We start from the raw sequence: 71,285 nt of genomic DNA on the forward strand, positions 1-71,285 counted from the left end.
TTTAATCCTCTTTTTAAAGAGCTAATTCTGTGAGGCTGTTTTTTCTGTTTTCAGTTTCATTGATTTCAGGTCTTATATTTCTTTTTCCCATCCTTCTGCTCATTCTTCTTTTTCTAGGCCGTTGAAGTGTGGGAGCTTAGATTATTGAGATTTTTTTCCTCTTTTCAAAAGTATACATTTAATGATAAACATTCCCCCTCTCTACACTGGTTTAGCTATATCCCACAAATTTTATGTGATGTATTTTCATTCAACTCAGTGTATTTTTTATTTTCCATTGCAATATCTTTTTTGACCCATGGGTTATTCAGAAGTGAGGAATTAGTTTCTAAGTGTTTGGAGATTTTCGTACTATCTTTCTGTTCAGTTCAGTTCAATCGTTCAGTCGTGTCTGACTCTTCGTGACCCCATGGACCACAGCATGTCAGGCCTTCCTGTCCATCGCCAACTCCCGGAGTCCGCTCAAACTCATATCCATTGAGTCGGTGATGCCATCCAACCATCTCATCCTTTGTTGTCCCCTTCTCCTCCTGCCTTCAATCTTTCCCTGCATCAGGGTCTTTTCAAATGAGTCAGCTCTTCACATCAGGTGGCCAAAGTACTGGAGTTTCAGCTTTAACATCAGTCCTTTCAATGAACACTCAGGACCAATCTCCCTTATGGTTGGATCTCCTTAAAGTCCAAGAGACTCTCAAGAGTCTTCTCCCAACACCACAGTTCAAAAGCATCAATTCTTCAGTGCTCAGCTTTCTTTATAGTCCAACTCTCACATCCATACACAACTACTAGAAAAACCATAGACTTCACAAGATGGACCTTTGTTGGCAAAGTAATGTCTCTGCTTTTTAATATGCTGTCTAGGCTGGTCATAACTTTCCTTCCAAAGAGTAAGCATCTCTTAATTTCATGGCTGCAGTCCCCATCTGCAGTGATTTTGGAGCCCCCCAAAATAAAGTCTGACACTATTTCCCCATCTATTTGCCATGAAGCAATGGGACTGGATGTCATGATCTTAGTTTTCTGAATGTTGAGTTTTAAATCAACTTTTTGACTCTCCTCTTTCACTTTCATCAAGAGGCTCTTCAGTTCTTCTTCACTTTCTGCCATAAGGGTGGTGGCATCTGCATGTCTGAGGTTATTGATATTTCTCCCAGCAATCTTGATTCCAGCTTGTGCTTCATCCAGCCAAGCGTTTCTCACGATGTATTCTGCATAGAAGTTAAATAAGCAGGGTGACAATATACAGCCTTGACATACTCCTTTTCCTATTTGGAACTAGTCTGTTGTTCCATGTCCAGTTCTAACTGTTGCTTCCTGACCTGCATACAGGTTTCTCAAGAGGCAGGTAAGGTGGTCTGATATTTCCATCTCTTTCAGAATTTTCCACAGTTTATTGTGATCCACACACTCAAAGGCTTTGGCATAGTCAATAAAGCAGAAATAGATGTTCTTCTGGAACTCTCTTGCTTTTTCCATGATCCAGCGGATGTTGGCAATTTGATCTCTGGTTCCTCTGCCTTTTCTAAAACCAGCTTGAACATCTGGAAGTTTATGGTTCACATATTGCTGAAGCCTGGCTTGGAGAGTTTTGAGCATTACTTTGCTAGCGTGTGAGATGAGTGCAATTGTGCGGTAGTCTGAGCATTCTTTGGCACTGCCTTTCTTTGGGATTGGAATGAAAACTGACCTTTTCCAGTCCTGTGGCCACTGCTGAGTTTTCCAAATTTGCTGGCATATTGAGTGCAGCACTTTCACAGCATCAACTTTTAGGAACTGAAATAGCTCAACTGGAATTCCATCACTTCTACTAGCTTTGTTTGTAGTGATGTTTCCTAAGGTCCACTTGACTTCACATTCCAGGATGTCTGGCTCTAGGTGAGTGATCACACCATCATGATTATCTGGGTCATCATGTGGTCCACTACAGAAGGGAATGGCAAACCACTTCAGTATTCTTGCCTTGAGAACCCCATGAACAATATGAAAAGGCAAAAAGATAGGACACTGAAAGATGAACTCCCCAGGTCGGTAGGTGCCCAATATACTACTGGAGATCAGTGGAGAAATAACTCCAGAAAGAATGAAGAGACGGAGCCAAAGCAAAAACAACACCCAGTTGTGGATGTGACTGTTGATAGAAGCATGGTCCAATGCTGTAAAGAACAATATTGCATAGGAACCTGGAATGTTAGGTCCATGAATCAAGGCAAATTGGAAGTGGTCAAACAAGAGATGACAAGAGTGAACGTTGAACCAGCAAACTAAAATGGACTGGAATGGGTGAATTTAACTCAGATGACCATTATATTTACTACGGTGGGCAATAATCCCTTAGAAGAAATGGAGTAGCCATCATAGTCAACAAAAGAGTCCGAAATGCACTACTTGGATGCAATCTCAAAAAGAAAGAATGATCTCTGATCATTTCCAAAGCAAACCATTCAATATCACGGTAATCCAAGTCTATGCTCTAACCAGTAATGCTGAAGAAGCTGAAGCTGAACAGTTCTATGAAGAGCTACAAGACCTTTTAGAACTAACACCCAAAAAAGATGTCCTTTTCATTACAGAGTACTGGAGTGCAAACGTAGGAAGTCAAGAAACACCTGGAGTAACAGGCAAATTTGGCCTTGGACTACAGAATGAAGCAGGGCAAAGGCTAATAGAGTTTTGCCAGGAGAATGCACTGGTCATAGCAAACACCCTCTTCCAACAACACAAGAGAAGACTCTACACATGGACATCACCAGATGGCTGACACCAAAATTAGATTGATTATATTCTTTGCAGCCAAAGATGGAGAAGCTCTATACAGTCAGTAAAAACAAGACCAGGAGCAGACTATGGCTCAGATCATGAACTCCTTATTGCCAAATTCAGACTTAAGTTGAACAAAGTAGGGAAAACACTAGACCATTCAGGTATGACCTAAATAAAATCCCTTATGATTATACAGTGGAAGTAAGAAATAGATTTAAGGGACTGGATCTTTGGCACTGCCTTTCTTTGGGATCTGATAGACAGAGTGCCTGATGAACTATGGACAGAGGTTTGTGACATTGATGTGTCACATTGGTGTTGGAGAAGACTCTTTAGAGTCCCTTGGACTGCAAGGATATCCAACCAGTCCATCCTAAAGGAGATCAGTCCTGGGTGTTCATTGGAAGCACAGATGTTGAAGCAGAAACTCCAATACTTTGGCCACCTCATGCGAAGAGCTGACTCATTGGAAAAGACCCTGATGCTGGGAAAGATTGAGGGCAGGAGGAGAAGGGGACGACAGAGGATGAGATGGTTGGATGGCATCACTGAGTCAATGGACATGGGTTTGGGTGGACTCCGGGAGCTGGTGATGGACAGGGAGGCCTGGCGTGCTGCGGTTCATGGGGTTGCAAAGAGTCGGACACAATAGAGTGACTGAAGTGAACTTTCAATATGCATATATCATTATATTTGAAATGAACTTCTTATAGACAACATACAGTTGGGTCAAGCTTTAAACACACCTACTCTGCTAGGACCTGTCTTTTAATTAGTGTTTTTAGGTCATTTACATTTAACATAATCATTGATATATTAGGGCTTAAATCTGCCACTCTGTTTTCTATGTGTTCTCTATTTTTCCATCTCTATCTTTCTTATTTCTCTATTTCTTATTTCTTCTGCCTTTCGGTGGATTATTTGAACATTTTTTCGAATTCCGTTTTGATTTTTATATAGTGATTTTGAGTGCATTTATTAGTATAGGTTGTTTAGTGTTCATTCTAGGTATTACATTGTATATACATAACTTAGCACAGACTCAGTTCAGTTCAGTTCAGTTGCTCAGTCATGTCTGACTCTTTGTGAGCCCATGGACTGCAGCACACCAGGCCTCCCTGTCCATAACCAACTCCCGGAGTTTACTCAAATCCATGTCCATTGAATCGGTGATGGCATCCAACCATCTCATCCTCTGTCCTCCCCTTCTCCTCCTGCCTCCAGTCTTTCCAAGCATCAGGGTCTTTTCCAATGAGTCAGTTCTTTGCATCAGGCAGCCAAAGTATTGGAGTTTCAGCTTCAGCATCAGTCCTTCCAATGAATATTCAGGACATGAACAGAATGAAAAGGCAAAAAAGAATCATATCAGGCAATGCCATAATTTTGGCTTCAACCATTAAACATAACTTAGAAAAGCCAAGAAGAAAAAGAGCTTATTGCAGTTACCTATATTTTTTGTTTGCTGTGTACTTTCTCCTTCCTGATATTCAAATATTCCTTTGCTTATCATTTCCTTTTGGTTTTGAGAACTTTTAGTCGTTCTTTTAGAGTAGGCAACAAACCCTCTTAGTTTTTCTTCATCTGAGAAGCTTGTGACTTCCCCTTTATTCCTAAAATATTTTCACTGGATATAGGATTTTGAATTGACAGCCCTTTTCTTTCAGCACTTGAAAAATGTTATGCCCCTTTTTTCTGGACTTCATGAATGTTGGTGAGAAATTTGCTGTCATCTGAATTGTTTTTCCTCTAGAGATGAGATGTCATTTCTCTCTCACTGCTTTCAAGATATTTGTCTTTAGTTTTCAGAAGTTTGACTTCTGAAGAGTTAAACTTTCATGCATTGGTGTAAGTTTCTTTTGGACTTCCCTGGTAGTTCAGACGGTAAAGAATCCACTTGGGATGTGGGAGACCTGGGTTCTGTCCCTGGGTTGGGAAGATCCCCTGGAGGAGGGCATAGCAATCCAGTATTTTTGCCTAGTGGAAAGTTTCTTTCAGTTATCTTGTCTGGCATTAACTCAGCCTCGGGACTCTGTAGGTTTATTCTTTTACCAAAGTTGAGAAGTTTTCAGCTATTATCTCTTTGAATACTTTTATACTCCTTCCTGTTTTTTCTCTCTTTTCAGAACTCCAATGACACAGATGTTAGACTGTTACAATCCCACAGATTCTTGAGGCTCTGTTCATTTTCAGTCTATTTTCTCTCTGCTGTTCAGATAATGTAATTTCTATAGTTCTATCTAAGAGTTTTTAAAAAGCATGATGTTCTAAAAATATGAATAAGAATTAAAGTAAACTCCATGGGATCAGGACTTCTGTAATGATCTTGGTATAAAAGTTTTCATAAGTTTCATCCACAATGAATTTGTATCTACTTTGTCTACTGTTTAATATGCTTGAACCATTCAAAAGAATCAGATTTACTGACATTTATAATTGCAGTTTATTTTGTTCAAGAGAATTTAATAAAATTAGTGATCTATGTCAAATGTGCAAGGGATATTGGCTTTCTTATTTATTAATGAATAACAGCCAGCATTCACTGGTACTTACTCTGTGCCAGGCCCTATTCTAAAAGATTTATATGATTTAACTCATTAAACACAAAATGACTTTATGCGACAGATCTAATATATTCCCATTTTGCAGAGGAAGAAACTGTGGTACAGAGAGCTTGAGCAACTTATCAAACAACACACGGTTATTAAGGGGGACTCAAATCCCAGTAGTCTCCATGCCTAAGCACAACTTAGTAATGACTCAAGCGTATGTTTTATTAGCTACGTTTCACCATACGTGTTCATTAGATATGAGACATATGACTTTTACACTGAACACTAAGGTAAAATAGCACCCAATCCCCTCAAATATTGTAAGACCTGTCAACAATTTGAGTATATTTAGTCACGAAGTGGTTTCTCAGTACTCAGTACCACCCAGTAACAAGGACCACCGACACTCTTATAACCTAAAATCTGACACAGTGGTTCTCAACCCTGGCTGCAGAGTGAATCACCTGGGAAACTTAAAATGCTGATGCCAGGCCCTGCCCTTAGAGACTCTGACTTAATTGTCTGGGATGTGGCCTGAACACCGGAATTTTTAAGAGCTCCCAGCAGATTCTAATATGCAGTTAGAGTTGAGAGGCACTTTTGGAACAACTCCACTGCTTTCCAGCTCCCCACATCCCTAAAAGCTAGTCCCTCTTTGCTCAGATTCTGGTAGAATCATTTCCCTGATGCAAAATCTTAGTTGGCATCTGTCATTTCACATCTAGAGACTTCAATCCAGTTCTCATGGCCCTCCTAAAAGAAAGAAAGTCAAGTCACTCAGTCATGTCTGACTCTTCGTGACCCCATGGACTGTAGCCTGCCAGGCTCCTCCATACATGGGACTTTCCAGGCAAGAATACTAGAGTGGGTTGCCATTTCTTTCTCCAGGGGATCTTCCTGACCCAGGGATCGAACTCAGGTCTTCCTCATTGCAGGTAGACTCTTTACCATCTGAGCCACCAGGGAATCAGGTATGGCTCACCAAGGAATGGCCCTCCTGAGTTCTACCGAATTTTGCATCTTTACATCTCCAGGGCCCAGGCATGGTCTGTGGTAGACATTCTGTTAATGTTTACTAAATTAATATTTGAATACCAGACTTGGTTTTCCTCATCAGCAAACTTGGCATCCAAGCCTTTCATTATTCCTTTTATTCAAGAAATATCGAATATACTAGGCTATGAATACAACAATGAATAAAACCAACATTTTTAAATCTCTGCATACACAGAACTTATATTTGGTTGAGGGGAGGGGAGGCGGAGTTGGAGGGGACACATAATAAACAAATGAGTAGAACGTATGATAGCATAAAGAAGAGGAGACAACCAGGGCTACGGAGGAAAATGAAGCCGGAGAGAGAGATGGGGAGTGATGGAGTGGGGTGCCATTTTGGATAAGGTGGTCAGGAAAGCCCTGGATGATTAGGTGACCAAGCACCCTAAGTTAAGCAGAGACCCAAGGAAAGTAAGCAACTGGGACCCTCTGGGAATGTGAAGGAAGGATTCCAAGAGGAAGGAAAAACCAAGAGCAAGGGCTCCAAGGCAGGAACAAGCAAGACCTGGCTTAGAGCCATCAGGGAACTGGGGTGCAGAGCCAGTGACAAGACCACACAGCATCTTGAAAGGCTGAAGGAGGACTTTGCATTCTACACTGAATGACAAGGGGGGGCCATTGCAGGGACTTAAGCAGAGCAACAGATTCTGCTTTCATTATGTTAACAACAGATTTATTTGGATATAACTGACATAGCATACAATCCATCCGTTTAAAGCCAACAGGTCAATAGGTTTTAGTATACTCACAAAGGTGTGCAATCATTACTACAACCGATTTTAGAACTTTCTCATCATCCTAAAAAGAAACCCCATGCCCATTCATAGTCTCAATCACCCCCCAACCTCCAAAGCCCTAGATAACCATAACCACTGATCTACTTACTTTCTGTCTTTCTAGACTTGCCTGTTCTGGACACTTTGCATAAATGGAATCATACAATATGCGGTTCTCTGTGTCTGACTTCTTTCACTTGGCATGATTTTGTTCAAGGTTCTCCCCCATTGTAGCATGCATCAGTACTTCTCCCCTTTTGGCGACCAAATAATGTTCCGTTGTATGAATATACCACATTCTATTTATCCATGCATCAGTTGATGGATACTTTGGGGCCATTATGAATAACACTGCTAAGAACATTTGTGTACAGGTTTTTATGTGGATCTGTCTTCAGATCTCTGAGGATGAGACAGAAAGGAGCTGTTGTTGAGACTAAATGAGGTGGTGGAATATTTCTCAACATGAGAGAGGCAGGCCCATGAGGAAACACAGATCATTTTATGTTGCACTAGATAGCTCTGCTGGTAAAGAACCTGCCTGCCAAAGCAGGAGATGCAAGAGATGCAGGTTCGATCCCTGTGTTGGGAAGATCCCCTGGAGGAGAGCATGGCAACCCACTCCAGTATTCTTGCCTGGAAAATCCCACGGACAGAGGAACCTGGTAGGCTACAGTCCATGGGGTCAGACACGATTGAGCATGCACACACACAGATGGTATTTAAACAACATTTAATCCCACAGAGTGAAAGTTATTTCCTGTGTCAACTTTCTTTAACTCTTCATTACCCCAAAGAGAGGGTCTCCGCGGGGTGTTAGTCTTCCATTGACTTCTCATCACTTGGTAAGTCCCTTTCTAACAGCCTGAGAAGACTTCAGGACCAGGGACTTTGACATCTTGCTGCACTTTGACAGCATTGGTTTCTTTTTATTTTATTCTTCTAATTACTTTTGACTTAAAGCAAGTGACTGTTTTTTAATTAAAGCCAACGATTTCTTTTTGATGAAGACCATTCTTAAAGTTTTGTTGAATTTATTACAATATTGCTTCTGTTCTATATTTTGTGTTTTTTGGCCCCAAGGCCCACTGGACCACCGAGGAAGTCCCTAAAGCCCATGACTTTAAAATATTCCTCCTTTTAAGCTACATCTATTGAAGTTTACAATGTGAAGCAATTCAAAGAAAAATACTAAGTAATTCTGGAGACTGCATGGTTATGGCAAAATTCCAAAAATTAGATGCAAACATCTGAAATTTTGGAAGCCAAGACAAGACATGAGAAAGGCCCAGATTGAGGTGCAGTGTTCACTTCCTACCCAGGTCATGCTGCCGTGATTCCCATAAACCCTAGGCCAAGTTATTTCCCAATGGACCCTTGCAGGCTGTGATGAAACCTTCTCCTGTGTCCTTTCAGGTTGGAGACCTGACCTTGAGCCAGTCCAATAGTCGGCTTCATCAAAGGTGCTAGCCAGGTTAGCATCAGATGGTCTTGGATGGACTGCAAAGCCCTACAGGGAGCACTTTGGACATTTGAGGACTGGATGTGGGAGGATGGGGTGCTCCAAACTGGAAAAACTAGTCCTAGGGATTTGGACCAGCTGACTTCATAGAAACTCAGGTCCATTCCCCAAAGCCTGGGTGGAAGCTGTTGGGACAGGGTATACTGGACCCAGTGTCCCTGGACAGGCTCCCTTATTCTGAAACCAGCTAAGGGATTAAGAGTACAAATATTTTCTATTAGAGCAGATGTTTCAATCTGGTGGCTCAAATGTATTAATAATAATAGCATACAGTCCATGGAATTCTCCAAGTCAGAATACTGGAGTGGGTACCCTTTCCCTTCTCCAGGGGATCTTCCCAACCCAGGGAACAAACCCAGGTCTCCCACATTGCAGGTGGATTTTTTACCAGCTGAGCCACAAGGGATAATACCAGATACATATCCTGCACTTACTATGTGCAGGGCACAGTTTGCAGCATTTTATATGTATTTACTTTTTTTTTAAATCTCTGTAGTTTCTTTTTTTTACTTTATAATATTGTATTGGTTTTGCCATACATTGACATGAATCCGCCATAGATGTACATGTGTTCCCCATCCTGAACCCCCCTCCCTCCTCTCTCCCCATACTATCCCTGGGTCATCCCAGTGCACCAGCCCTGAGCATCCTGTATCACACATCGAACCTGGACTAGCGATTCGTTTCACATGTTAATATACATGTTTCAATGCCATTCTCCCCAAATCATCCCACCTTCATCCTCTCCCATGGAGTCCACAAGACTGTTCTATACATCTGCGTCTCTTTTGCTGTCTCACATACAGGGTTATCGTTACCATCTTTCTAATCCATATATATGCATTATTATGCTGTATTGGTGTTTTTCTTTCTGGCTTACTTCACTCTGTATAATATGTATTTACTTTTTAAAAATCCTTACAATAATCTGTTTCCATTACCTTATTGAGTCTGTGGGCTTCCCTGGTGGCTCAAACGGTAAAGCGCCTGCCTGCAGTGCAGAAGACCTGGGTTCAATCCCTGGGTTGGGAAGATCCCCTGGAGAAAGAAATGACAACCCACTCCAGTACTCTTGCCTGGAAAATTCCATGGACTGAGGAGCCTGGTGGGCTATACAGTCCATGGGGTCGCACAGAGTCAGACACGACTGAGCGACTTCACTTTCTTTCTTTTCTTTGAGTCTGTGACCTTGCATTAGATGAAGCTACATTCAAATTCTGGCTATTCCACTTGCTGGTTGTGCAACCCTGGGCAAGACATTTAATTCCATGGGGCTTCGGTTTCCTCATCTAAAATGAGAACAAAAATTGTATATAACTCATAAGGATGTGGAGAGAATTATTAGGTGAGTGTATAGCACAGAACTTGCACATAGGCAGATAACAACCTCTGTAGCAAATAAATATATATGTAAACACACTGTTATAGTCATCAGGTGAGTTACTAAGGGGCCTGCTGTGTGCCAAGCACTGCGCTGGGCACTCACACGAATGACGGAGTCCTGCAACTCCATGTCCTACCCGCCTTCCCTTCAACCACCGGGTGCCACCCTCTTTGTGACCTTCTTCCTCCTCCTTGAACATGCCAAGTCCTTGCACTGACTGCTCCCTCTGACTGCATGTCTCTTCCCCCACTCCTTCCTACCATCCCTCATAGTGGCCGCTTCCTTCTCCTCACTCAGGTCTCAATTCAGACGTCACCTCCTCAGTGGGGCCTCCGTGACTACCTAATTTAGTGAAACACAGCATACCTCAACTTGCCAACACTTCCTCTGTATAAAATCCCCTGTGCTGTTTCCCTCACAGCATGACTCACCATTTGAAATTCTTCCTAGATGAAGCCCCGTGAGAACAAGGAGTCCAGATTGCATCCTGCCACAGTCCCCGTGCCTGGGACACAGAGAGGCTCAGTCAACTGCTGAATAGTTGAACATGCTTTAAATCACTGTATTGTATTACTGTGAACATCAACCAAAATCACACCTATCATTCATTCAACAAATATGAATCGAGTGCATCCTATGTACCAGGCATCACTCTGGGTGCTGGGACAATAGCAGGGATCAAATGAAACAAAAGTGTCTGCTCTCACAGAGCATTTGTTTTGGCAGCTCTATAGCAAGATGCATGCGTGAAATACGCAGCATTATGTTCAGCATCACGTGATGTTTAGCACTATGAAGAAATATAAAATGGGAGAGGAGAGAGTCTTCTGAGGGGCGTATGGGCACCAGTCTCCCACTTTGCCCGCACAGAAGGGCCTCTCAGTGCACCCCCCATTCCCCTCAGTGAGCCCCGTGGTACCACGGTCAGCATCTCAGTGGGACATCTTGGTCGAAGCCTCTGCATCTCCAAGAGCAATATTGGCTTTGAAGCCAGGCCCAGCAGGTGGGGTCGAGGCTGGGGTTGGGATAAGTCAGCCCTTGAGATGCCCTGGAGGGAGGGGGTCACGCGGCTTGACCTCTCAGGGCCTTTCCTCACTGTGGGGAAAGTGGCAGGCGATGGACTCCCCTGGCCTGGAGCTGCAACCAACCCTGGATTCTGGGCCATCCCTTGACCCCCTCTATCTCAGGCAGAGAGCCAAGGTTTACAAACATTCAGAGGCCTTTGATCGGCACCAAACCCCCCGAGGGTTCTGACTATTTTTTGTTCTAAGCCACAGGCCAGGACCCTTCTCTGCTTTGCATCCAGCAGGGAAGACTGTGGGTAGTTGGGGTGTGTGTGTGTGTGTGTGTGTGTGTGTGTGTGTGTGTTTGACATAGTGGTAAGCAAGTGCACATGGCTCCTTGATTTTTTTTTCTCCGACATCTAGGCTGGGCTTGTATGAGGGAATTCAATTCAGTAAATGTTTACCGAGCACCCACTACCTTCCATGCACCAGTGCAAACACCAGGGCTGGAACAACAAAGCAAACACCACCTTGGCCCCCAGGGTGGCCAAGAGGCAAATGAGCAAGTGAATGGAAATGGGAGCAGGTGTTTGTGAATGGGCTGGAGACAAAGCTGGGGAGGCAATGGGGTACCTTCTGCACAGGATCCTCCCGGAAGACCAAGTGGAGTCTGGGAGAGATCGGAAGGAAGCGAAGGCGGTGGCCACGTGAGGATGTATGAGGAACAGTGTGGCAGGCAAAGGGAAAAGCAAGTACAGTGGCCCCGAGCCATTGGAAGACAGTTCCAATTGGATGAACTCCGTGACTGACCCAAAGTGAGAAGAGGGGGTCAGAAAGGTAAGAGGGTGAGGGTGGGGGCAGGTGGGTCTCTGGCCCTGAGGGAGGTGGCAACCTTGGAGTGTTTTGGACAGAAGAATGAATGACATGATAGGGATCGGTCTTGAACAGGATTCCCTAGGCTGCTGTGTGGGAACAAGACCAAAGGGGATGAGGCAGAAGCAGGGAGTGTGGTGAGGAGACAGCCAGAGTGGTTCAAACGAAAGAGCAGAAGGTCCAAGTAATAGGATGTAGGTTTTGTGGTGGGGGTGGGGTGTGCTGGGTGGGGTGGAGGAGCTAATTTCCGTGTTCTCATGAACAGGATTTACTTTAGCTAGTCATTGTATATTCATAATTTCTGGCAGATCCCCTGAAGAAGTGAATGGCTACCCACTTAATATCCTTGCCTGGAGAATTTCATGGACAGAGGAGCCTGGCGGGCTACTCTGGGATTGGGCTACTCTGCAAACCATAGGATTGCAAGGAGTTGGACACAACTGAGTGACTAACACTTTCACTTTTTTTTTTTTTTTCCGAGAGAAAGATTCATTTATTGTAAGTGTGCATGCAGGTGGATGAAGTTTTACAACAAATCCACCCAAGTAACCAGAGTCAAGATGGCGAAATGGAACTTACCCCTCCCCCGCAGAAGGCCCCAGAAGCCTGTTCCATGTCTCTGCCCCTCCTCCAAGGGGAGCCACTCTCCCAGCTTCCTGATTATATTCTGGAAGTAAAGCTAAGAGGATTCACTGCTGGGTTGGGGAACGGGGTGTGAGGGTGAGAGAGAGGTGTCAAGGGGAGTCATTTCCTATGATGGGGAAGCTGGGTGGGGGCAGAGACCAAGGGCTGGAACCAGGAGTTTGTTTTTGAACAGACTGCATTTGGAGCTGCTTGTGCAATCCCTGGAAAAAGACAGAGACCGGCTTATCTGGGGGCTTCAAATTCAATACTTACAGGAAATGAGCAGCAGGAGGGGGAGAAGGTCTGCAAGAAAGAAATGTTTCACTCTCTTCTTAACTGCATCGTGAGAAGAGCAAGATGAGCATGGGGATAAATCGTGACCAGCAGCCAGCCTCAGAGCCAAGGGGCAATAGGGCAGGGTGGGGACTGGGGTAAGCTGGGAAGCACAAGCCCTCCCCCCTCACAAGGGGAAGTGCTGGAATGCGGGTCCAGTGTGGCTGGATCTCCTGACGATGTTTCCAGAGAAGTCAGATACCTGGATGTTGCTATGAAACCATCCTAATCATTTAACACCGGCAACCAAAAGAACAAATACTCCACGGACCCATCAAACATGTCTCCAGGTACAACAACCAGTCCGATCCAGATGAGAACCTTCATTTTACAGATGGGGAAACAGAGGGCCAGGGAAGTCTGGGATTTTTCCTAAATTTAGAGAGGAAGTTAGTGGAGAGATGGGCCAGGCGCTGAGTGGGCCGGAACTCAGGCCACTGGTTTAACCTCGTTCACCACTGCATTTAAAAGCAGGCATTGTTCACACAGCGGGCAGCTGCACAGGCACCCATGCCAGGCTGTGCAACATGACTGGGCTGCTGCACTGCTGAGTCTTGCGGGCAAAGCAAGTGCCCAGGTCCAGTCTTGTACCACCTGGCTCCTGGGCACCACTGCCCCTTTCGGGAACTGCCATGGCCACCAGGAGCTGAGCAAAGGCACTGAGACAACAGGAGGCAACATCAACAGTACAGAGGAGAAAAAGCAAAGCAAGTCACAGCAGCTGAAAAAGACTTTCCAAAAATATGGTGCTCTTGGCGTGTCACTGCACACTGGAATCTCATTAATCTCCTTGGGCATGTTTTACATGGTTGTTTCAAGTAGTGCGGGCATGTCGGCTGTCCTGCTTAAACTCGGATTTAAAGAGTCACTGGTCCAGTCAAAAATGGCAGCCGGCACGAGCGCCTTCGTGGTAGCGTAGGCCATCCACTCACACACATCCGTGGATGTGAACATCACTGTTCACACCCATGAGGATCAGCATTACCTTAGTTTCCTGGCCCTTGACCGTCAGATATTTTCAAAAAGTGAGACTTTTTAAATTCCCTCCAGCTGCAAAGCCTTGATGAACTCTTCAATTGCCAACCTACTTCTTTTAAATAACACATTTTGGATTGGCTTTATTCATAGGATGTACGTTTTGCGGTGGGTGGGGGGGCAAGGGCTAATTGTTGTGTTCTTGTGAACAGGATTTACTTTTGCTAGTAAAAATTCAGGGTTTCAAATCATTGTAATTTTTTTGGGGGGAGGGCTTTATTATTTTTGGTAATGCTATTCATCACAGGGCTTGTCTGCATAATTGAAAATGTTAGCAAAACACCACCGATGAGTTGTCATCTCAAACAAAACTATCACCTAGGAAATGTTCTTCCGGAAGACCATCACTGAGGGTCTGCCTGCAAAAGCCTCGGGGTTTTAGTCTTTGCTCAAGTTCTTAACGGACAATGGTTCATCAAGCTGGTTTTTAAAATTCTCTTTCCTCCAGTATTTGTTGTCAGGTTGCCTGCAGCTTAGCGTGCAATATTGTGCAAAACAGCTACCAGTGTGACAATTAATGAAGCAGAATTTAAGGATTCACAATATGTAATCAGGATCTCAATTAGCATCAACACTTTGACATTCATTACACTTGTTTGGGGGAAAGAAAAATATTTCTGGTATGTTTCATTAATCCCCCCAAACACCTTCAAATCTGGACATGATGGGGCCTGCCTCAGCTGTTTTTTCCCAAATTTCATTAAAGTAGGTCAGAATCATTTGTCTCTGTTCAGGTAAAATAGGAAACTTAGTCCAATACTAATGGCATCAGTTGGCTTTGGACACCTGGGTCCTCAGAGCAATCTGGATACTGCACTTTTATGGAAAACTGAGGCAACCTTGGCCTGAGTCCGTCTCAGACTTCAGACATTCCAGAACTACTGTCACAAAATACACTGTGTTGCTACTTATATTTTTTGAGTTAAAATTACATATATTAAGAAAAAAAAAGATTTTGTGTCATTCTCTAAAAAAGGAAAATTACTAGCAGTTGCTGTAAATGCGAGGCAACTGTGAAATAAGAATACAAGCCCAGGAGGGACTGAACCAGTTTATCAGCTAAAGGGGGCGTGACCTGAGGCCTCCCTGTTCTCTGTGAGGGACATTCCTTAAGAATAGAAATCCAAGCACACAGACCCAAATTGAGACTTTCTCTTGAAATAATCAGGAGCAGGCAAAGGAAAAGGAATTCCTCCCGTGGGCTTCAGCATCAGTGACCGCTGTGACCAGGTTCCTGCAGGGCACCTATTAAGGTAACCAGTTTGCCCTGCCACCATGCATGAGGGCTTGTGTTTATCTTTTCTGGCTCCCAGATTTATTTTTATTTTGGGGGGCTTGATTAAAACTACATTTGGGACAATCAGAAAACTAAAGGAACTATAAACTGATCTGATAAACTATAACCTGGTTTTACTGAGATCTGACTGTTGACAGTTTCTTAGTTAGCCCTTAGAAAACCCATGTCAATCAGTTATTTCAGTTAACTTTTGTAAGAATCTTTGTGGGACAAATTCTCCACTTTCAAGATCCTTAAAGCGGATCCGTTATACTCCTGCCCTCTTAAAGCAATTAAAGTAAAAGTGGCAGTCGCTCAGTAGAGTCTGACTCTTTGCGACCCCAACGACTATACAGCCCATGGAATTCTCCAGGCCAGAATACTGGAGTGGGTAGCCTTTTCCCTTCTCCAGGGGATCTTCCCAACCCAGGGACTGAACCCAGGTCTCCCACATTGTGGGCAGATTCTTTACCAGCTGAGCCACAAGGGAAGCCCAAGGATACTGGGGTGGGTAGCCTATCCCTTCCCCAGCGGATCTTCCTGACCCAGGAATCGAACCGGGCTCTCCTGCATTGTGGGTGGATTCTTTACCAACTGAGCCATCACCAAAAGGTTTTAAATGGCATCATCGACTCAGCGGACATGAATCTGAGCAAACTCCAGGAGACAATGACAGATAGGGAAGCCTGGTGTGCTGCAGTCCACGGGGTTGCAAAGAGTTGGATATGACTTAGTGACTGAACAACAATAGATTTTAACAATTTAAAGTTGGAGCTGCCTTTCTGGGGCCAAATTCAAAGGACACACGTACACAGCAGAGCCAGACGGTGACGCCAGTGCCAGGTAATTCCTCTCGAGGACAGGACTGGTCCTTTTGTATTGCTGTCTTTATGTAAACAGTTGGCTTTGGGTTCCTAACCACCTTCCACAAGGAGCCTCCCTACCATTCAGATCCCAAGTAACGCCTCTGAAAAAAAGCCAACAGGAATTCCTACAGGTTTAAGGGCTTAAATCTCAAACTTTGATTCTGTGTTTGGAGAAATGGGAGTGGACTGAAAGGGCAAGCAGGAAAACAAATTACCATACCAAACAGCTATTTGTTCAAGGCATAGTTCTCATCTAAGCCCCGACTCCTACGGCCAGTGGTCAAAACACAAGATAACTGGAGAGGTGAAAGTAAAGTGTTAGTCGCTCAGTCGTATCCAACTCTTTGGAACGCCATGGGCTCTAGCCTGCCAGGCTCCTCTGTCCATGGAATTTACTGGGCACGAATACTGGAGTGGGTTGTCATTTCCTTCTGAGGAGAGGAAGTTAAAAGATAAGGGAACTAGAGCATTACGTGAATTCTTCAGCAAAGTATACAAATCACTTGTAAATTTACATTGGTTTCATGGAACTAGGGGAATAAAACTGATGATCCATTTTAAAAATGTAATAAATAAATAAAAGCAGACATTGTTGATGGGGGTGTGTTGGGGTCAGAACTTAGAATTCTCATACTCCTCTCACCTTCTATAAGAAGCAAAATCTTCTCCCAGAGCAAACTTCAAAGGTTTTCTCTTATGTCTTATTGGCCAGAAAAAGGTCACTCACCCACCCCTATCTCAGGGACTGATCTTAGCTTTCCTGAAGCCCCCTGCACCTAGTAAATACCTGGACAAATCGAGGCTCTGTCCAAAAGGATTAAGGGAGTTGGCTTTTTAGGAGGCAACAGACAATGTCTGGCACAATCTCTACCATACAGGCTGATGACTCTGGGCAAGGTGTTTCGTGGGAAGATCAGGAAATGGATGCTGCAGGGCGAGGGCAGAAGCAGTCATGAATTTGCTCTGCCCCTTTTAGTGAGGAAGGGAGGCTGGAAGGGCAGGAAGTTTTTCTTTGCACCCAGAATGACAGAAACTGCGACCTCTGGTGGCAAAGGAGAGCCACTCCACTAGGTTCAGGGAAAGGGGAATTGAGTCCTTTGGAATGGCAGGGCCCTGAACTCAGGACACAAGAGGAGATTCCTAGTTCCCAAAAAGAGGGTTGGGGGCAGGCCCTTATAAGGACATGGGCACTCATTCAGGGTCTCCGTTAGTTGGTGACGGCAGGGTCAGGAGTTAAGGGTGAGTGCAAGGCCAGAGCAGCACTTGCCTAGAGCCCCCAAGACACAGTAACTGAGACAAATATTTTAATGCGATATTTTAAACAAATCAACCTGGCAAATTATGGGCCACAACCAGGCGCCTGTTTAAACGAAATCGTATGGGAAGTGGCATCAGGATCCAGGCTGACTCCTCAGTTACAGCAGAGACTACAGCCCACGGGCCTCACCAGTGTGCCCACCTCCTCGAGGGCAGCTCAGACAGTTCAGGAGCACGCCTGCGTGGGGCACTCGCCAGGCCAGGCCTGGGTAACTGCATTCCGTGGCCCACGGACTGGCCAGTTCTCCAGATGTGGCCTGTGTCCTTTTTGCTGGACACCTCTATGTCAGCACCTTGCCCTGACCTGGAGCAAGGCTGAGTTTCTCTGCCTCACTGCCTTCCCTTGAAGACAGGGCGATGTACACAAAGAACCTAACTGCTTAATACAGTTAACTGATGTTGCAAATGGGAGCTTGGATCCCAGCTCTGTCGCTTACTGAGACCCTAGCACATCATACTCACGTTGCTCAGTATATCCTTATCTGTATAATGGAGATTTGAACCCTTGTCTGGGGGGCGTGGGGATTCCAGGCGGAATTCACACAAGGCTGCTGGTGCTGTTGGCTCACTGATGCAAAGCACAGGCTGTCCCCACGTGGACAACGAGGGAGCTGGGATCGCAGAGGGTTCCCTACCCTAGCCTCTGTGAGACACTGAACTAGGAGGAGAATCCACTGATCCCCTAGGATGGCTTGTTCACCCTTGTTTCCCAGCCTGGAAAACAGACTGAGGAAGATGGAAGCTCCTCCTGGGAACAGGTAGACATCTCTCCAGTCTCTGGTTATCTCCTTCTCCCCACCTGCAGAGGCCAGTTTTTGCCTCCCTGTTGCTGCTGACACCTCCCCCAGCTGCTGGCCAGCGTGTCACATGGCTTACCATCCACCCATCGACCATCATCACAGGCTCAACCTTCTCGCTGCTCTCTTGCCTTCACTCTGACTCCGTATAGTCTCTCCTCTACTGATGCCATCCTTTCACAACACAAACCAGATGTTCCGTTTAAAACCTCCTGAGTTGCGTTAAGAAGAAAAACCCAAGCTCATTACCAGGCCAGGAATGACCCAGCACTTACCCACTTCTCGATTTCACTTCCCACTTCTCCTTGCTCAGCTACCAACCAGTCCCACTGGCCTTGCTGTTCCTCGAGCAAGTTCCTCCTTCACCAACCTGGTACACCATGCTCCATCTGCCATCTCTTGGTTCTCCGGCGCATCTCAGCGCCAATGTCACTTCATCAGAGGCTTCTCTGACCACTCCTGCCCCTCCCCCCGCAACGTGCATTCCTCGAGGGCACTTGAGATCTCAGCATCCTTTACAGCCCTCATCACTGTCTGAAACTGTCTTAGGTACTTAGTTTGTTTCCCGAGTGGTTCACGCCCCTTCTGTGTCTCCGGTGCCTGGCACACAGCGAATACTAGGTATCTGCTGATGTAACGCCTGCACACATGGGTCAACCGTTCCCTCCATGAGGCAGAGATTAGCCATAGTAGCTGTACAGTACAGGAGGAAACTGGGGAATGAGCCTGCTGTCTTGTTGAGAATATTCATTGAAAAAATTATGGCCAGCCTGTGGCCTTGGAATTCTTTGAAAAACACTGTGATATAATGCCAATACATAATGTAATAATTTAAAGACGTGTCATAGCCAGCATCTCATTTCTTAAAGGGTCAGTGGAGTTAAGCAGCATTTTTCTTTTTTTTTTTTTACCGTACTCTCAAAAAGAACTGTATTTTACTCCAAAACCTAGTATGTACTGCTGTCTATATACACATTTGAAACAAGTTTCATAAAACATTATTAACAATACTACAGATAATGCACTTTAATATTTTCTAATCTCTGACTCCATTTCTTTTTTTAATATGCTGGTTGCATCCCACTGTACTGGTTTCAAGAGGAATATGTCATGAACACAACAACAAAAAAGGCTGGGTTACAGAGCTGATAAAGATACACTGACACCAACTGAGGCGCTGTCCTTGTCTCACCAGAAGCACTGAAATGTGGTTCAGTGCGGTTCACTGGTTCAGTATGTGGTTCAGCGTTTTGTAACGTCATGCCCTTCAAGCTGAGGTGTATGCCTTACAACTGCAGAGAAAGCCTGAGATTTATTCTGCATGCCCAGTTCTGCCAGACATATACAGAGTAAGTGAGAACAGCCAATGGCAGGTGATAATGCCTTTCAAGCACGATCACAGCTCTTAAAATTACCCGACCATCTTTATTTAGGTAGAACCTCATACTCATAGCCTTCCTTCAAACGTACTGTGAACAGTTTCCTGCCTGTGGTTGTCGCACGGAGAATTCTTCTAGCCCACCATGGATCTCTTTCTCCCTCTGAGGCGCACCTCATCTAATTTTTTTAACACTGGTTTGGACTTTCTGGAGGAGGTGGAGTAGCTCTTCAGAAAGGCTTCAAACACAGTCTCAGTGTTGGGATGGGTGCTGAGGAAGGCCTTCTCCAGCACGTACAGGTCAACTCCCTTGTCTTCCGGAAGTGCTGAAACGAAGCTCAGCCCAAAGTCTATAAGCACAATGTTCAGCTGCTCCAGAGGGGGTTTCAGGAGCATGTTGGATGTGGTGAGATCACCATGAATGAGGTCTTCGTCGTGCATTCGAGCCAAAACCTGCCCGATGGTCCTGGCTAAGCCCAGGAGACTTTGGGAAGATTTTTCAGTCTCCAGGGTGGATTCAATATAATCTCGAACAGTCACTGAGCCTTCGATTTCTTCCATAAATAAGCAGTTGGAAGCATAGTCCACAAAAAAGACAACTGGGGCACATATTCCTGTAACCAAGATATAAGGGGTCATTGAATTAGATACTTTTTTTTTCTTAATAGTAAGCTTAATTTTCTAGCTCAGTCAGAAAAATTTTCCAGTGTGTATCTGCATATTTTGGGAAAAAGATTTAGGAATGCTGCAGAATGGTACAGCTTTCCTTCTCTGGAAGTTTCTCCTGCCAGACTATGCTTAGACCACCACAGCTAAGGTCAGCACAGTCAAAGCTCCCTCCTCCCTTCTACCCACTGTGATTGAACTTCATTTGTCATATTTGGGCTTCCCTGGTAGCTCAGCTGATAAAGAATCCACCTGCAATGCAGGAGACTCCAGTTCAATTCCTGGGTCCAGAGGAGAAGGGATAGGCTACCCACTCAAGTGTTCTTGGGTTTCCCTGGTGACTCAGCTGGTAACAAACCCGCTGGCAACGTGGGAGACCTGGGTTTGATCCCTGGGCTGGGAAGATCCCTTGGAGAAGGGAACAGGCTACCCACTCCAGTATTTTGGCCTGAAGAATTCCATGGACTACAGTTCATGGGGTTGCAAAGAGTCAGACACAATTGAGCGACTTTCACTTTCCCTGTCATACTTCTTCCCTAAAATACAAATCAAAGTAAACAGCCAGAAGGGTAAGCACCATTAGTTGTATGTTCAAACATATGAAAGGAGTTTCCTGACAGGGACAGAAGCAGGAGACCAAGCAGCATGCTGGCTTAGAGATGCACCTTTACGGGGAGGAAAGAGAGTGAAGTCGCTCGGTCGTGTCCAACTCTTTGTGACCCCGTGGACTGTAGCCTACCAGGCTTCTCCGTCCATGGGATTCTCCAGGCAGGAATACTGGAGTGGGTTACCATTTCCTTCTCCAGGGGATCTTCGCGACCCAGGGATCAAACCAGGGACTCCCACATCAGAGGCAGACGCTTTAACCTCTGAGCCACCAGGAATACAGAGAGGAAGGACAAGTTCAAATCCCAGCTTCCTTCCTTATTAACTGTGTATCTTTAAAGTCACATGTATTTCTCTAAGCCTCCATTTCTGCTTCTATAACATGAGATCAGTACTACCAATAATCCAATAACTTCACTGAATTTGAAGATTCAATGACTCTTTACTGAATGTCAATCATACTCAAGACACTTCAAGATACTAGAGACAAATGTGTAGAGATACAGCAGGAAACAAAGCAACCGGGATCCCTGACTAAGAGAACTCAGCTGCTGGAAAGGGTGAAAATAGGAAATACGAATGCATGCATAACTTTGCAAATCCAAGCAAGGGCAGAGACACTGTGCTTGTTGGCAACTGAATTTCTTCCAGATCTCCCAGCACCTAACAATGTCTTGGTGTACAGTAGATGCCTAAAAAATTACCAATGAAAGAAACAAAGGTAGAAAGTGTAAAAGTGAAATGCCAGTGTTTCTGAGTCAGAGGGATAGGGGGTGAAAGCCTTACTAACCGTGTAACCTTGAGGAAGTTACTTCCCCCCTCTGAACTTTGTTTCTCAAAAGAGGCAAAGGTTTACGGTCATGGTGCAAAATAGTGTTTAGTCAAAGCTATGGTTTTTCCAGTAGTCATTTACGGATGTGAGAGCTGGACTATAAAGAAAGCTAAGCGCCAAAGAATTGATGCTTTTGAACTGTGGTGCTGGAGAAGACTCTTGAATCCGGAGATCCAACCAGTCCATCTTAAGGGAATCCTGAATATTCACTGGAAGGACTGATGCTGAAGCTGAAACTCCAACACTTTGGCCACCTGATGTGAAGAACTGACTCATTTGAAGACACTGATACTGGGAAAGACTGAAGGCAGGAGGAGAAGGGGACAACAGAGAAAAAGGTGGTTGGAAGGCATCACCGATTCGATGCACATGAGTTTGAGCAAGCTCCGGGAGTTGGTGATGGACAGGGAAGCCTGGCCTGCTACAGTCCATGGAGTCGCAGAGACACGACTGAACTGAACTAGACTGTGTGAACCCAGAGACCCTGGCTCCTGGGCAAGTACTTGTAACTACATCTGCTTCTTAAAAGTAACTAACAGCGATCGAAAGTTGGGATTGTACAGATGGGGAAACTGAGGCTCGGGGCAGTTAAAAGACACGCTCAACGTTGAGTAAAGGTGGTAGAGTCGGAACTGAACCAGGCGCCAAGAGCTCCGGGACAAATGCTCGTCGCTACAACGTCAAGTGGCTTCTTAAGAGTTAATGAAAGGAAAAGGATGAAAGGATGACATTTCTTAATGGAAACCCGTGAAGAAGGTACAAACGGAGAAACTGAGTCAAATCTCGCTCGCCCCTAACCCCGCAGCGCAGGGGAGCCCCTCACCTGCGTCGCCCGAGCCCCGGAGCCTCGGGGGTCCCCCGCGTCCCCAAGCTGGGCCGTCTTACCTGCGCGGCGACAGCGGAGCAACGCCCGGGCCTCCTGCACCGTCCGCCGCCGGCTGAGCCGCGCTTCCAGCGTCGGGTGCCGGTAGCCTTTGGGGAAGCGGTGTTTCACCACGGCCGCGCGACCCTGGAAGCGGCCGCGGAACACGCGCGCCTCGGCGCCCTGCTTCACCAGCTCCAGGCCGCTCAGGAAGCGGCTGCTCCGCTCCCGGGCTGCGGCCAGCGCTTCGGCCGCAGGCGCCAGCTCCTCGTTCAGCTTGGCGGCAGCAGCGCCGGCCGCCGCCATGTTCGCGTTTCCGCGTCGCCGCTCGGAGCCCTTCGGCCGCCTCCGGAAACTGTCGGGGCTGCTTCGGCTCGCTCCGAAAGTACTCGGACCTCCTCGGCCTCTCTAACGCTGACCTTTTTGCCTTGTGGAAGTGGTTTCTCCTCTCTTCGGCTCTTTTCTAAGCCTCCCGGTCCCGCCACTCGGCTCCTCGGCTATTTCCGTAAACCCTCGGCAGCTCTCGGTGAGCCGCTCTTTCCACTCCTCGGCTCTTTCCGGAAACCCTTCGTGACTCTTGCGGTTGGCTTTGGTGGCGCTGTCTCTCAGCTCTTCGGCTATTTCCGGAAAGCTTCGGCGTCTCCCTGAAAAACGTCTCTTGGAATCTGCTCTCAGGAATCTATCTGGATCCTGGGAAGTTGCACTTCACAGTCCCTGCGTTTCATTCATACACAGGGAAGGTAACCTTTTCAAACATCAGATCCTTTGTTTTGTACTAATGTGGTTTCCAGCACCTTTCATCAGTTCAGCCTTCTTGAAGCCCCTATAGAACCAATTCTATTTGGTTTGGAAAACCCAATTTCCCAAGTTTGTAGTTTCATTATCATAATTCTTAGTGTCCATATGGTCATCTCCATGGTTACCAAATCTGTCTGAACTGCTCTGTATGGTTGTTAGCATAACTGAGGCCATCTTGGGTCTGTACAGTTCCTTTTGTCCTGCTCACCCTACCTATGGCTGTTCTGTGTAGTAAATATCTTCTCTGTCATCAGTGATTTTTAGGTCCAGGTGGCCTCTATGCTTTGTTAGCCTCCAAACGATGAAGACCTTTGCTGACGTACTCTTGGTTCCTGCAAAAACTAGTTACCCACTCATAACTTGACTTAGGAATGCACTTCCTGTTTCCAAGGATGTACCCCTAAACCCTAGGTTAACTATAAAATTGTCCCAATGGCCTCTTGAAGGTTCAAAGTGCAGCTGCAAATGCTTCTGGATCTCTGTCCACTTGAATCTACCCTGTAAGTTATCTTATAATAAACTTTTCTGTTGATTATATGGAGCTGCCTGCCTTGTTTTCCATTCTCAAGATACCTTTTCAGTTTGGTGGGCACTTTGTGTTTCCTCCAATTTCCAACACCCTCCTTTGGAAAAATCCATTGTGCAAACATATTTAAAAGTCCCAGGCTTGCTATAGTCAGACTGGTTCTGACTTTTACCATAGGAAATCTAGTTTAAAATCTTTCAGTGGCTCCCTGTTGTGCTTCAGATAAAGACCCATGAGGTCCTGCATGGGGCCCTATGTCCCTCTTGCAGATTCATCTCCCACCAAACTCCCCTTTGCTCTGGGATCTTCAACACATTTGCCTTCTCTCAGTCTCATTCTTGCCAGGCTCCCTCTTGCCATGGGGCCTTTGCACCTGCTATTTCCTACATCAGAAGTGCTCTTCCTTCTCTTGGTTGCCTAAACTCATCTAGGCATCTTTCCATTTCCAGCTCAAATGTTACTTCCTCAGGAAGCCCTCCCTGACTTCTCATAGGAGGGAAAACCCAACTTAATAATTCCTGGAGTCCCTATGAATCTCTCTTTTGTGTTGCCTTTTTGTTTGCTTACATAACTGTTTGATTAGTGGCAGGATTTAGTTCCCCACAGATTGTTAATCTGAGGGCTTTAGTTCCTCCCTGGCTATTGCCTAGAGGCCACCCTCAATTCTTGCCACACTGGCCTCTCCACTGGGCAACTCATAACACAGCAGGTGGCTTCATCAGAGTGAGTAAGTGATCAGAAGAGGTTGAGCAAGATGGAAATCACCATCTTTTATAACCGGAGTACACTTTTGCTTATTCTCTTTGTTAGAAATGAGTTACTAGCTCCTGCCTCACCTCAAGGGAAGCCATTTTTTAAAATAATGTTTACTCTTTAAATTTTTGTATTTATTTATTATCATTTTTGGTGGCTGTGCTGGGTCTTCATCGCTGCACGTGGGCCTTCGCTAGCTGCAGTGTTGCGGTGAGTGGCAGCTACTCTCTGCTTGCGGTGTGTGGGCTTCTCATTGCAGTGGCTTCCCTTGTGGTGGTTTCTCCTGTGGTGGAGAACGGGCTTTAGAGCACATGGGCTCAGGAGCCGTGGGTCATGGGCTTGCAGTTTGCCCCATGGCATGTGGAATCTTCCCAGACCAGGGATTGAACCCAAGTTCCCCGTGTTGGTACGTGGGCTCCCAGCCACTGGACCACCAGGAAAGTCCAAGGGAAGTCATTTTTGAAGACGCCTACCAAAATGCCCAATTAGAACTTTTTCTCATTTGGGAAAGAAATGAGTGAAGAGAGATTCTCTATTCTCTAGAAGAGATAGAACCCAACAGCAGACTTGCAAACATCCTCCTGACATAATGCAAGCCGTGAAGATCAGACTTCCTGCCTTTTTTCATCATATAATTTCTACAAGTCATCTCAGGAATGCCTAGGCTTTTCTGTACGTCTCCTGGTGACAACTCCAGATATGCATGTGAAAGAGGAACTGTCACGTGGCAAAAGCCAAGAGGCCTCCTTGGGCTCTTCTCCATGCCAGAAAGGCAGTAGAGCTTGACGGAAAGAGCGTGGTTTTCCCCATGAGCTTGACTTCAAGCTCAGCTATATACTAGCGTGTGTTCTTAAGCACTATTGATTTCCTGTATTGTTTATGATGCAAATTACTTCAATTCCCTTTGCCTCAGTTTCCGCATTCATAAAATGCTCCTCTCCTGGTCCATCTGCCCTTATCGAGTCTGTCTGACAACTTTTCTCCAGCCCCACTGCTATCACTTTAGTCCACATCAATGTCACCTTTTCACCCTGCAACAGCCTCTAAAGGGCCCCCTGTTTCCACTCCTGCTCCCTATAACCTGCTAGAACTGCCCAATTATTTCTGTGTCAGTTGGAATAAAGTCTCATCCTGATCTTGGCCTCCCAAGGACTTAAATGATCTGGGTTTGCCAACACTTACCCTGGACCCTGGGCTTCCCAGGTGGCGCTGGTGGTGAACCACCCGCCTGCCAATGAAGGAGACATAAGAGCCTCGACTTCAATCCCTGGGTCGAGAAGATCCACTGGAGGAGGGCATGGCAACCCACTCCAGTATTCTTGCCTGGACACTCCCCGTGGACAGAGGAGCCTGGCTGGCTACAGTTCATAGGGTGGTGAAGAGCGGGACAGAGACTGAAGCGACTTAGCATGCATGCACCTTAGACACTATCTCCCCTGTGCTCCAGAAACTCTGGCTTCATTTGTTTTTATGCTGCACAAGCTCTTCCCTGCAGGGTCTTTGCCTTTGGTCTACTTTCTGTCTGGAAGCGGAGATCTTGGCTCAAGAAATTCCCTCCCCCCCTCACCTCCCTCCCACCCCCCAGCTAAAGCAGCCACCTGTGGCTGCCTAACCCAGCACCCTAGCTTAATTCTCTGTCTGGCCTTCATCACTAGATGGTATTTCTCTGGTTCTTTTGGCTATTTATCTTTCTGCTTCCCACACCAGAAAGTACTCCACAGGAACAGAACGAACTGTCTTTCTGGTTCTCCCAGCCCATCCTCAAGAGGTAGGAGAGTGCCTCAAGGCAGGTGGGAGGTGTCCAAACCTAATTGTTCAATGAATGGAAAATGAATCCGTGGGAGCCTGAGCGGCTGAAGTGGGTGTGTGTGTCAGTGTGGACGCATGAGTGTGTGTGTGTGAGTGCACACACACACGCTCGCTGGAGAGGCCAAACTAGCATGGATCGCAGTGATTCTGACTCCTTTCTTCTAGGAGGACAAATTGTGGGCTCCCCACCCGCAACTGGGATGACGGTGGGTGGGGTCCCAGCCGGGCCGGGCGAGACTAGCGACGTCCAGAGCACACCACCGTCCCGCCCCCCGAGCACAGGGGCCCTGAGCTGGCCGACGTGGCGGCGGCGCTGCAGGCGGACCGGCGGGGAGGGAGGGACGGAGGCGGGCCTGAAAGTTTGTCCGGCTGCGGCTGCCGAGGCGGGGACTTGGCTGGGGCGATGCACACCCAGTCCCCCAGCGCTCCCCGCTCGCCTCGGGAGCCCTGGTCGCCATGGGTAAGTCGCGATCTGTGCTGCGGGCAGAGGGGTGCTTCGGATCGGGAAGCCCCGAGACCCCATCCTTGCGCGCGCGCACCCTCTGCCCGCCGCTGCCGCGCCCAGACCAGATACCGCCCACTCGGGTGGCCGCCGGGACAGCAGGCCTTGCCTGGGGGCTGGGAAGGGACTTGGGCCCACTTCCCTCCACGCTCCTTTCTGCCCAGAAAAAAAAGTTACCTGAGAGGGCTCCTTAACTTGATACCAGAAGCTTATTCCGGGGTCCTACCCTCTCCTGACCGCTTGAAGCCTGGCAGTGTCCCACGAATGAGTGAAATCGCTCCTATTCTGCAGACGAAGAGGCTCCGAAAGGAGCAAACTCATTCATGGATTCGCTGAGCACTTCTCTCCAGGCACTGTTCTAGGCTTGGGATGCTGCTCTACACAAAACAGACAAAAACCTCTGCTGTCAGATGCCTAATAGACGCGAGATAGAGAAAAGTGGGGCGGGGGTGTGGGGGTCGGTGGATGATTAGGAAACTTCTTTGTTGCTCCGGGGGACTAAGGTTTGTATTTTTCTCTCTGGATTCAGAGGCCTCAAAAGGTCAGTCATTGATCCATCTACTACCTGGCAGACATTGGTTTGGGGGTTGGGGCCTCAGTGGACTTGTATGTAGATTTGGGGGTCAGAAAGATGAGTGGGGCGGGGGGTGGGGTGGGGGTGGGGGGATGGGGTGGTTCCAGCCCTCATTCTCCCATTTCCCAGGTGCATCCTGATCTAGGACAGGGTAGTTAACTTCTCTGACCTTAATTTCCGCATCTCCAAAACAGTCACCAGGAAATACCCCATCACAGGGAATGTGAATGACATGAGAATATGAACTTAGATACTCCAGATACCACTTGCACATGGTAAATGATCCGTTAACATGAGATTTTTTTTTTAAATCATACCCAACATCGGAACTCTGGAATCAGACTACTCAAGTTCAGAATCTGCTCTGTGACTTGATAAACTCTCACCCTAGGCAAATGTCTTGGGAAATAGATGGGGAAACAGTGGAAATAGTGTCAGATTTTATTTTTGGGGGGCTCCAAAATCACTGAGATGGTGATTGCAGCCATGAAATTAAAAGATGCTTACTCCTTGGAAGAAAAGTTATGAGCAACCTAGATAGCATATTGAAAAGCAGAGACATTACTTTGCCAACAAAGGTCCATCTAGTCAAGACTATGGTTTTTCCAGTGGTCATGTATGGATGCAAGAGTTGGACTGTGAAGAAAGCTGAGCACTGAAGAATTGATGCTTTTGAACTGTGATGCTGGAGAAGACTCTTGAGAGTCCCCTGAACTGCAAGGAGATCCAAGCAGTCCATTCTAAAGGAGATCAGCCCTGGGTGTTCTTTGGAAAGAATGATGCTAAAGCTGAAACTCCAGTACTTTGGCCACCTCATGCGAAGAGTTGACTCATTGGAAAAGACTCTGATGCTGGGAGGGATTGGGGGCAGGAGGAAAAGGGGACGACCGAGAATAAGATGGCTGGATGGCATCACCGACTTGATGGACGTGAGTTTGAGTGAACTCTGGGAGATGGTGATGGACAGGGAGGCCTGGTGTGCTGCAATTCATGGGGTCGGAAAGAGTTGGACACGACTGAACAACTGAACTGAACTGAGGCAAATGTCTTCTCTGTGCCTCAGCTGCTTCATCTGTAAAATGGGAAAGGCACCAGTGTCTGTGACACAGGGTTAATGCAGGAATTAAGGCAGCTGCTACAGGTATGGCTTCTGGAAAAGGAGGTGAGCTGGCTATAGTATCAACAACAGTCTCACTTATATCACCTGTCGTTGGGATACTTGGAAGCCAGCCGTCTGGGTGAAGATATTTGCATGGGTCAGTCTCACCCACGGGTCAGTCTCACCCCTGGCTTTTCCCTGGAGTTGCAAGGGAAGCCACGGCAGGTCTCTGGCCGGGGAGGGGTTCAGTTCATTGTGCCTCTGGGTGAGATGCTGTCTAGTGTCACCCACTGGAGGCGCCCTGTGACTTGCGGCTGGTGACATGTGCAGCCATGACCTGGGTTTTTCCTCTCCACCTGCCCCTTGATTCTGTCCCCTGGGAAGCTCTGCTTTCAAGAACTGAGGGACTTCATCCAGCATGAGCCAATTTCACATACTATATTTAGACAGATAATCCATAGAAAGGGAGTTGTTTAGTTGCTCAGTCTTGACCGACTCTTTTGCGACCCCATGGACTGTAGCCCACCAGGCTCCTCTGTCCATGGGATTTCCCAGGCAAGCATACCGGAGTGTGTTGTCATTTCCTCCCCCAGGAGATGACCCAGGGATCAAACCCAGGTCTCTTGTACCTCCTCCATTGCAGACAGATTGTTTACCTGCTGAACCATCTACTACCTAAACTCAGGCGGTGCTGTCATAATTTGGAGGCCAGGATTTACTCCACTTCCTGTCCATGGCCACTTCCAGACCCTGAATCCACCAAGATGCTCAAGAGCCCAAATCCCTTCTGTCTGGATCCCCTCTGTCCTGAATTCACTCATTCATTCAACCATGTGTTTGCTCAACCAGTATTTACTGAGTGTCTACTGTATGCCAGGAACTGTCCCCAGCATCAGGAGACAACTGAGAATGCACAAAGAACTCCTGCCCCTTTAGGGCTGACATTCTGGTTGTTGAGCCCCCCAAATATGTAAAATGTATAGTTATTTCAGATGATGACAAGTACTGCGGAGGAAAACAAGCAGAAAAGTGGAATATGAAGTATTGGATGCCATGGGAGCTTGCAGTTTTAAGTAGAGCACCAGGGAAGCCTCATGAAAAGGTGATGCTTGAGCAGGACCAGAGGGAAGCAGGGCTGGGGTTGCTGAAATGGAGGGAAAGGGCTTTCCCAGCAGAGGTGAGACCTGGTAAAAAGCTTTGACTTGAGATGGGCGTGGAGTGAGGAGGAATCGCCGGGAGGCTGGTGTGGCAGGAGCTCCGTGAGAGGAGGCAGGTCCTGTAGGGCCTTGAAGGTCACTGTCAGGACTTTGGCTTTTTTCACAGTGAAAGAGAAGCCGTGGAGGGCTGTGGGCAGAATGATGTGGCCTGACTTGGGCTATCATAGGATCTCTCTGGCTGCTCTAGAGTGTTAAACTAACTTCAAACGTATCTGACACAGTCCTTGGAATGGGATGTGGAGATACTGCCCTGTATCCTGACTCAATCTTTCATTCATTCAGTAGAAGCTTTAATTGGCCCGTCTATGGCAACCCACTGCAGTACTCTTGCCTGGTAAATTCCGTGGACTGAGGAGCCTGGTAGGCTACAGTCCACGGGGTCGCAAAGAGTCGGACACGACTGAGCGACTTTACTCACTCACTCAGGTTTCAGAGTGGGGCTGGGGCCTAGAGACACAGACACTCATCATGTCCCGTTTAACAAGGAAAACACATCAATTTCACAATTACTTGGTGTGAGCAAATGCAAAAGAAAGCATAATTGGCTGGAAGTGAAAGATATGACTTGGAAAGTTGAGGAAGATGTACAGGAATTAGAGTCTCTGTCAAACTAGCTTAACCAGAAAAAAAAAAGGTACTTATTTATTGGTCCCAGAAAAATTCACAGCTTCAGGCACGGTTGGATCTAGGAGCTCAGGCAGTGTAGTCAGGATTCCCTGCTAGGGAAAGATGACCCTCAGCTGCTCCAAGCAGGTAAACTACCAGCTCAGAACCCCAAATAAGCAACCACCCTGGGGTGGACTGTCTCTCACTGGCTCAGGGTCAGCCACGTGGCTGCTAGGTAGTCAGATCTGGATCACGGACACTATGTCTGGAGCTAGGTGATGGGGGCTGGAGGTGGGGAGGTCAAGTCTGCCCAGATCCAGAGATTGAGAGATGAAGACAGGAGAGGCGAAGGCAGCTCCCCACAGAGCACAAATCACAGATGTGTATTGCCAGAGCCCCTCAGGGAGGTGAACTGGAACTGAGCAGGATGAGTGAGCATGTGGAGAAGAGAGGTCGGGAAGAGAGGGACCAGGTCGTGTAGAGGGCAGGGCAGCATGAAACGCTATGATGTGTGCTGGAAACAAGTGTTTGCAGGGTGTGTCGGAGGGGCGGGAGTAGGCGTGGAGAGGAGAGGTGGCCAAGGAAGTGGGCTGGGGCCACCAGCTCGTGCAGGGACTGGGAGGTCATGCTAATGAGTTAGGACTCAATAGAGCAGGCGGTGGGAGCCTTGGAAAGCTTAAATACGTGGGTTTGGGAGTCAGATGGGACAGCGTTTGAGTCCTGATCCTGTTGCTTCCCAGCTGTGAGAACACTTTGTTTCTCACAGAACATTTAGTATCTGAGCCTTAGTTTCCCCATCTGTCAAAAGGGGGTAATGGGAGCAGTACCACCTCGAGTTGTCACCAAGGTGACTTGAGAGAAGGCACCTGGAGTCTTTGCAGAGATCTTCCTTTATTGTCACTGTTCTGCTCTTACCACTGAGACCTGAGTCTGTCCTGCAGCATTTTCCGGTGGAACCTGTGGACAGTTAGCTTTGCCCCTGGGCCTTTTGGCTGGGTTCCCATTCACCTCCAGAAGAACCCAGGACAAGGCAGAAAAGTTCTGTGTTTGCATGGGATTGCCTCACATGGCCTGGATGAACCTTCCCTTCTGGCAGTGAACTCTAGAAACTGAGGGAGGTGGGGCAGAAGGGGGTGACAAGGGGCAGGACCTGGGCAGCCTGGTCCCCCCACAGGGTGTTGGTTGATGGTCATGAAGAGGAAGGACTAGGCCAGCCAGGGAATGGTAGGGGGTTGATTCCTGGGGGGCAGAGGTGATGGGGAGAAAAATGAGCTGGGTGGGGGGAGGTGATTCCTCCGCCCATGAAAGTCCTCTCCCCGCCTCTGCACAAAAATTGCCTAACATAGATGGGGAGAGGCAGAAGTGAGAAAACAGTGAAATTGTATTCTGCCAAGGTTTTATACTGGAGTGCCTAAGGGTACAGATTGTGGAACCAGACTGCCAGGCTTTGAATCTCAACAAGCTACTTACCATTAACGCTCTTCATCTTAGGCAAGTCATTTCGTGTCTCTGATAATCAGTTTGTATGTGCATGCTCAGCTGCTCAGCGGTGTCCTACTCTTTGTGACCCCGTGGACTGTAGCCCGCCAGGCTCTTCCGTCCATGGGGATTCTCCAGGCAAGAAGACTGCAGTGGGTTGCCATTCACTGCTCCAGGGGACCTTCCCAATCAAACCCAGGTCTCCTGAATCTCCCACACTGGCAGGCGGATTCTTTACCATTAGCACCACCTGAGAAGCATGGGGATCAGTGTACTCCTTCATAAATAACACAAAAGCCCACCTCATAAAGTTGTCGTGAGAATTAAATGAGCTAGTCCGCTAAAAGGGCTCAAAGCAGTGCCTGGTCCAGAGCAAATACTCCATAAATCTGACTACAATGTTATGAATGTTCTTGTCAGGTCCAGGGTAGGGGGTGGGTGAGACAGATATGTCTGGACTACTCTAGATGCTTCCAGAAATATTTGTTTAAATATGTGAGTTAAAAATTAAGCGCAACCTGTTTAGCTGCTCTGCCAGTACAGTAGCTGCTGGCCACATGTGGCTATTTTTACACTTAATTAAAATTAATTAAGATTAAAACCGCAGTTCCTCAGTTACACTGGCCACATTTTAAGAGTTCGATTTTTTTTTTAAAAGGTGCCTAGAATCCACTGAAAGGGAAGTTCGTCAGTGTCCTCCTGATCTGGCCCCTGCCTACCTCTGCTACCTCAACACCTATTACTCTCAGCCACTCCGGCCTCCTTGCTCAACAGGCCGTGATTAAAAGCCTGAACTCTTTAGTCACATCCACTTTGCCACTTCCTTGCTGTGTGAGCATGAAAAAGTTTCTTCACCTCTCTGTGCCTTGGAGGATGGTGCTAATAATGGTAGATGTTAAGGTTGTTGTAAGAATTAAATGAGTAAATACATGTAAAGCCCTTAAAACAGAGCCTAGTACTTAGTACCGTAGGAGTATTAGCTATTAATAGTTATTTTTCAAACATGCCCCAAACTGTCCAGCTTCAGAGCCTTTGTTTCTGCTGTTCTCTTGTCTAGAATGTTCTTCTCCCACACTTGACATGACTTTCACCCTCACTTCGTCTGCTCAGGTTTTCCCTCTTCAGAGGTGCCTCAGCTGGCTGGCTGCCCTATTTAAAACAGAACCCCTCCATCACTCTCAGCTCCCTTTCAGCTCAGCCCAGTCCCTCAGTCATGTCCGACTCCTTGCGACCACATGGTCTGCAGCATGCCAGGCTTCCCTGTTCATCACCAACTCCCGGAGCTTGCTCAAACTCATGTCCATTGTGTTGGTGATGCCATCCAACCATCGCGTCCTCTGTCGTCCTCTTCTCCCCCTGACTTCAGTCTTTCCTGGCATTACCTGCTCTTTTTTTTTTTTTTTAATGACACCTATCACGTATTCATTTATTATCTGCCTTTTTCTACTAGAATGTCGGGTCCTTGAAAACACCACTATATTGCCAGCCCCAAGAACACAGCCTAGTGTGCTGTAGATGCCAGATAATTTTTTGAATGATTGGATGGATGAGTGAATGGATCGGTGTGTGTGTGTGTATCTGGGTAAATAGTGAATAGATTACAACGATGGGTGGATGAATATATTTTCGGATAGATGGATCAATAAATGGATGGGTGTTTGGGTGAATTAAGGGGTGGAATGTGAAGTCAAGTGGGCCTTAGAAAGCATCACTATGAACAAAGCTAGTGGAGGTGATGGAATTCCAGTGGAGCTATTTCAAATCCTGAAAGATGATGCTGTGAAAGTGCTGCACTCAATATGCCAACAAATTTGGAAAACTCAGCAGTGGCCACAGGACTGGAAAAGGTCAGTTTTCATTCTAATCCCAAAGAAAGGCAATGCCAAAGAATGCTCAAACTACCACACAATTGCACACATCTCACACAGTAGTAAAGTGATGCTTAAAATTCTCCAAGCCAGGCTTCAGCAATACGTGAACCGTGAACTTCCTGATGTTCAGGCTGGTTTTAGAAGAGGCGGAGGAACCAGAGATCAAATTGCCAACATCCGCTGGATCATCGAAAAAGCAAGAGAGTCCAGAAAAACATCTATTTCTGCTTTATTGACTATGCCAAAGCCTTTGACTGTGTGGATCACAATAAACTGTGGAAAATTCTGAAAGAGATGGGAATACCAGACCACCTGACCTGCCTCTTGAGAAACCTGTATGCAGGTCAGGAAGCAACAGTTAGAACTGGACATGGAACAACAGACTGGTTCCAAATAGGAAAAGGAGTACATCAAGGCTGTATATTGTCACCCTGCTTATTTCACTTATATGCAGAGTACATCATGAGAAACGCTGGACTGGAAGAAACACAAGCTGGAATCAAGATTGCTGGGAGAAATATCAATAATCTCAGATATGCAGATGACACCACCCTTATGGCAGAAAGTGAAGAGGAGCTACAAAGCCTCTTGATGAAAGTGAAAGAGGAGAGTGAAAAAGTTGGCTTAAAGCTCAACATTCAGAAAACGAAGATCATGGCATCCAGTCCCATCACTCCATGGGAAATAGATGGAGAAACAGTGGAAACAGTGTTAGACTTTATTTGGGGGGGCTCCAAAATCACTGCAGATGGTGACCGCAGCCATGAAATTAAAAGTTGCTTACTCCTTGGAAGAAAAGTTATGACCAACCTAGATAGCATATTGAAAAGCAGAGACATTACTTTGCCAACTAAGTTCCATCTAGTCAAGGCTATGGTTTTTCTAGTAGTCATATATGGATGTGAGAGTTGGACTGTGAAGAAGGCTGAGCGCTGAAGAATTGATGCTTTTGAACTGTGGTGTTGGAGAAGACTTGAGAGTCCCTTGGGCTGCAAGGAGATCCAACCAGTCCATTCTGAAGGAGATCAACCCTGGGATTTCTTAGGAAGGAATGATGCTAAAGCTGAAACTCCAGTACTTTGGCCACCTCATGCGAAGAGTTGACTCATTGGAAAAGACTTTGATGCTGGGAGGAATTGGGGGCAGGAGGAGAAGGGGACGACCGAGGATGAGATGGCTGGGTGGCATCACGGACTCAATGGACGTGAGTCTGAGGGAACTCTGGGAGTTGGTGATGGGCAGGGAGGCTTGGCGTGCTGCGATTCATGGGGTCGCAAAGAGTCGGACACAACTGAGTGACTGAACTGAATTGAATGGACCAATGAATGGAAGAATATGTGGTGGATGAAATAGGTGGATGGATGGAGGAGTGGATGATGAAGGGATGGGTAAATTGATCAATAACTGGATGAACAGGTGGAGTGGATGGATGGATGGGTAGATGAATGGAAGGAAGGGTGGAGGGAGAGATGGATGAAGAAAGAAGTGGGTGAAGGGATGGATGAAGGAAGGATGGATGAAGGATAAAGGAAGAAGTGGACGCAAGCATATGTGCACGTGGGGGTAAATGGACAGAACAGATGGATATATAGAGGGATACACAGATAGATGAGTGAACAGATGGAGAGACGGAGGGCTGGACAGATGGATAGGGACAGACGGATGGATGGTTGGATGCTCTGGCGTGGAAACATTCTGCACCCGCCCTGTCGCTTTTGTTTTTCAGGCCGACCTTCACTCCTCCTGCCCCTGTGTGCCTCGGTGTCCTTGCTGGGTGGCCTGACCTTTGGCTATGAACTGGCAGTCATATCGGGGGCCCTGCTGCCGCTGCAGCTTGATTTCGGGCTGAGCTGCTCACAGCAGGAGCTCCTGGTGGGCAGCCTGCTCCTGGGGGCTCTCCTGGCCTCCCTGGTGGGGGGCTGCCTCATCGACCACTATGGCCGGAAGCAAGCCATCCTCGGGAGCAACTTGGTGCTGTTGGCAGGCAGCCTGAGCCTGGGCCTGGCAGGCTCCCTGGCCTGGCTTATCCTAGGCCGCTCGGTGGCTGGCTTTGCCATCTCCCTCTCCTCCATGGCCTGCTGCATCCACGTGTCCGAGCTGGCGGGCCCACGGCAGCGGGGAGTGTTGGTGGCCCTTTACGAGGCAGGCATCACCGTGGGCGTCCTGCTCTCCTACGCACTCAACTACGCGCTGGCCGGTGCCCCCGGGGGATGGAGGCACATGTTTGGCTGGGCCGCTGCACCCGCTCTCCTGCAGTCTCTCAGCCTCCTCTTCCTCCCCGCTGGTACAGTCGGGGCTGCAGGCCACAAGGACCTCATCCCGCTGCAGGGAGGCGAGGCCACGAAGCTGGACCTGGGGAGGCCGAGATACACCTTTGTGGACCTCTTCAGGGCCCGGGATAACATGCGGGGCCGGACGGTCGTGGGGCTGGGGCTGGTGCTTTTCCAGCAGCTGACCGGGCAGCCCAACGTGCTTGCCTATGCCTCCACCATCTTCCGGTCGGTCGGCTTCCGGGGAGGCTCCTCCGCTGTGCTGGCCTCCGTGGGGCTTGGGGTAGTGAAGGTGGCGGCCACCTTGACGGCCATGGGGCTGGTGGAGCGAGCCGGCCGCAGGGCGCTGCTGCTCGCCGGCTGTGCCCTCATGGCCCTGTCAGTCAGCGGCCTCGGCCTCGTCAGCTTTGCTGTGCCCCTGCACTCAGGCCCAGCTTGCCTGGCCATGCCCAACGCCACCAGGCTGTCGGGGCTCCCTGGAGACTCCAGCCTGCCCAGGGGCTTGGCTCCACCGCTGCTGCCCACGACGGACCAGAGCCCCAGGCAGCCAGTCTTGTCAACCTCTGAGAAGACCAGGCCTCCTCCTGGAGCCGAGGACCCTACAGCGCTAAGCCTCACTCCCCCTGCAGGCCTTTCTCCCGCCCCCGAGCACGCCCTGCTGCATTGGACTGCGCTGGTCTGCATGATGGTCTTTGTGAGCGCCTTCTCCATTGGCTTTGGACCCGGTAAGTGGGAGTCTTCTGCAGGTAACTTGGAAGCCTTCTGCCCCTCCTAGCGGAAAGCCTGGGGACTGAACCTGTCAGGGTCTCAGAGGGACCAGAGGTGGCTTGACCATGAGAACCATGAGCTCAGACTCCAGGGCTCCTTGCTTCCTTGAAGCTACTTCTTCTAAGCGCAGGAGCCTAATTTGTGTCTGTTATGTTTTCTTCCTTATAAAGACTGCAAATCTTTTAAGCTTCATAAAGTCAGAATGTGCCCCTGGATAGCTCACTCAGAAGGGTTGACTGGAAAGGAATTTAATAAATAGGGTGACCAACCATCCCAGTTTGCCTAGGACACTGAAAGTCTGGGGTCCCAGGAAACCAACGGGTCGCTGGTCCTTCTAAAGGGAATCTTATGGCCACGTGGGTGAAACAGCAGGGAGAAATGAGTGTCAGGGGCCTGACCCTGCACTGAGTCCCATTGTTGGGGGGCTGCCTGCTGGACTGTGGGTTCCAGGCCCTAGGTCCCGGCTACTAGGCATCCTCTCTGCCCTCCTGTCCTAGTGACCTGGCTTGTCCTCAGCGAGATTTACCCCGTGGAGATCCGAGGGAGGGCCTTTGCCTTCTGCAACAGCTTCAACTGGGCCGCCAACCTCTTCATCAGCCTCTCATTCCTCGACCTCATCGGTGAGTCCTCGGACCTAATTCCCTGGCCCAAGATCCAGAAACAACTGCCTCCAAACAGAGCCCAGGCTTCCATATCGTCTGGGTATAAGTGACAGAAAATCCCGTGCAAACCAGTAGATGAGCAAAAGGTAATGTTTTTGTCTTAAGTCATGAGAAGAGGAGGGTAGTAGCTGTCTTTAACCATGACTGATCCAGAAGCTTCAACAAAACTGTGGGCCCGCCTTCATACTCTCTTGGCTCTGCCTTCCATGCTGTGAGCTTCATTCTGGAGTAGACCCACTGCATGGCTACAAAGATGACCACAAGTGGGGTTCTTCATCTTGGCAGCCCCCCGGGAGGAGAGCCTGTCTTTTCCAATGGCTCTCACTCAAGTCCTGGGACAGACTCTCATTGGCCCAGCAAGATCATGTGCCCATCCCTGAACCATCACTGGAAGGCTGCAATATTCTGATGCCCAGGCCTTGGGCCACATACACAGTCTGAAGAGCATGGGGTGTTAGACACCCCACTGCATGGACTGAGAGTTGGGGGAGGGTTCCCCAAAGGAAAACTGAGGTGCTAGTGAAAGAATGAGAGGGGCTGAGAGACAAAGACAACAGGAGATACGACCTGTGAAGTTTCTACTTCATTCCAGGCCCCGTTGGTTGGCAGCAGAGGGGTGGGGGTGGGGGGAATTGGCTTTATTGACAACCTGCGAGTTGAGGCTGAAGGGGGAATAGACCTAAAGCATCCAGTTCTCCTCGGTCCAGGAAGCCATCCCTGATTGGTGGTGGGGGGATGAGTTTGTTCTCAAACCCAGAGTTTGTTCTCCGGGTAGGGAGTACGGAGATTGGGAGCCCTGAGTGTGGGCCTTTGCTCTCTGCCCCCAGCAAGACAAGTCCATTCTCCCCTAGTAACTGAAAGTTTCCACTCTACAGCAGAGGACTTTCCATTGAGTGACATCTTCTCTTCCTACCTAGCATTCAGACCCAGTCTGAGTGCTGGTGGGGTGGGGTGAGAATTATATGGCCCAGAACACATGTCCGAGATGCAGAGGATACTCATGACTCAAGGCCAGAGGGCCCAGATGGCGGGGGTGGGGGTGGAGGGGGCGCTCCTCCCTCAAGGCAAGTTCTGAGAATTTAGTTATTTTCCCACTTCCTGCAGCCAAGGGTTTCCCCTTCAAAGGAGGAGCCCTTGGGGGCTGTGGAAAATACTGGTGGAAGAACCTGTCCACAGTGCCTGCCTCCCACACCCAGTCTTTGGGAATTTAGATTTCTCACTAGTGCCTCAGTTTTCAAGCATCCCTTTTATGTGGAATGAATGAGAGATAAGAGAGGAAGGAAGGGAGAGAGAGGAGGAAGGAAGCAAGGGGAAGAAGGGCTTCTTAGAATTGTTTCATAGCCTATCATCCCCATCTCACAGATTGGGAAATACATCCTTCCCAAGTCTAGCCAGGTAATCAGAAGACTAGAACTCAGTCCTCCTTCTCGCAGCCCAACACTCTCTGCTGGTATAAGGACTGAGTGGAGGTCAAGCTTCCCAGGTGGCTCAGAGATAAAGAATCCGCCTGCCGACACAGGAGACACAAGTTCAGTTCCAGATGTTTTGTGGATTTGGGTCCTGGCCCTTTGCCTGCCTCTGGGACAACCAGTCCCACTCTTGCTTTATGGTACTTTTATCTGACAGTGTATTGGTCATTCTGCAAATCTACCGTCTGGAGAATCTGTTCAGGGTAAACTAATTTTCAGTGTTTCCCCTGGAACACTGGTCAACCAGCTGGCCCAGGCTAAGCTCCGCCCACATCCCACCCTGTTGTTCCCAGGTGCCATTGGCTTGTCCTGGACCTTCCTGCTCTATGGGCTGACTGCTGTCTTCGGCCTGGGCTTCATCTATTTATTTGTCCCAGAAACAAAAGGCCAGTCGTTGGCAGACATAGACCAGCAATTCCAGAAGAAATGGTAAGGTGGTCAGGGCTGGCCAAGGGGGAAGAGTGACCTCAGACCGTGAGCACTTTGCTTCGGGATTTAGTCCTTACACTCTGCCTTTGCAGAAGAGTGTTTTCCTTCTCTTATTGTTCTTACTGCCTGGACACAATCACTTCTGTCCTATCTTTGTATACGAGCTCTTCTCCTTGAGTGGGATGGGAAAAACGGGACTGGAAGGCGGTGGTGTGGGAGAGGCTGGTTGGGCGTGATGTCACTTCCCAGCAGGAGTGACAGGAGCTAGGCTTTGTATTTAGGAGGGTCAGCCTGGCTGTGATGGGGAGATCTGGCTGTAGAGGGCACGGGTGGACCCAGGAAGACCAGGGGGAACAGCTGGGCCGTTCCAAAGATGGAAATGTACATTAAGACAGAAAGCAGGAAGGGTCAGGTAGGAGTGGGGTGGGGATGGGATGGGGACCCCAGGCATGGTCCACTCCCATCACCCCCAGGGAAGGCCGCCAGGCCCTGCCAACCTCTGACCCCACTGCTCTCTGCACTGCAGGTTCCCCCTGAGCTTTGGCCACAGGCAGAGCTCGGCTGGCATCCAGTACAGTCGTATCGAGGTCTCTGCAGCCTCCTGAGGGGGTCCATCTGGAAGGTGCTGGAACCATGGCTTTAACAGACAGTCTTCAGCTTCCTGCTTGCCTGGGCCCCAGAACACAAATGCTAGATGGTCCTTCAAGACTCACCCCTGCCCCAGAAGAGGTCTGTTTTGCTGGGGGGAAAGGGATGAAAATCTGAGAGCTGCAGTCTTCATTTTGAGTCTCAGGCTCAGAGGGTTCCTGAGACGCTGCCTTCCTGCCTCAGTTTCCCCACTGACTCTGCACATCGCTGCAGTAATGACATGATGAGAGCATCTCATGGTGACTCTGCTGCTCTGTGGGCTTTCTCAAAGAATCTCAAAGGTACCACCCTGGCAAGAAGTCACTCCTGGAATTGCCCCTAAATCCAGCAAAGGATACTATTATCTGCTCTCTTTCTCCATCTGGCTGGGACTTTTGGGGGGGAACACTTGCTTTTTGGTACTCGGATCTCATTTTGTTCAACTCCTCCAATTCCCTTGCCCAGAACACTTGTCATTCACCAGCGACTCAGGTGGTTGGTAGGAGGCTCGAGTTCTAGCCCTGACTGTAGGTGTTCTTGCTGTCTGACCGTGGGCCTCAGCTTCCCTTGTGTGTACAATGGGGGATCTGAACCAGGTGGTTCTTAAGATCTCTTCAGAAGCCAATGAGTCAGAATTTTAAATGCTGGCAATACCACAGATAATCAGCATGGGCCCTGCTTTCAAGTTGCTAGTCATCCCTTTAGGGGAGATAAGTTTTAATTAGGGGAAAGGTGAAGAATTCCAGAGTTGTGTGCCCTGAAATCCAAGGGCCATCACATTCCAGGTTATGCGCTCCAAGAGCAGTGTCCAGGATGGCACGGGAGGACTTTGCAGAAAGGGGATAGGTCTGAAAGCTAACAAACCCGGCTGCCAGTGTGGCCTCCACCTCTTGGCAGCTACTGACCTTGAACAAGTAAGGACTCCCTCAAGCCTCAGTTTCCACATCTGTAGAATGGAGTTGACTTTCCCCCTAAGGGTGTATTTAACCTCTGTCTCCCATCAGGAGTGTCTTCAACTAGCCCCATTCAGCTGATCAGGGTGAATGGGGTTTCTCTTTACCCTCAATACCTAGGTCCCTACCTTTGGGACATTGTAAAGGATCATCCCCCACTGCCCCAGGCCACAAGGGTTGAGTCAAATGGAGACAGAGCAAATGGCTCCACCCCACAGGACTCTGGCCCCTCCCGAGTCCTCCTTTCCTCTCATTTCTAGAGACTTCCTTTAGAGCACTGGAGCTGGCTTGTGCTGGCTTGTGAAAGCTGATTGTTAAATTTTCAGACTCTTACAAGATCATTATTAAACACAGTTGCTAAAAAATTAAATTATTTAAATTTATACTTAAATTATCTTAGAAACCAAGGTAATGTATACTCTAAGCTCATCACTTCCTCATTTTACTGCATTTTGCTTTTGTCTGTGCTCTTAAGGTGATTTACAGCTATTGTATCACAAGAGGAGTATGGGGAAGGGGCACTGCCCACCCCTTGCTGATTCTGCATTCATGATGTGTTGGTCACCTGAAACGTCCACGGGGAGTGTCTTTACATCAGAGAGACTGGGGAACAGGACAGATCAGGGCTTGATGTATTGTTTTGTTGATTTTCCAGTCTCAACAGTGTGATTGATAAAATGTTAATAATGTAAATTAAACTTAACAATGTGTTGTGTCTGTAGTCGATACATTGTGAATGGCACCAAAAAATGGAGGGATTATTATCCAGTTCAGCCAACAGGTGACTCATGTCACCAGTGAAGGAGTCTGAACACACATCTTCCTTGTTTTACTTCCATCTTACTTATTAACATGAGCAAAAATTTCAGCTAGCATTCGTATCACACCTGCACACATGCTTCAGTGATGTGAGCGACTTCCTTACTGAGTTCCGTTGCTGTCAACCATTTCTTTACGGTCTGATTTTGTGAAATCATGGCTAAACTGCAGTGACAATTGGTTTTGGGATCCAGAGTTTGACAGGAAAATCAGTGAAAACATTTCTGAGAGAATTAGTTAGCTAGCTGGAGTTTACAATAAAGAGTATTTACAATGGACTGTTTATTATTATCTGTAAATTTGTCAGGTTTGTGCAATAGTACATCCTTTATCCCAGTAAAACACACATTTTTTTCCTCCCTAAAGAGCAATTATTACCAGTCCACTAGCAGCATTTACCCAGCCACCATTGCTTACAGCTGCTGTTTTGGATCCTTCAGACCTAATTTTCTCTGCAGGAGCCCCCAACCTTCTTAGTTCTCCTTTCCTGTCAGCCTAAGGGGATTCTTTTCCAGTCTTAGGGTGGGTTCTCCTCTGTTTTGATCGGGGTCATAAACTCATAGATCAGGCAGGGGATGTATTGCATGTGCGAAGGCCCAGAGGTAAGACTGAGATTCCTTCTTGGAGGAATGTGAAGGAGTGAGTGAGTGAAGGGCGGAGTGATCAGAAGATGAGGAAGAGGTCAGCATAGGTTAGATCATGAAGGAACTTCCAGAAAACAAGCATTTCCGACTTTCTTCTAAGTGTTCTGAGGAGCCACTGGAGAACTTTGACAATGGAATGGCATGGTCAGACTTAATGGTATAAAATAGCTTTTGTGGGAGATGTTGGTAAATACAAAAAAAAAAAAAAAAAGAATGTCAGTTACAGAAACAGAAACCATAAAGATACTATGGAAGTAATCCAGTCCCACTGGATTTGATTCTTTTGCAATACTGTCAACAACCGATGGCTTTGAACTTAAGGCCTCCTCTGTGTTGAAAAGGGGGCTTAGCAAGTGAGAGAGGTGTTCATGACATAGTAGCACCATCCTAAGCTTGTGTCTGGATTGAAAGAACAGTGGTGTGATTCAGCACATTTACATGTTTGTGAACCAACGAAAACCATTTCCAACGCCATGGGCACTACGCTTCCCAGTCTTTGGTTGATGTAGCACTGGAGTGAAATGATCAAGGAAGTCTTAAGCACCAAGAAAGGGAAAGGGTGCCTTCAGTTCAGTTCAGTTCAGTCGCTCAGTCGTGTCCGACTCTTTGTGACCCCATGAATCGCAGCACGCCAGGCCTCCCTGTCCATCACCAACTCCCGGAGTTCACTCAGACTCGTCCATCGAATCAGTGATGCCATCCAGCCATCTCATCCTCTGTCGTCCCCTTCTCCTCCTGCCCCCAATCCCTCCCAGCATCAGAGTCTTTTCCAATGAGTCAACTCTTCGCATGAGGTGGCCAAAGTACTAGAGTTTCAGCTTTAGCATCATTCCTTCCAAAGAACACCCAGGGCTGATCTCCTTCAGAATGGACTGGTTGGATCTCCTTGCAGTCTGAGGGACTCTCAAGAGTCTTCTCCAACACCACAGTTCAAAAGCATCAATACTTTGGCACTCAGCCTTCTTCACAGTCCAACTCTCACATCCATACATGATGACAGGAAAAACCATAGCCTTGACTAGATGGACCTTCGTTGGCAAAGTAATGTCTCTGCTTTTGAATATGCTGTCTAGGTTGGTCATTAAGTTACTAAGGTAACTTTACCTTAGTTACTCCCTAATCAGACCCTGCTGGAGAGGAGCATTGGCAGTGTCACCCTGGAACCATGGAGATAAGAGCAAGGTCCCCACAGCAAGTGTCCTTCAAGGAGGACTGAAGGGATGGGGGGATGGGTCCTCCAGCAGAGGAGAATGCTCTGCACATCCACCCACTATCTCCCTGCTGCTTTGAGGGGCTGCTTAGTCATGAGACAAGATGTGAAACCAATCACAGCCCATGACTGAGGTCATGGGTCATGAGACTTGGGAGGGGAATCTCCATTTCTCCTTTGTGGATAAGGAAACCAAGGCTTACAAGGAAGATGACTGGCCCTCTCTAGCTTTGGCATCCTCTTGGATGACACCTCAGCATGGCCTCTCTGGGTCCCTGTACCTGCCATTCTATCAGCCTCCTGTTCCACCCCAAACCTGGTCAGCCTCAAACCCTACTCAGTCTTAATGTTTTATATCAAACATCCCACTTCCTGGTCACCATGTGCTAACATTTCTTCTAGTACTTGGATGCTCCCCCTGGCAATAACTCTCTGACCTCACTGAGATCTCTGATCTCTAAATGCTGATCCCTGACTCCAGTACTTTTCCAGAACCCATCAAGAGGCTCATGGGCTTCACCGTCCTTCTTGTCGAATCTAGATCCCACATCCCAACCTTAGGACGAATCCCTGCAGACACCGTCTTATAGATTAGCCATGTTGATACTGGATTAATGTACACACCTGCTGCACGTGGGCAGAAAATGCACATGTCAACCAGCCTGACAAGCAGGTTTCACTGGAAGCCCAGGAACTCAAAGCCTCACACTCACCCTCCAAATGCTCCAACACAGCAAAGGAAATGCTCAGTGAGTGGAAAAGGCAACCGACAGAATGGAAGAAAATTTCTGCAAACTCTAAATCTGATAAGGAGTTAATCTCCAAAGTATATAAGGAACTCAACTCAATAGCAAAAAAGCACATAATCGAATTTAAAACTGGGTGCTGGACCTGAATAGACATTTTCTTCCAAACACATACAAATGGTCAACAGGTACGTGGCAAAACCACTCTCAAAACCACAATAAGACCACCCCGGTGAGGATGAGCGTAACAAGAAAGAGATAATAAACGTCAGCGAGATGTCGAGAAAAGGGAACCTGCACCATTGGTGGGGATTGCAAACCGTTGCAGCCACTATAGAAATCAGTGTGGCGGTTCCTCAGAAAGTTACAAGATCTATCACGTGAGCATCCACCCCTAGGTACATGTTTGAAGAAACTGAAGTCAGTATCCCCAAGAGGTATCTGCATACCAGGTCCACTGTAGTATTACTCACAGCAGCCAAGCTCTGGAAACTACCACGGATGTTGACTTTGGCCATGTGACTTGCTCTGGCCAATAGGATGTGGGCTGAAGCTACAACGTGTCAGTTCCCAGCCTTGACATTAAGAGGCAGTGGGTGTCTCCTCTCTCTCCTCAGGGAACTTTCTACATCTACCATAACAACAGGGTACCCCAGCCCATCTAGCCTGGGCCCCAGAAGGAGAAATCTGGTACAGTCCTGAAGCCGACCTGTAGCCTGCAGTGGGGCTGTGCCAGCCAACTCACAAGTCTGAAAGTGAGAAAGGAGTGCTAACTTGTGATTCTGGGATTGCTTATCGCACAGCAAATAGTGACTAATACGGAATCCACCCAGATAGTAAGTGCTTTTAACCTCACCCACAGGGTATACAATTGCCATGACTGAAAGCCCTAAAATAAAATAATAATAATGACAGCAATAACAAAAGTAATGCAGTCTTTGCTTGCAAAAATACAAAATACTGAAAAACATCGAGAAAAATAAAACCCACCCAAGCCCTACTATTCAAACATAATCACTAACGTGTGTCCATGTGTGGTCACGTCAGTCGTGTCTGACTCTCTGCGACCCTACGGACTGTAGCCTGCCAGGCTCCTCTGTCCGAGGGGATTCTCCAGGCAAGGATACTGGAGTGGGTTGCCATGCCCTCTTTCAGGGGATCGTGCCCACCCAGGGATAGAACCTGTGCCTCTTATGGCTCTCTCATTGGCAGGTGGGTTCTTTACCACTAGCACCACCTGGGAAGCCCCAAATCACTAACATCTTGGTGTACATCCATCTAACCTCGTATCTCTGATGACAGCTGAAGCAACTTAGGAAGAGAGATAACAGGCAACCTCATCCTCCGAAATGTTCAGATTAAGACCTTGGAGGCATCCTTGACTCCTCTTTTTCTCTCTCACATCCGGTCTGTCAGCGCATCCTGACAGAATCCCATCTTTCTGATCACCTCCTCCGTCACCATCGCCACCCCACCCCCACCTCTCACCAGGAAGATTGCTAGTGCATCACAGGCCTTCTTCCTTCTGGTCCTGCCCGCTCATCTGCCCTCCACGCAGCAGCCAGAAGGAACCTTTCCAAACCTAAGTCAGTCCACGCCACCCTTCTGATCTGATCGCCCCACAGTTCCTCCTCTTACTCAGCAGAGCACCGACCACCACCTCTCAGGCCCTCCATGCGGGGCCACCCTTTCCTCTCAGACCTCATCTTTTCTCCATTGCTTCTAACCCATCTGACCAACTCCACCTCCCATTCTTGGCTCCTTCTGTGCCCTGTGGTAGGAACGTGCACACGGCAGATACTTGGACTGCTCAGCTCCTAGCTTCCTTCCATCTGTTATTGCCAAGCTGCCTTCTCCGGAAGCCCTTCGCTGGCTACCACAGCTAAACTTGCACACTCACATGTGCACACACACATGCACAACACATGTGTGTACACACAGCTAAACTTGCACACTCGCATATGCACACACACACTGACACTTCACATTCTCCCTTCCCTACATCCTCGCTTCTCCTTGGCCCTTTCCGAGTCTCCAACAGACTGTAGCTCATTTATTTGTTCATTTATTATCCATATCCCCTGTGAGAATATACGTGCCACAAAGGCAGGGTATTTTGACTGCTTACCTCTATACTTCCTGTGTCTAGAACAGCTCATAAGTGGACACTCAGTGTTTACCACGTGAATGAATGAAGGAATGAATGAGTGATGGACGAGTGAATGTAAAGTGCCTAGAGTGTTGCAGATGCTGAATAAAGCGTATTTGTTAGTGCCAGAGACTTAAAGAAAAATGCTTTCTTCCTCTTATAGCATAGGTGTTATAAAAAGTTGGTATAAATTTTTTAATGGAGTATAAATATTGAAAGTCATAAAGGTCACACTGGTAGAATAATAATATAAGCAATAATATCACTAATAAAAACAAGGGAATAAAAGGAAAGAAAGGGACAGTGGAAGGAATGCAGATGGCCAAAATTCCTCATCTCTCTCATCACTAGACATTGTCTAGGACTGATAATTTAAGAAAAGCACTGTGTTTATTTTTCTAAAGAAGAGGCCTCAGTGCTCTAAAAACAGGTCCTAAAGTGTATTCTGTTTGGCCCAACCATTGCTTTTAACTTTTTTGAGTTAGTACCAGCTTTTGAAATTTGGGCCGTTTTCACATACAGCCTTGTCTTTAAAGAGATCTGGGCTTGCACTCTGAAGTCTAGCCAGCAGGTGGCGAAGGGTAGCAGCCTTTCTCTTCAGATGTGGCTTTTAACCCACAATTGGCTGCGGACCCACCTAGCTTTTCATTCCTGGTATAGTTTTATGGTAACAACCTTAAAGGAAGGAAGGCAGGCAAGGACGAAGGGAAAGAAGAAGACAAAATTTTAACAATTGTTATCTCACAGATGTGGGGCCTGGGAGTGTTGGAAAGATGAGTTACTCCCTGATTTGAACCTTTTAAGCTCTGTCTTCAATATATTCATGTAAATTCAGGTATGCATGTCTTGTTTCAATAATGAAGGGATTGCTGCTGCTGCTGCTGCTGCTAAGTTGCTTCAGTCATGTCCGACTCTGTGCAACCCCAGAGACAGCAGCTCCCCGGGCTCCCCTGTCCCTGGGATTCTCCAGGCAAGAACACTGGAGTGGGTTGCCATTTCCTTCTCCAAAGCATGAAAGTGAAAATGAAGTCGCTCAGTCATGTCTGACTCTTCGCGACCCCATGGACTGCAGCCTACCAGGCTCCTCTGTCGATGGGATTTTCCAGGCAAGAGTACTGGAGTGGGGTGCCATTGTCTTCTCCAAAGAAAGGACTAGTTGGGTTTTTAAAAAATCATTGAAAAATAAATTTTTACATTAGGAAAATCTCAAAGCACTGAAAAATCTAAAGATCAAAAATAAAACTGCCCATGTCCTGCCAGTTACTAACCACATGTTGGTGTATGGTCACTGAACCTGTTACTTATGATGACAGCTAGTTTAAAATGGAGACAGACAACACTCTTGATAGACACTTCCACATCACTGAGACCATACTCTATCTAAAACGTGCTGCCATATACCTTTGTAGCCCATCAGGCATTGACAGAAGGCTGAGTTCATGTACGTATTGCCTTCACTGGTGTTAAAACCTGTATCAGCCGTTTCACTGTCTGGCTTTTCCTTTACTTTGGAACGTATAGAAAATCGAATTATGTGCATACCAAGTCAGCATTCCAGTTTTCCTGGCAAAGACTGATTTCTGCCAGTGGAAACAGAGTGTTCTCATTTTCCTTCTTCCCCCCATCAACCTCTGATTTTCTGGTTTCTCTGTGAGCATATTTTCGCCCTGGATCTGGCACTGTGAAGTTGCTAAGTTCTTCCAGATTTGGGATCTGATGCCATCCTAAATCTCCGGGTTTGACAAGCGAGGTCGGTGGTCACTGAGATACGATCCAGAAAACTCGCTCTGAGGTCATCTCTCAATCAGATGTCAACCCCTGAAGTGGGGGGAATTTGGCAGCCATCCTGCCTTTGGACGCCAGCTTTCACTGCCTTCTCCCTGAAATACATCTGGCACGACACTGGGCACAAAATAAGTGCTCACTACATCCTTGACAGTTGGAACCAACTCAGGTAGCTCTTGGCAGGAGATAGAATTTTTGCTCCAAATCAACTCTTCACTGCCCTCCTTACCAATATTTCCAGATCTGAACAGCATTTAAAGCATCAATGTGCATGCTCAGTCATGTCCAATTCCTTGCGACCCTATGGACTGTAGCCCGCCAGCCTCCTCTGTCCATGGAATTTCCCAGGCAAGAATACTGGAGTGGGCTGCCGTTGCCTTCTCTAGGGGATCTTCCCCATCCAGGAATCAAACCTGCATCTCTGGCTTTGGCAGGCGGATTCATTACCCCTGACCACCTGGGAAGCCCATAAAAGTACCAATGGCCATTCTAAATTCTCGAATGCCATTGTGGCTTCATTTTTGAAGATATTTACAATGTGACCCCCGTGTTAGCACCTGCGACTTCCAGCCTTCCAGAGTCACCCTCTCTCACGCCTGATCTGAAGCTCCATTCCTTACGGTGGTCCTGCCTGCCATCACTGTCTGTTTGAACTTGCTCCAGGGGCAGACACATTCGAACACATTGAAAGCGAGGAAGCCAGCAGCTGCAATCATCAACCCTATTTCGTCTCCCACCAGGCACTCAAGCACAATGAGTGGGAAGGTTCTTTACCTGGCCCCGCGGGATCTATCCCACAGACTCCCTAGCTTTTCCGCTCACCCGTAGACAATGATAAATAACAATATAAGAACAATAAAACACCTTCCAGTTATTTCCAAGGGTAACAGTCTGTGTGTGTTCAGTCACTCAGTCATGTCCAACTCTTTGCCACCTCGTGGACTGTAGTCCGCCAGGCTCCTCTACCCATGGAATTTTCCAGGCAAGAATACTCAAGTGGGTCCCATTTCCTACTCCAGGGGACCTTTCTGACCCAGGAATCGGACCCGCGTCTCTTGTGTCTCCTGCATTAGCAGGCGGATTCTTAACCACTCTAGTGCCACCTGGGACGCTAAGTGACAGTCTAAAATCAGTAATTAACATGTCATGTCAAAATTCCCGATTTCATTCATGTTACATCTTCCCCTTCCCCACACTTTCTTCCCCTTCCCCACCTCCCCCAGACACCAAAGAGGTGAGAGGCAAAAAAGGCCTTACCTGGCTGGCACTGTTAGGACATGGTGTTGTGCCTTCTGGACTCAGCAGGTGTTGGCAGTGGTTTGCAGTGGGGTGTGCATGTGTGTGTGTGGTTTCTTGGCCATTCCCCCACCGGGAACCTGTGAACTCACTTCCTTGGAGGCAGATGCTTGGGGTTCCATGGTCCAGTCCCTGCCCTCGGATCTCTCACCTTTCCAGGTGGTCCTGCCACTGAGAACCCAAGGGATCGCAGGCTTCTGTGGGATTCAGAACCAGTCCTCAGGAAAATTCACACCTTTGACCCCTTGGGCCACTTCCTGCTGTCATTTGCAGTAATCCGTTTCCTATGGAGGCTGAGCGGCTACTGTCTAAATCTTGTAGACTGTTGGAGGCCTGGGTGTGTCCAGGAGACTCAGGGCAAAATTCCAGGTGGTTCCCCCACATCGCTCTGACTTTTCTGTAGGTGAGGAGCTGCCAGCAAGGAGAGCCTGGCTGAGGATGAGGCCAAGACATAATGTGGCAGGGTGACGATAAGGAGAGAAATAGATTTCTAATGACATTGTTTGAGCATCTCACATCCAAATTCAGACCCACTCATGAACTTTTTCATGACTGTAAAATCTCCTTTTGTTCTTTTAAACCCGTTTACATTTTTTTTGTCTTTTCTTGCAATCAATAGACCTGACTGATACAGAAAGAGGAGCAACTGTCTCCCAGGAGGGGAAATGATTAAGCATTTAATCTGAGACATGCCTAATCTTAAATGTCTCCTTAGCATAACTCACAGCAAGAATCTCATCAAGTCATTCATTCATTCAGCAAGTATTTCTGGGCTTCCCTGGTGGCTCAAGTGGTAAAGAATTAACCTGCTAATGCAGGAGACATGGGTTTGATCCCTGGTCAGGAAGATCCCACATGCCACGGAGCAACTGAGCCTGTGTGCCACACCACAACGGTTGAACCTGTACTCTGTAGCCCGGGAGCCGCTACTACTGAGCCTGTGGCCCCAACTATTGAAATCCATGCACTCTACAGCCAACGCTCTGCAACGAGAGGCCACCGCAATGAGAAGCCCACACAGCAATGAAGACCCAGCACAGGCAAAAATAGATAAATAAAATTATTTTTTAAAAACCAAGTATTTCTAAAGCACGTGGATTTCCCTGACAACCGCCCCCCCACCCCCCATGAACCAAGTTAAGTATTATTATCCATATTTTATCCATAAGGAAATGCAAGTGTCAGCAAGGACATGAAACTTGCCTGATGTCTCACACTGGGATGTCAGAGCTGGGTCTGGACCCCATGAACTTTCCCATCAGGTTTCACTGACTGCTCTGTGAGGCTGCTTATTGGATCACATTTCAGAAGGGAGCTTCTGGAGGTGCAGGGCACAGGTTGTGCCATCCCCAGGCAGTTGACCAAGGCCATCGATTGAGGCGGGGTAGGCAGCAGGCTCTCTGCCCTGAGAGAGTCTTTAGATTATGCCCATATGACTCAGTGAGTCCAAGTCAGCCTGGAGTCTTTCATGGGACTTAACACCATACATCCAGTAGGTGCTCAGGAGTAGTTTATCAAGTGAAGGAAATAATAGGGAAAAATGCCCATCTCCGCAACTAGTGCCAGTGCTGATTCAAAGTGGTGCAAATTGGCCCTGGGAAGCACCACGTGTGTGTCTGCGTGCTAAGTTGCTTCAGTCATGTCCGACTCTTTGCAACCCCATGCACTGCAGCCCGCCAGGCTCCTCTGTTCATGGGATTCTCCAGGCTAGAACACTGGAGTGGGTTGCCATGCGCTCCTCCAGGGGATCTTCCTGACCCAGGGATCAACCCTGCGTATCCTGCAGCTCCTACGTCGCAGGTGGATTCTTTACTCTTGAGCCATCAGGGAAGCCCAAGAAGGACCACATACACACGCAATTGTATGCCTAAGAATTTTCCCACACGTACATTTGCACATCAGGGCTCCAGTGCAAGGCTGGGCGGACTGCACTGTCCAACATGAGAGGGGTACTTTTTTACATCATGGAGGATGGGAGTGAGAGGCAGATAACTTTTCACCGTCTACCTTTTTGTATTAAATGAAATTTTTTCCTTTTACCATAGTCATGTAAAACTTATTCCAATGAAAAACTTGATGTCACGACTGAGATGGTGCACTCAAATTACTGAACACACTGCTTGGCACAGCAGTCATCATTACTATTGCTGCAATTTTTAAAGATGTACTGTTTGAACATCCTACAGTGTTATTACACCATAGAGACTCACGAGGGCGCTCCAAGCACCTATTAAAGAAGTGTTTTCATAGCTGTGGCCTTGGAGGCTCTAACTTTAAGAACACAGGGGTGGTGGGGAACAACACCCTGGGGGTCTCCTGTAAGTAATGAGGGCGATTCTTGGCTCCATCTCGGTCCCGTCGGCCAACCCCCCCCCCAGTGGAATTTGAGGGCGTCCTGAGCGCGTCCATAAGAGGAATCAGGGTGAGGATCCATTCCCTGTAGGTGGTGGGGAGGAGAGCTGGCAAAGCAGGACTGAGCAAGGGAGTGTTTGTATTCTTAGACCTCAGTTTTCTCATCTATGTGATGGGGACAGTAAATCCCACCTTGCGGGGCTGTTGCGAGGATCAAGCAGGGACTCCTAGAGATCAAAAGAAGCCTGAACTAGTTCTCTCTGTAGTGAAAAATTGAAAAGAAAAAAAAGAGAGAGAAAGAAAAAATAAAGCCCCAAACGGAGTTACCAAAATCGAAGTCACTTTTACTGAGGTTAGATTTTAAAACTCATGCCTTGAACACACACACACAGGTAAAAGCTGATGCCAGGACCTGCAGCAGACAGACTGCTGTTCTCCCTTCCTCCTGACCGAGCAAACTCCCACTTTGTTCCAGCACAGAGCATATGGCAGTGTGCTCAAGGGAGAGATGCTCCGGCCAGGGTCCCAGGAGGACAACTGTAATTGATGTAAACCATCCCCCTTTGCCAGTGATTGGTTTACAGGTGGATGGACGCCCTGGTTCTGGCCAATGAGAAGTAAGTGCATGTCTCCTGGAGGCTTCTGGGAGAGATTTTCCTGTGTAATAAGAGACAGACCCTTGAGAAACTTCTCTACCTCTCCTCCTACCTTTGAACATAGTCAGAATGTCTGGACTTGCAGCATCCATCTTGCAACCACAAAGCAAAGCCCAGTGGATGCAGGGATCCCCATCCTTCTGTTTGACATAATTGAGGCTGAGTGAACCAAACTTTAGTTCAGTTCAGTTCAGTCGCTCAGTCATGTCCGACTCTTTGCGACCCCATGAAGTGCAGCACACCAGGCCTCCCTGTCCATCACCATCTCCCGGAATTCACTCAGACTCACGTCCATCGAGTCCGTGATGCCATCCAGCCATCTCATCCTCAGTCGTCCCCTTCTCCTCCTGCCCCTAATCCCTCCCAGCATCAGAGTCTTTTCCAATGACTCAACTCTTCGCATGAAGTGGCCAAAGTACTGGAGCTTCAGCTTTAGCATCATTCCTTCCAAAGAAATCCCAGAGCTGATCTCCTTCAGAATGGACTGGTTGGATCTCCTTGCAGTCCAAGGGACTCTCAAGAGTCTTCTCCAACACCACAGTTCAAAAGTATCAATTCTTCGGCGCTCAGCCTTCTTCACAGTCCAACTCTCACATCCATATATGAACCAAACTTGGAACCATTTAATTCGAGACTACTTGTTACACGACGCACTTTCTAGAAAATACAGTTCAAATCTCTTCTAGATGATCGCTTACTTGCAGCCAAAGCACATCCGATGATACAGGGCTTGTGTGAACTCCGTGAGGCACCTGCCAAAAGCTTCTTTGGCAGAACCTGAGAACTGCGTATCTAACAAGCTCAGAGTGGGTTGTGCTCTCCTCCAAGGGATCTTCCCAACCAGGGATCGAACCTGCTTCTCTTATGTCTCCTGCATTGGCAGGCGGGTTCTTCACCACTAGCACCACCTGGGGAGCCCCAGATGGAGGATAATCACTTTGCACTGTTGTGGGTTTCTGCCATACAACTATGCGACTCAGCTGTAAGTGTATAATGTATATCCCCTCCCTCTTGAGCCTTCCTCCCATCCCCCTTCGACCCGCCACATCTGTTTTCTTCTCACCGTTGTATCTCTGCTTCCAAGCATGGAACCTGGCACACAGTAGGTCCTCAACAAATGCTGATATTTGCTGAATACAATACATGGGTGACTAGCAGCAGTTACACACACTGCAAAGTTGTGAGGATTTAATGGGATAATTTTGTAAACCATCTGGCACAGTGCATGGCCCTTAAGTGTTAGTCGCTCAGTGGTGTCTGACTCTATGTGACCCCATGGACTGGGGCTTGCCCGGGTCTTCTGTCCATGGGATTCTCCAGGCAAGAATGCTGGAGCGGGTTGCCATTTCCTTCTCTAGGAGATCTTCCTGACCCAGGGATCGAACCCGGTCTTCTGCATTGCAGGCAGACTTTTTATCATGTGAGCCATCAGGGAAGCTCGCCCAGCCCTTAATCTGCACTCAACATGTGAAGGTCACTAATCGAGGCCACCCTCCCCGGGGGAAGGGTGGAGCGGAGCTGGCAGTGAGAACCTGCCTCTATTCTAATCTCTGATTGTCTGAGGTCCAGACTTTGGGGATAGAAAGAGCTTCTCTCCCCAGGAACCGAGGAGGTAAAGAATCTCCCGCCCTGACCCCTAGCTGGACTCCCCAACCTTTGAGCACTTTCTGAGCCAATCTTGTGGCTCTCTTTGCTCCAGCCCGGGAGGAGCCCAGGGAGACTTGGATCCCACTCTATTTTCCTTGCCTCCACGCTGGAGAATGGGAGGCCCACAGGCCAGGGAACGGAGCGAGTTTTTGTTTTGCTAGCTGTCCCCAGCCCCTGTAGGGGGAGACACGGACGCCTCCACACCTCTGGGGATTCTCCAGCTCAGCCAAGCTCTGCGGCCTCCCTCGTTCACCCACACCCACCGGGGGCCTGTTTGCCAGATTCTTTTCACCACTTTTCTTTCTCCACAATAACTCTGACCCTTTCTGCTATTGTTTTTCTAGGTTAATTGAATACGTGCTCTTTGCCGTGGAGGCCTGCGGACCACGCCAAGCACAACAGGCCCAGCATGAAGTGGGCCTGGGAGGCCCAGCCCACCTCGGCAGCCTGGGGCCCGCTCAGGCAGGGGCAGGGGATGTCTCTAGGGGACCAGGGATGTGAGCTCACCTCGCATGGGCAGCTGCCAACTGGGGTGGGAGGCAGGAGGGAGGAGGGCGTCTTATCTGCTTTTCAACTTATTTTTCTTAATAGAGCAGATAATCCCCAAATTATTCTTTTTTTAAAAATTAAAAAAAAAATCTTTTGGCTGTACCGCACAGCATGGGGGGTCTTTGTTCCCTGACCAGGGATCCAACCCACGTCCCCAGCATTGGCAGCATGTAGCCTTAACCACTGGACCACCAGGGTTTTTGTTCCTATTTAGTCACTCAGGCATGTCCAGCTCTTTACGATCCCATGGACTGTAGCCTGCCAGGCTCCTCTGTCCACGGAAGTCCTCCCCAGTTGTTCTTTAGGAACTCATGTTGATATTTTCTGAAGAAGAAAATCTGTAGCAACGTGTTGGGGGTAATAATGGAAACCAAGGGTGCAGTTGTTCTCAACTGGGGGGCATCTGTGCCCCCAGGAGACATTGGTCCAGAGACCTTTGGGTTGCTGTGATCTTTGGGTGGGATGTTGCTGGCATCTACTGAGTAAAAGCCAGGGATGCTGCTAAACTTCGTACAGTGCACAGGACAGCTCTCACAAGAGAGAATTACCCGACCCAGAATGTCAACAGGGCTGAGGCCAAACAACCCAGATTTCTCATGATCCCATTGTATGGATGAGCTGGCTGAGGTCCAGAGCAGTTATGTAATACGTCCAGTGACACACAGGAAGGAAGGATCAGGACAAGGTTTCGGCCAGAAAGCCTGCCTCTGCTACCCTCCTGTCCCTCCCACTGCTAGATCACATGATGCTTGCTCCTTGGAAGAAAAGCTATGACCAACCTAGACAGCATATTCAAAAGCAGAGACATTACTTTGCCAACAAAGGTCCATCCAGTCAAAGCTATGGTTTTTCCAGTAGTCATGTATGGATGTGAGAGCTGGACTCTAAAGAAAGCTGAGTGCCAAAGAATTGATGCTTTTGAACTGTGGTATTGGAGAAGACTCTTGAGAGTCCCATGGACTGCAAGGAGATCCAACCAGTTCATCCTAAAGGAAATCAGCCCTGAATATTCATTGGAAGGACTGATGCTGAAGCTGAAACTCCAATACTTTGGCCACTTGATGCGAAGAGCAGACTCACTGGAAAAGACCCCGATGCTGGGAAAGATTGAAGGTGGGAGGAGAAGGGGACGACAGTGGCTGAGATGGTTGGATGGCATCACCGACTCAACAGACATGACTTTGAGTAAACTCTGGGAGTTGGTGATGGACAGGGAGGCCTGGCGTGCTGCAGTCCTTGGGGTGGAAACTAGTCAGACACGACTGAGGGACTGAACTAAACTGAACTGGGGTGATGGCATGTGAAGGAGCTTGGAGGAGGGGCTCATTCCGGGCGAGGTGGGAGCTGGGAGAGAGGGGTGAGAAGTGGAGGGTGGAGTCCGGGGACCTACCACAGACAGGGGAGGCACTGGGAAATTTGGAATCTCAGAGGATGGCCAAGTCTGTCATGATCCCTCTTCTCATTCACTTTTACCTGCTTCCAAATTTCCATGGGGCACCTCCAAACGCGCCACTTGGGGCGGATCTTGGGAGCCGCGCTGCAGTATCCAATAGTAAGCAGCAGAGGGCGCAAGAGGTCCTTTGCTGCCTTTCCGCTTAAAAAGCTTTTTCATTATAATGGAATAGGTGTGCCTTAAAGAGAATGCGGCCAAAACAAAAAAAAGTAGAACAAAGAACTCTAAACTGCCCCTAGTCCCACCTCCAGGGGCAGCTAAAATTTAAATCATACTTTCTTCTTTTTCTCAAGCCAAGCTGTTTATGATTTCTCTTTTGTTAGTTTTTCAACACAGGTGTGATCACCCCCAGAGGCTTGATTCTATGGCCTGGGTTTTCACCCAAGGTCACATCTGAAGGTTCTTCCCAACTGTCTAACAAGCTCTCCGTACCACCTGTAGTCCCTGAGCGGCAGCGTTGGAGGGGGAGGGGTGCAGGCGTCCACCCGACAATTGGGTTTTAAGTGCCAACTGTGTGCCAAGCTGTGTTTGTGCACAGTGGGGGGATGGAGGCCAAGGTCTGGGGACATACCCGGGATCCCCTCATATTTGGAGCAGTGCAGGGGTTGGGGTAGGAGGGAACCCCCAGGGTGATGTGATGGGGACTCTGGGGTGGTGGTCCCAGAACCGCTCCTCAGAGGATGGGACCTTCAAGCTGGGACCTGGAAGATGACAAGCAGTCAGCTGGCAAAGAAGGAGGGGTGAATCAAGTGATTCTGCCAGGAGCATGCCTGGCACATTCGGAGACTAGGCTGGGAAGGGGGCGACCAGCTGGGGGCTGGGCGGAGAGAGGAGAGCGGGCAGCCACAAGACCAGGAGAGCCCCTGGGAGGACCACAGAGGGGAGGTCCATCTTCATCCGAAGAGCAGTGGGATGTCTCAGGGTTTTCTGCGCAGTGGGTGATGGGCTCTTTGCATTTTTTTCCCTTGGGGATGGGGGAGCTGCCGGAGGAGAGGAGCCAGGAAGCTACCGCAGACACTCAGCAAGAAAGGACTTTGGTCGGGAGAGCGAACAGAGAGCAGCTTCATCCAGAGCAGGACTTTCCTTTCCCAGCGGTGCTAGTGCTAAAGAATCCGCCTGCCAATGCAGGAGACCCAAGAGACGCGCTTTCCATCCCTGGGTCAGGAAGAGCCCCTGGAGTAGGGAATGGTTAACCAGTATGCTTGCCTGGAAAATTCCATGGACAGAGGAGCCTTGCCGGCTATAGTCGTAGGATCGCACGACTGAGTGCACACACAGAGAAACGTTTTCTTAAAAATCTAAACAAAAGTACAGAAAATGGTAAGATCGACCCCACAACCACCCCTCTGACCCCGAACTCCCAGTCCATCTGCCCTCATTGATGGACCCACCCCACCCCACCGCACTGGGTGATTTCGAAGCAAACCACAGATGCCACATCATTTTACCTGTGGACATTTCATAAATATCACCAAAATGAGAATTTTTTAAAATGTCACCTTGAGACCGTTAACATGACTTCAAAAATTACCCATGATTCTATGCTGCTGCTGTTAAGTTGCTTCAGTCGTGTCCAATCTATGTGACCCCATAGACGGCAGCCCACCAGGCTTCTCCATCCCTGGGTTTCTCCAGGCAAAAACACTGGAGTGGATTCCCATTTCCTTCTCCAATGCATGCATGCATGCTAAGTCGCTTCGGTCATGTCCGACTCTGTGAGACCCCATGGACGGCAGCCCACCAGGCTCCTCTGTCCACAGGATTCTCCAGGCATGAATACTGGAGTGGGTTGCCATTTCCTTCTCCACCATGACTCCATAGCGTCACCCTAAATCTAGTGTTCAAATATTCCTGATGGTCTAAATTAGCTTTATAGTTTATTTATTCAAACAAGCATCCAAAGAAGGTACATATATTGTGAATGGCTAATCTGCCATGGGCTTCCCAGGTGGTGTAGTGGTAAAGAATCTGTCCAACAATGCAGAAGACGCAAGAGACACAGGTTCAATTCTTGGATCAGGAAGATCCCCCAGAGTAGGAAATGGCAACCCATTCCAGTATTCTTGCCTGGAACACTCCATGGACAGAGGAGCCTGGTGGCTGGTCCATTGAGTTGCAAAGAGTCAGACATGACTGACCACACGCACATACAACCTGCCCCTTAAACCTTTTAATCTGCAGGTTCCCCCTTTTTCTTTATGTGTTTTTTTGGGGGGCGGGGGAAAGCTGGGATTCAAAGACTAAGAAGGAGCTGGACATGGGAAGAATCAGGTTTAACTCTTTTACTTAAAACCACAGTCATTCCCCTTTCCATGCTTGCTTCCTTTCTCACCTTCCAACATAGATTTTTATTTCTGAAATTAAATTGTTCAGTTGTGTCTGACTCTTTGCAGTCCCATGGACTGCAGGCTGCCAGGCTCCTCTGTCTGTGGAATTTTCCAGGCAAGAATACTGGAGTGGGTTGCCATTTCCTTCTCCAGGGGATCTTCCCAACCCAGGGATCGAACCCGTGTCTCTTGCGTCTCCTGCATTGGCAGGCAGGATTCTTTACCACGGCGCCACCTGGGAAGCGCATTAATTGGATTTATTGCTTATGTCTTTCCATTGGAATGCCAGCTCCGTGAGGACTGTTCTGTTTGCCAGGGATCCCTCAATGCTTAAAACAGGGTCTGGCGCACAATAGGGGCCTAATAAATTTTTTTTGAGTGAATGAACGTTGCACTCAGAGGCAGCTTCAGATTTCTTGTCGACAGTGAGTTCCCAGCAACCACGAGGAATCAATCAGAACAGGCAAAGGAGATAAACCCAAAGCTACGGGGATTCAGCAAGAGGAGACTACGGATTTGTCAAAGAGGTTCCAGCTGAAAACCCTTTCAGTGGGCTTCTAAATCGGACTGAATTGGCTTCAACCCCAGGTCCACCACTATATAAACTGTATGATCTTGGGCAAATCCAACGTCCTCTCTGAGCCTCAGTTTCTACATCTGGAAAATAGGGAAAAACAATAGGTGCCTCCCAGGGTCATTGAAAGAATTAACAAGATAACATATGTTAAGAGTTCCAAGGGCCACCGGAAGAAGAGGGATCGGGGCCATTACATTTCATCTTTAAATTGACTTACCATGGGTCTCGTCTACACTGGAAGGTATATGAGGTCATCACAAAGCTACTAGGAAACCAGGGAGCTAGGTAGGAGGAGTAGGGGTCACTTTGGGGCCTGGGCACTCTCTGTCTCCTCTCCCTGTTGCACGGTCCCCCTCCCCTGACTCCTTCTGGTCATTTGAGTTTCAGATCCAACATCAGCTCCCTAAACGGGTCTTCCCTGGTCGCTGTGTTAGAAGTAGCCTCTCTCCTCCTCTCCCCCGCCTCCTTGCCTCATCACCGAGTTGATTTCTATCATAGTGCCCATCACCACCTAAAGTCATCATTGCTTCGCTGTCTTCTTTATTGTCTGTCTTACCCTCCACCAGCCACGCCTCCCCACCAAACGTGACCATAAAAGCCTTTTCTGCGGGGAGGGGCAGGGCTGTGCTGGGTCTTCATTGTGGCCTGCAGCTTTCTCCAGTTGCAGCTTGTGAGCTTCCCTAGTTGTGGCACGTGGGCTTAGTTGCCTTGCAGCACGTGGGATCTTAGACCCCGGACCAGGGATCAAACCCTCATCCCCTGCATTGGAAGGTGGATTCTTAACCACTGGACCACCAGAGAAGTCCCTCGATCACAAATTCCTTGAGAATGGGCTCTCACCGGTTTTTCTTCACCACCTGCATCCCCAGCACCTAAAACAGTGTTCGTCCCATAGCAGCACTCAAGACACAGGTGCTGAATGGCCGAATGAATGAGTGAGTGAGTGACTTAGGACGATGGGAACAACCCATGGAGGGAAAGCATGGGAGGAAGGGAGGCTGAGAGGCTGTCCCCCCAGGAGAGCGATTTTGGAGTTTCAGACCGCGGTGGGTGGAAGTGTAGAAACAGATCCCCAGGAAATACCAAGCCTCCTGCAATATTACTGGTTTTTAAACGTGGCCTTAATGTGATTTTGGCATATTGGGAGTAATAAAAGTGTAGGCAATGTCTGCTCAGAACACACTCCCCGATTCAATTTCCACTCTGCTCGTGAGCGTGTTGCTAAATTGTCTGGTCCCCTGGGTTAAGAACTCAGATTCCTCGTCTGCTAGAAGCGAAAGGCCCTGGGAAGTGATCTAGTGCAGAGCTTTCCACTTCCTTCGACGGCAGCCCGTGATAAAGAGATACATGGGAACCCGGTACCTGCTCCCGCACACAGGAACCTGGAAGTCGGAGGAGACGCACTCACCCTTCCTCACGCGCAGCTATTCACAATCTGCTATTTTCTATTTTTGAAATAATGGTCCCAACCCCCAACTTGATTGTATGACTCATTTAATGGGTTTCAGCTCACAATTTGAAAATCAGCAGACCTAATGCCTTCAGCTTACAGATGGGAAACTGAGGCATACCCAAGGTGGATCAGTCACCTTCCTAAAACAACAGGAAGTTAGTGGTAGAGCTCGGGGCTTCCCGGGTGGCACTAGGGGTAAGGAACCCGGCTGCCAATGCACGAGATGTAAGAGACATAGGTTCGATCCCTGGGTCTGGAAGATCCCCTGGAAGAGGGCATGGCCACCCACTCCAGTGTTCTTGCCTAGAGAATCCCGTGGACAGAGGAGCCTGGCAGGTTACCATCCATGGGGTCGCACAGAGTCAGACATGACTGAAATGACTTAGCACACATGCATTTCAGGGTAAAGGAACTTCCACTTTCCTTCCAGAGTGGATGTCGGGGAGCCTGGGAGTCCAGGGGAGAGCAGAGAGCCTGGAAACGGAGAGTCTGGACACACAGGAAATCCAGCGTGGAGAAGAGCGATTTTGCTGTGGTGTCCTATGAGCCCCACTAAATACCCTTTCCACACCTGCCCTGCTAAGCCAGCGTCTACGTCAGCACTCTGTCAGATTATCTTCAAGATGCTATTGCCAGCCGGCAAGATGGTGTTCATTTGTAGGTTTCCTTGTTGTCCATTCCACCCCCCACAGTACCCAAAATAGAGTCTGCACGAGAGGAAGGGCTTAACCGCATGGTGGTCTGCTGTGCCTCCAGCACCCAGAAAGGTGTCTGGCACATAGTAGTTGTTCAATAAATCTTTATCAACTGACTATGAGAATAAATGGAGCAGCTGGCAGCGGGCATCCTGGTTTTGAGGAAAGCAAATCTCAGACCACATCCATTTTACACAAATTGTTACTTACAAACAGGCAGCAAAAATAGCCGTACAAGCCGACCTGGAAGCTTAATGGACTGCCGGATCCTTGTCCTTTTTGAGGCTCAGAAAACGCTTTGCACAAAAGGTTCACGGGGGCAAAGGCAGCAATATTCCAGCAGCAGGATTTGTCTGACATCCACAGGGGTCAGAACCAAAGTCACTCAGGGATCTGACCTAGGATAGCAAAGGGTACCACTCCCTAGATCAGCTCTGTCCAATAGCACTTGCAACAAATGAATCTTCTACTCTGTTCCGTCCAGGACATTAGCCCCCAGCCACTTGGCTATTGAGCACTTGAAACTCAAGCTGATGTGACTGAATTGAACTGAATTTTCGATTTTATTTAAACTTGGGTTAGTTTACAATGAAGTTGAAATACCCACCACGTGGCTTGTAGCTATTTTATCAGACATCACAGACCTAAACCGTTAAACCCTGTTCATGCACGTGCAGGGAGCTGCTGTTAAATATTTTCTGCCACCTCCTTTCCTTGAGTAGCGCTAAAGTCACTGAAGAGAACACATTCTAACATCCACTTTGTTACTCATCAGCCACGACTTTCACCAATTCCATTCACGTCTAATGTTCATTGTATCAATTAGTGAAGTCTCTGGTATTGACCAAACATCAAAGTCATTGCCTCTGGAGTATGGTCTCTCTGATGCCTTGCTAGGGGATCACCCACAGAGAGTGAATTATTGATTAGAACAACTGATCACCATGAAAACGGTGGTTGAAACGAACACTGTCTGCCCTCCACATCCCACAGGTTCCGCATCTGCAAGTTCAGCCAAATGCAGGGAGCAAACCTAATCTACCATCCAAGGATGGATGAACCTGTGGATATGGAGAACTGACTCTGGGACTTAAGCACTGGGGATTTTGGTATCCACAGCGAGTCCTGGAACCAGTCCCCCAAGGGTACCCAAGGATGACTGCCCATCTATGTATGTGCCCCATCTCTGCAGAAGAAAAAGAAACACTAAATGCATTTTAATGTAATTACCCTTGGTGACGAGTCATGAAGGGCCTGAGAGGGGGGATAATGGGAGAAGGTTGTGGTTAAACCCAGCTTCCCGAGCAGATTTTTGAAGTTCAAGACTGAGAAGGAGAGAGCCAGAGGAGGGCCATGGGAGAAAGCATTGCAGAGGCAACTGTAAGCGCACAGGGCCGGGGGTTGTCCTCGGTCGGTTTGAGGAATAGGAACAAAGACAAGTGTGGAAAATTAGTGAGCAGCCAGAATTTTCTGGCCGTGCCGTGGTAACAGGGATTCCAGATTTTGTTTTGGCATCCTTCACTGGAGACACTGGCAGATACTGGGTTAAGCAAAGCTCAGAAGAAGCCGGAGACTTCCAGTTGAAATGAAATCCTCTGTACAGGCTTTCTGCTATGCGATCCAATTCAGTATCGATATTCTCATTTAAAAAATACTAATTTCCATTAGATTGAGGCCAGAATGCCCCGGGAAGCCTAGTGTGGTTTGCCAATTGATTCACAGAATGAAATCTTATCTAAAATCTTTTTATTTTATGCTATTAAGGACACAGGAGGGAGCAGCGAGTAAAAAGTTTCCCAGGCAGGTTAATGCACAGGGTCAACTGAAAGTGGCCCCAGGGCTGTCTTAAAAAGATTGTCATTTGTGATTTCTCACTATTTTGTTTCCCGCTACCAGTAATTGAAAAAAATTTTTTCTTCCCTTCGGGGGAGGTTAATGGATTGACACCTCCTTATCAGCACCTCAGATCTTTATTGGCAATTTCTTCCCAGGGCTGGCATCACTCCCAGGTGCCCTTGGAGGGAGTGAGGTGGTCAGCGTGGTTTGCTCACACTGGTCTCTGCTTCTCCTCCTGCCGATGGGAAGTGGGGCAGGGGGCGTTGAGGGAAGGAGGGGGTGCTGCCCACAGTTCTGAGACCACAGGCCTCTTCAGCACTGACCATGTGATAACCCAGGAAAGGACAGATTTGAAGGGATGCTCAGGTCTCATGGGAAGTCATCCACTGTGCCAATGCAAAACTGATCAGGAGGAGAAAACCATCAGCTTTCCACGGGCCAGAAAGGAGGAGATGTCTTCCCTCCTTCTCTTTGGCTCTTTCTTTAATGATAATAAAGGGTTTTTATTTCCATGATGAGGATTCCCTGGTGGCTTAGCAATAAAGAATCCACCTGCAATGCAGGAAACATGGGTTCGATCCTTGGGTCTAGAAAATCGACCCACTCCAATATTCTTGCCTGGAAAATTCCATGGACAAAGGAACCTGGTGGGCTATAGTCCATGGGGGTCACAAAAGCTGGACATGACTTAGTGACTAAACCTCCACCATTTCCATCATACAAGTTCTGTGCTCTCATCAGAGAGAACACAGAAAGCACAGCAAATATCCACCCCTTTTTCTCTCTGCTCCAGCCTCACTGACCCCCAGCAAGTTCTATGCACTTGCTGTTCCCTCCACTTGGAACCTTCTTCCTCCAAACATCCTCACTCCCTCCTCTCCTCCCCATCTTTGTTCAGCTGTCACCTTTTCTCACTGAGGCTTTCCATCACCCTGCCTGAACTCAAAACCCCCATCCCCAGCCTAGCACTCCTTGTCCCCCTGTCCGGTTCTATTTGGTTCTCCCAGGTACGTGCCAAGCCCCACCCTGCTCTGTATTTTACTTACTTAGGTGTTTATTGTCTGTCTCTGTCCATCAAGAATTTTTGCAATTTGTTAAGCACTGTTTTCTTTTTCGGGGCGTTATTATACTATTATGTATCTGGGACCTAGTAGATGCTCAATAAACATTTGTCAATGAATGAAACAGAGAGGTTGGGAAAAAAATCACCCACACTTCTCATTCATAGTCAGCCACTGGCCATATTTTGGTGCATTTGCTTCCTAATTTTTTTGGCATATATAGGCTTTTGTTTTCATTTCTACAGTGGAGTCATTGTGTACACCAGGGTTAGAGTATCAAGAAAAATGCCTCTGGAGAGAAACCAGAAATGCCCATGAAAGCTGCTAATTGCTCCCAAATGATTTTGTCTACACAGTAAGTAGCTGGTTTGCTTTTGAAAGGTTTGTTGCATGGAAATTACATATCCTGAGTTGCCAGAGAGTGACGCTAAGAGGGAGATGCTCTCAGGAGTACTGGGACCCAGAGTCTCTGCACCCCCAGCATCTTACCCCCCATTTCACACTCAATTCATGGCAAACTGTCCTTAAATTAGAGGAACTGCCTGTACTGTGTAAATAAATTTTTTCTTTCCTATTTATTTTATTGAAGTATAGTTGATTTACAATATCATGTTAGTACAACATATATATGTATCTTCTGTTTGACGTTCTTTACAAGCTACTAGAGACTACTGAGTGTAGTTCCCTGTTCATGCAGCAGGTCCTTGGTGGTTATCTGTTTTGTATAGTGCACATATGTGCATCTCAACCTGCTAACGCCCTCCCCCTTTTCCCTTGCTTACTGTAAGTTTGTTTTCTGTGTCTGTGAGTCTCTTTCTGATACATGAACCCCAACATTCACAGCAGCACTATTTACACTAGCCAAGACGCGCAAGCACCCAAAATGCCTGTCGACAGATGAACGGATAAAGCTATGGCACGTTTATACAATGGAATACTACTTGGCCATAAAAAAGAATGAAATAATGTCATTTGCAGCAACATGGATGGCATACTAAGTGAAATAACATACTAAGTGAAATAACGTACTAAGTGAAATAACATACTAAGTGAAACAACGCAAAGACAAACATCACATTATTGTTTATAAGTGGAATCTAAAAAAACAAACAAGATACTAACGAACATATTTGCCAACCAGAAAAGTCTCTTTCCTTTTTAAATGTTTTTCATCAAGAGACTATATAGGTGACTTTACTTGCAATTGATGGACACGCATGCAGCTCCCCTATGTGCAGCTCTAATTTCAAATTGTGCTTTTTCACTTCGTGATACTGTATTCATTTCCTATGTTCTTGCAAACTTGTCATGTCTATCATCTCTAAAGGCTACGTAATCTGCCCTCAGGATATGCCCTCATCTATGTCTTGTTCAGCCCATCTTGTATTCTTGTACATTTTTTCCCTGTACCCTGCCCAGCTTTATAAATAGAAACGTCCCTTCAAAGGGCCCTCTTTAATTCTGTCCCCATTTCTTCCTCAGACCCCAGCTGATACAGATCTCTCTTAGTTTACATACCCGCAGCATTACAAGCCAAGATTGCAAACTAGTGGCCCTCGTGGGCTGAATTTGGGTGTCACTCTTGCTCAGCTGATCTTTGCCACCATTAGTCATCAGGAGAGCTCACATAACTAGATGTCCACATGGAAGTTTAGATCTGGCCACACACAGCTGCCCCTCACAACATCTCTCAGCCATCAGGGAGGAGCTGTGACGTCTGTTGCCTTTTTAGGAGCTTGACCCCAAGCTCTCCACGAGCTAACCCTCCCATCTAAACCCGCCTTTCCTATTGACATTACCTGCCTGGCTCCACTAGGCATTGAGTTTATGACCTCTCAAGTCTTCCAGACTTCACCTGCCTTTAACCACGGGCCTGCTTGCGAGAGAAACCAGAACTAGGATCTCATTCTCGGGTTTAGGGGGAGAGCTCGGATGGCAGTCGATATTGGAGGAAATGGACCAGCAGTGATGGTCCAGGAGCTCGGTGGCTGCAGTGGGTGTGGAGGCAGCAGGCAGGCTATGTATAGATCGGACTGAGCTGGAGAGACTGTGCTTTGATCTCCAGCGAAGCTAGTTAGATTTGGGAATAGCAGCCTCAGTAATTTGCCAGCGGTAAGAGCTGAGAGGCAACGTGAGAGCTTCTCACTGAAGTCTCTCTCTGCGATATGAGTTCAGATGGAATCAAAGAATTAGAAGCCTCTGCACTAGAGGCCACCTTTGCCTTCCTCTCTGGGGTTTGTGATGGAGCTCTGGGACCCAGTAAGAGTGAGAAGATCAAGGCCCTTGACCTTCTAATAAGATGATGCTGTAAATTTCCCTCCAATTTGCTTATCAAGTTTACCAGCTCACACTTATCCAAGAGCAAGGTTAGGCCTAGAGAGAGCTCCCTTCATGATCAATGAGCTGAGAAAGCCCTCTGGAAGATTCCTAACACACACACATACAAAGATCCCAAAACCCAGCACAAGAGAGAACGTAGAGAGCATGGAGAGTTAGGGCAAAGAATCCCGATTCAGGGGCTTCCCAGGTGGCAACAGTGGTAAAGAACCCACCTGCCAATGCAGGAGATGCAAGATATGTGGGTTTGATCCCTGGGTCGGGAAGATCCTCTGGAGGAGGGCATGGAAACCCATTCCAGTATTCTTGCCTGAAGAATCCCATGGACAGAGTAGCCTGGCGGGCTACAGTCCATAGGGTCACACCAGGGTTGGACACAACCGAAGTGAACTTAGCCTGCACACATGCACCCCAGTTCAGTCTGGGGGTTATCCCGCCTAACAGGTCTCACTGTGCTGGTCCCGAGCTGGCACCCATGATATTCTCACATCGACAGTTTGGGAAAGTTCAGTTTTGCAAGCACCCAAGGGACAATTTTCAGACTTGGGGTCTGCAATATGATCGGATGATCCATTAACATCTGGGAGTTGGATAGATTTCAAATCCAGCCCGTCTCCCAAAGCTCGGTGTCTTTAGCAATGAGAGTAACCTCTCTGCGCTGGCTTTACTCATCTGTAACAGATGCCGGTTGTCGCCGCTGAGTTCTTGCTGCACAAAGCAGAGGACCAGCAGCACAGCATCACCTGGGAGCTCGTAGAAATGCAGGACCTGGGGCCCCACCCCAGGCCAGAAACCGTGTTTCCACAAGATCTCCAAGTGATTCATGTGCATGATACATCTTGAGAGGTACTGACTGAGCTTTTATGAGGACATGCAATTAATTCATTGATTCGACACATTTCTTGAGCACTTAGTCTGTGCCAGGCTCTACGGCAAACACTGGGGAATACACCAGGGAACGTGATCCACAAATCCTGACTCTTCTGGAATTTAATTGCTACGGAGGGAGACCAACAGGCCAGGAAGTGAAGCAGTGCTCCTGGAAGGGGCTTAGCAAGAAAGATTATGATGGTGGAGAGAATGACAAGAAGGTGGCAGCTGAGCATGAGCCTGATGGGGGTGAGGAAAGGGACGTATCACAGCTGACCTGAGAAAGTACCTGCAGCGACGCCTCAGCAGAAGCCATGCTTCCTGCGTTTGAAAGAGCAGAGTGGCTGAAAAGAAGAGAAGGTGCCAGAAGATGAGTTGGGAGAGATGAGAGGACGGGGCAGGTAATGGGTGGCTTCCCTAGTGGCTCAGACGGTAAAGCATCTGTCTGCAATGCAGGAGACCCGGGTTCGATCCCTGGGTTGGGAAGATCCCCTGGAGAAGGAAATGGCAGCCCACTCCAGTATTCTTGCCTGGAAAATTCCATGGACGCGGATCCTGTTAGGCTACAGTCCATGGCGTTGCAAAGAGTCGGACACTACTGGTCGACTTCACTTACTTAGGAGTCACTGAAGACGGTGGCTTCTCCTTTAGCAAGCAGGGACCCCCCCCCCCACCACCACCACCAGCAGGAGGAGAAAGAAGGGGTAGCAGATAGTAAGTAGGCAACCAAGGGTGACACTGTTGTTGGCATTGTCCCCGTTATCCAGGTGGTGTGGAAGCAAGTTGGAGGTTTCAGCCTGGACATCCCTTCTCTAGAATTCCTTCTCGGACTGCCCACACTGGAGGGGAGGGATTGTAGCCATCTGAGCACCCACAGGCTTCTGAAAACTCTTGGGTGTGTCTGGGCTGGGGAACTGGCCAGTCTTATTCGCGATCATATCTCAGAGCTGAGCACAGTGCTTGGCACCTATGAGATGCTTAAAAAATGCTTTGTCAGCTAAAGGAATGAGTGTATGCAAAGACCCGGGGGTGTGGATGGGCGGGTGTGCTCAGAAAGGGTGAGAAAGTGGCCGGGGAGGAGTGGCGGGGTGTTGTTAGAGGCCAACACCTGAGCTTTGTCCCTTCACGGCGCCCTGGAGCCTGACACCTAGGAACAAGGCAAGGGCCCCGGCCGGCTTTGGTCACACAGCTGGGACACGTGACCCAGAGGCCGCAGGGACTCGGGGCCGAGAAATCCTGGCTTTTTGTGCCGAGCGTGGTGACACTTCTGCCGCTGGCCACCTTATGCTTGGGCCCAGGCTCCTCCACAGTTTTCTCCCCAGCAGCAGTGCTCGGCTCTGGGAGCTGGAGCAGAGTCCCGTGGAGAGCCACGTGGCAGCACTCTGAGAAAGTAACAGTGCGCACGCTCTCAGACAGGGCATCCTGCCCCACAGCAAAAGCCCAGAGCAGGGATTCTCAACCAGGACAGTCCTGCGCCCGGGGGACACCTCGGCAACGCCTGGAGACGTTATTTACAGTCTTCACTTATTTATCCGGCTGTGTCAGGCAGTTAGGTGCACAGGATCCTTTCCTTGCAGGCACAGACTCTCTAGTTGTGGCACGTGCGCTCCCGATCACGTGGGCTTCAGTAGTTGCCAGAGGAGGGTTTAGTTGCTCTGAGGCATGTGGAATCTTGGTTCCCCTACCAGGACTGAACCCCTGTCCGCTGCATTAGAAGGCGGGTGCTTAACCGTTGGACCACCAGGGAAGTCCCTGGAGACATATTTGATTGCCACACCTAGGGGTACGCTATTGGCATCTAACGGGTAGAGGACAAGGAGGCTGCTAAACGCCCTACACTGCACACAGTCATCCACATCAGAGAATTATCTGGTCAATAGTTATTATTGTTTCCTAAGGAGCTTTTGAGGAGGGCATGGCAACCCACTCCAGTATTCGTGCCTAGAGAATCTCCACGGACAGAGGAGCCTGGTGGGCTACAGTCCATGGGGTCGCAAAGAGTCAGACATGACTAAGCACAGCACTGCACAAAGGAGCCTTTAGGGGCATTTTTCCTAAATGCCCACCCCCAGGAAATGTTAATACCACAGGGACACTGTGTGTCCTGTATCTGTTTATGTGCTGTGGGTATAGCTGTGCTTTATACATAAGCAGAGGTAAGTGTTTTAAGTGTCCATCGACAGATGAACAGATAAACGAGATGTGGTCTAGACCTACAATGGAATAGACTACTCAGCCTTAAAAAGGAAGGGAATCTGGACACAGGTTACAACATGGATGACCCTGGAAGATGTTATGCGAAATGAAACAAGACAGTCACAAAAAGTCAGACGCTTTATGATTCCACTTGTAGAAAGTACCTATGTGCATGCGTGCTAAATTGTCAGCCGTGTCTGACTCTTTGCGATCCTACGGATTGTAGCCCGCCAGGCTCCTCTGTCCATGGGATTCTCCAGGCAAGAATACTGGAGTGGGTTGATGTGCCCTCCTCCTGGGGATCTTCCCCACCCAGGGATTGACACTGTGTCTCCTGCAACTGCTGCATTGCAGGCGGATTCTCTACTTCTGAGCCACTGAGGAAGCCCATAGGAGGTACCTAGAGCTGTCAGATTCATAGAGACAGAGAGTAGAAGGGGCTGAGGGGAGGGCGAATGGGGAGTTATTGTTTAATGGGACTAGAGTTTCAGTTTCACCAGATGAAAAGGGTTTTGGGAGATGGATGGTGATGATGTAGGACAATAACGTGATGGACTTAATACTACTGAACCATATGCTGTAAAACAGTTGAAATGGTAAATTGATGCCATGTGTATTTTAGCACAAACTTTTAAGAGTTCTGTATTGCCAGCCCCACAGCAATCTATTCTTATCCCCTGGGGGACAGTGGGACACCTGTTAAGAATGCATAGTCGAGCATGTCCTTGTATAGGACACACACGTTTGCACATACATGGCAGCGCAGCTCACACAGGACACACACATTTCCATTACATGGCAGCGCAGCTGGAGGAGATGGAACCTGGGTGTTCCTCCCTGGTGACTGGGGGAGGATGGTGACTGCCCGGCCATGCAGGGTGGAGGTGCTGATGGAAAGATGCTTGTGTTCAGAGACAGCCTGTCACAGGTGCTCCACAATCATCCTCTCCAGGTTTTCAGAAAATCCATTTACAGCCAAAATGTCCCTTTGCTCTCTCAAGCTGACGACTCAATGACCATTTCAAGGCAACTGCTTTCCTGGATGCTAGAACTTTCAGAGGAAGGATTAAAGAAAAGGTCACGAACCATGTGAGTTCTGCCAGCTGCTTGGGAATTAGCCAGGTGAATGAGGCAAGGAGAGCATGGGGCACATGGATCATGAACCATCAGGGACCTTTCAGAAATTCTCGGTGACTGAGTGGGAGGCCAAAACGAGACATAAGGTGAGGGCAGAGACGTAGGCAGGGGCCAGACCATGAAGGCGCTTGGTCACCTGGCGAGTGAGGAGGTCGGTAGGTTTATGGGATGGATCATATAACTTCTGGCATACCATTGTAAGGACTAAAATTTTCCCGGAAGGAGATGGAAGCCACTGCTGGGTTTGAGCAGAGGCAGCACATAGTCTGGGCTCTCCAGGTGGCACTAGCAGTAAAGAACCCACCTGCCAGTGCAGGAGACATAAGAGACGTGGGTTCGATCCCTGGGTTGGGAAAATCCCCGCAGGAGGGCATGGCAACCCACTCCAGTATTCTTGCCTGGAGAATCCCATGCACAGAGGAGCCTGGCGGGCTATGGTCCATAGGGTTGCAAAGAGTTGGACATGACTGAAGCGACTTAGCACGCACGCACAGCACGTAGTCTGACTTAGGTTTTAACGGAAAGGAGGTACCACTGATACTCGCCCCTGAAACTCAGCCAG

At 48.1% G+C, this 71,285-nt stretch overlaps 2 protein-coding genes and 1 pseudogene across 2 annotated transcripts; 2 read left to right on the top strand and 1 right to left on the bottom strand.

Annotated features, from left to right (window-relative positions):
• The first annotated feature begins 11,675 nt into the window (after positions 1 to 11,675).
• Positions 11,676 to 13,945, top strand: LOC138091203 (protein FAM210B, mitochondrial pseudogene; annotated as a pseudogene).
• Positions 13,946 to 19,317: 5,372 nt separating this feature from the next.
• TP53RK (TP53 regulating kinase) lies at positions 19,318 to 22,822 on the bottom strand. The gene is made up of 2 exons (XM_068987680.1): positions 22,540 to 22,822; positions 19,318 to 20,164 (listed from the first exon to the last, which is right to left on the bottom strand). The coding sequence occupies exons 1-2, from the start codon at positions 22,820 to 22,822 to the stop codon at positions 19,686 to 19,688; spliced, it is 762 nt and encodes a 253-aa protein (XP_068843781.1). The 3' UTR covers positions 19,318 to 19,685.
• On the top strand, positions 22,821 to 41,920 carry SLC2A10 (solute carrier family 2 member 10). The gene is made up of 9 exons (XM_068986838.1): positions 22,821 to 22,901; positions 22,985 to 23,042; positions 26,301 to 26,361; positions 26,685 to 26,862; positions 30,484 to 30,547; positions 35,477 to 36,745; positions 37,286 to 37,408; positions 39,213 to 39,348; positions 39,875 to 41,920. Exons 1-9 carry the CDS (start codon positions 22,821 to 22,823, stop codon positions 39,951 to 39,953), a joined length of 2,049 nt encoding a protein of 682 aa, XP_068842939.1. The 3' UTR covers positions 39,954 to 41,920.
• Positions 41,921 to 71,285: the final 29,365 nt, after the last annotated feature.

Source organism: Capricornis sumatraensis, chromosome 15 (assembly GCF_032405125.1).
Source record: "Capricornis sumatraensis isolate serow.1 chromosome 15, serow.2, whole genome shotgun sequence".
NCBI classification, from domain to species: domain Eukaryota; kingdom Metazoa; phylum Chordata; class Mammalia; order Artiodactyla; family Bovidae; genus Capricornis; species Capricornis sumatraensis.

Bases quoted from the DNA above. Each gene is read 5' to 3' on its own strand.
- SLC2A10 (XM_068986838.1), top strand. From the start codon at position 22,821: ATGTTCGCGTTTCCGCGTCGCCGCTCGGAGCCCTTCGGCCGCCTCCGG. The intron at 26,362-26,684 runs GTAGGAGAGTGC...CCCCGAGCACAG, and splicing joins TCCCAGCCCATCCTCAAGAG to GGGCCCTGAGCTGGCCGACG. The intron at 26,863-30,483 runs GTAAGTCGCGAT...GGTTGGATCTAG, and splicing joins GGGAGCCCTGGTCGCCATGG to GAGCTCAGGCAGTGTAGTCA.
- TP53RK (XM_068987680.1), bottom strand. From the start codon at position 22,822: ATGGCGGCGGCCGGCGCTGCTGCCGCCAAGCTGAACGAGGAGCTGGCG. The intron at 20,165-22,539 runs GTAAGACGGCCC...TCTTGGTTACAG, and splicing joins GCTCCGCTGTCGCCGCGCAG to GAATATGTGCCCCAGTTGTC.